This window comes from Scyliorhinus torazame, chromosome 20, assembly GCF_047496885.1.
Source record: "Scyliorhinus torazame isolate Kashiwa2021f chromosome 20, sScyTor2.1, whole genome shotgun sequence".
NCBI lineage: Eukaryota > Metazoa > Chordata > Chondrichthyes > Carcharhiniformes > Scyliorhinidae > Scyliorhinus > Scyliorhinus torazame.
Window position 1 is genome coordinate 118,146,942 of NC_092726.1, and position 72,089 is coordinate 118,219,030.

Genomic DNA, 72,089 nt, shown 5'->3' on the forward strand with positions numbered 1-72,089 from the left:
CTGTAACAAAGACTGTGTAAACAGTGCCCTACAGTAAACAAAGTGAAAGTACACCATACACTGCTGTAACAGAGTCTATGTAAACAGTGCCCTACAGTAAACAGACTGAAAGTACACCATACACTGGTGTAACAGAGTCTATGTAAACAGTGCCCTACAGTAAACAGAGTGAAAGTATACCATACACTGCTGCAACCTGAGTTTATGTAAACAGTGCCCCACAATAAACAGAGGTAAAGAACACCATATACTGCTGTAAACTTAATCTATGTAAACAGTGCCCCACAGTAAACAGAGTGAAAGTACACCATACACTGCTGTAACAGAGTCTATGTAAACAGGGCACTACAGTAACCAGAGTGAAAATACACCGTACGCTGCTGTAACAGAGTCTATGAAAACAGTGCCCCACAGTAAACAGAGTGAAAGTACACCGTACACTGCTGTAAACAGAGTCTATGTAAACAGTGCCCTACAGTAAACTGAGTGAAAGTACACCATCCACTGCTGTAACAGAGTCTATGTAAACAGTGCCCTACAGTAAACAGAGTGAAAGTACACCATCCACTGCTGTAACAGAGTCTATATAAACAGTGCCCCATAGTAAACAGAGTGAAAGTCCACCATACACTGCTGTAACAGAGTCTATGTAAACAATGCCCCACAGTAAACAGAGTGAAAGTACACCATACACTGCTGTAACAAAGACTGTGTAAACAGTGCCCTACAGTAAACAAAGTGAAAGTACACCATACACTGCTGTAAACAGAGTTTATGTAAACAGTGCCCTACAGTAAACAGAGTGAAAGTACACCATCCCCTGCTGTAATAGAGTCTACGTAAACAGTGCCCGACAGAAAGCAGAGTGAAAGTAAACCATAACCTACTGTAACAGAGTCTATGTAAACAGTGCGCTACAGTAAATAGAGTGAAAGTACACAATACACTGCTGTAACAGAGTCTATGAAAAAAGTGCCCCACAGTAAACAGAGTGAAAGTAGAACATACACTGCTGTAAACAGAGTCTATGTAAACAGTGCCCCAGAGTAAACAGAGTGAAAGTACACCGTACACTGCTTTAACAGAGTCTATGTAAACAGTGCACTCCAGCATACAGAGTGAAAGAACACCATACACTGCAGTAAACAGACTCTATGTAAACAGTGCCCTACAGCAAACAGGGTGAAAGTACACCATACACTGCTGTAACAGAGACTATGTTAACAGTGCACGCCTGTAAAGAGGGTGAAAGTACACCATACACTGCTATAAATGAGTCTATGTAAACAGTGCACTACAGTTAACAGAGTGAAAGTACACCATACACTGCTGTAAACAGAGTCAATGCATACAGTGCCCGACAGTAAACAGAGTGAAAGTACATCATACACTGCTGTAACAGATTCTATGTAAACAGTGCCCCACAGTAAACAGAGTGAAAGTACACCATACACTGCTGTAAACAGAGTCTCTGTAAACAGTGCCCTACAGGAAACTGAGTGAAAGTACACCATCCACTGCTGTAACAGACTATGTAAACAGTGCCCCAAGGTAAACAGAGTGAAAGAACAACATACACTCCTGTAACAGAGTCTATGTAAACAGTGCCCTACAGGAAACAAAGTGAAAGTACACCATACACTGCAGTAAGCAGAGTTTATGTAAACAGTACCCTTCAGTAAACAGAGTGAAAGTACACCATGCCCTGCTATAATAGAGTCTCTGTAAAATGTGCCCTACAGTAAGCAGAGTGAAAGTACACCATACACTGCTGTAACAGAGTCGATGTAAACAGTGCCCTACAGTAAAGAGAGTGAAAGTACACCATACACTGCTGTAATAGAGTCTATGTAAACAGTGCCCCACAGTAAACAGAGTGAAAGTACACCATACACTACTGTAAACAGAGTCTATGTAAACAGTGCCCCACAGTGAACAGAGTGAAAGTACACCGTACACTGCTGTAACAGATTCTATGTAAACAGTGCCCCACAATAAACAGAGTGAAAGTACACCATACACTGCTGTAACAGAGTCTATGAAAACAGTGCCCTACAGTAAACAGACTGAAAGTACACCATACACTGGTGTAACAGAGTCTATGTAAACAGTGCCCTACAGGAAACAGAGTGAAAGTATACCATACACTGCTGCAACCTGAGTCTATGTAAACAGTGCCCCACAGTAAACAGAGTGAAAGTACACCATACACAGATGTAACAGACCTAGGTAAACAGTGCCCCACAATAAACAGAGGTAAAGAACACCATATACTGCTGTAAACTTAATCTATGTAAACAGTGCCCCACAGTAAACAGAGTGAAAGTACACCGTAAACTGCTGTAACAGAGTCTATGTAAACAGGGCACTACAGTAACCAGAGTGAAAGTACACCATACACTGCAGTAAACAGAGTTTATGTAAACAGTACCCTTCAGTAAACAGAGTGAAAGTACACCATGCCCTGCTGTAATAGAGTCTGTGTAGAATGTGCCCTACAGTAAGCAGAGTGAAAGTACACCATACACTGCTGTAACAGAGTCTATGTAAACAGTGCCCTACAGTAAAGAGAGTGAACGTACAACATACACTGCTGTAATAGAGTCTATGTAAACAGAGCCCCACTGTAAACTGTGTGAAAGTACACCGTACGCTGCTGTAACAGAGCCTATGTAAACAGTGCCCTACAGTAAACAGACTGAAAGTACACCATACACTGGTGTAACAGAGTCTATGTAAACAGTGCCCTACAGTAAACTGAGTGAAAGTACACCATCCACTGCTGTAACAGAGTCTATGTAAACAGTGCCCTACAGTAAACAGAGTGAAAGTACACCATCCACTGCTGTAATAGAGTCTATATAAACAGTGCCCCATAGTAATCAGAGTGAAATTACACCATACACTGCTGTAACAGAGTCTATGTAAACAGTGCCCCACAGTAAACAGAGTGAAAGTACACCATACACTGCTGTAACAAAGACTGTGTAAACAGTGCCCTACAGTAAACAAAGTGAAAGTACACCATACACTGCTGTAACAGAGTCTATGTAAACAGTGCCCTACAGTAAACAGACTGAAAGTACACCATACACTGGTGTAACAGAGTCTATGTAAACAGTGCCCTACAGTAAACAGAGTGAAAGTATACCATACACTGCTGCAACCTGAGTTTATGTAAACAGTGCCCCACAATAAACAGAGGTAAAGAACACCATATACTGCTGTAAACTTAATCTATGTAAACAGTGCCCCACAGTAAACAGAGTGAAAGTACACCATACACTGCTGTAACAGAGTCTATGTAAACAGGGCACTACAGTAACCAGAGTGAAAATACACCGTACGCTGCTGTAACAGAGTCTATGAAAACAGTGCCCCACAGTAAACAGAGTGAAAGTACACCGTACACTGCTGTAAACAGAGTCTATGTAAACAGTGCCCTACAGTAAACTGAGTGAAAGTACACCATCCACTGCTGTAACAGAGTCTATGTAAACAGTGCCCTACAGTAAACAGAGTGAAAGTACACCATCCACTGCTGTAACAGAGTCTATATAAACAGTGCCCCATAGTAAACAGAGTGAAAGTCCACCATACACTGCTGTAACAGAGTCTATGTAAACAATGCCCCACAGTAAACAGAGTGAAAGTACACCATACACTGCTGTAACAAAGACTGTGTAAACAGTGCCCTACAGTAAACAAAGTGAAAGTACACCATACACTGCTGTAAACAGAGTTTATGTAAACAGTGCCCTACAGTAAACAGAGTGAAAGTACACCATCCCCTGCTGTAATAGAGTCTACGTAAACAGTGCCCGACAGAAAGCAGAGTGAAAGTAAACCATAAACTACTGTAACAGAGTCTATGTAAACAGTGCGCTACAGTAAATAGAGTGAAAGTACACAATACACTGCTGTAACAAAGTCTATGAAAAAAGTGCCCCACAGTAAACAGAGTGAAAGTAGAACATACACTGCTGTAAACAGAGTCTATGTAAACAGTGCCCCACAGTAAACAGAGTGAAAGTACACCGTACACTGCTTTAACAGAGTCTATGTAAACAGTGCACTCCAGCATACAGAGTGAAAGAACACCATACACTGCAGTAAACAGACTCTATGTAAACAGTGCCCTACAGCAAACAGGGTGAAAGTACACCATACACTGCTGTAACAGAGACTATGTTAACAGTGCACGCCTGTAAAGAGGGTGAAAGTACACCATACACTGCTATAAATGAGTCTATGTAAACAGTGCACTACAGTTAACAGAGTGAAAGTACACCATACACTGCTGTAAACAGAGTCAATGCATACAGTGCCCGACAGTAAACAGAGTGAAAGTACACCATACACTGCTGGAACAGAGTCTATGTAAACAGTGCCCTACAGTAAACAGAGTGAAAGTACATCATACACTGCTGTAACAGATTCTATGTAAACAGTGCCCCACAGTAAACAGAGTGAAAGTACACCGTACACTGCTGTAACAGAGTCTATGTAAACAGTGCCCCACAATAAACAGAGTGAAAGTACACCATACACTGCTGTAACAGAGTCTATGTAAACAGCGCCCCACAGTAAACAGAGTGAAAGTACACCATACACTGCTGTAACAGATTCCATGTAAACAGTGCCCTCTAGGAAACAGAGTGAAAGTCCACCACACACTGATGGAACAGAGTCTATGTAAACAGTGCCCCACAGTAAACAGAGTGAAAGTACACCGTACACTGCTGTAACAGAGTCTATGTAAACAGTGCCCCACAATAAAAGAGTGAAAGTACACGATACACAGCTGTAACAGAGTCTATGTAAACAGTGGCCTACAGTAAACCGATTGAAAGTACACCATACACTGCTGTAACAGAGTCTATGTAAACAGTGCCCTACAGCAAACAGGGGGAAAGTACACCAAACTCTGCAGTAAACAGACACTATGTAAACAGTGACCTACAGCAAACAGGGTGAAAGTATACCATACACTGCTGTAACAGAGACTATGTAAACAGTGCCCCCCTGTAAACAGCGTGAAAGTACACCATACACTGCTATAAATGAGTCTATGTAAACAGTGCCCTACAGTTAACAGAGTGAAAGTACACCATACACTGCTGTAAACAGAGTCAATGCAAACAGTGCCCGACAGTAAACAAAGTGAAAGTACACCATACACTGCTGTAACAGAGTCTATGTAAACAGCGCCCCACAGTAAACAGAGTGAAAGTACACCGTACCCTGCTTTAAACAGACTCGATGTAAACAGTGACCTACAGTAAACAGAGTGAAAGAACACCATCCACTGCTATAACAGATTCTATATAAACAGTGCCCCACAGTAAACAGAGTGAAAGTACACCATAACCTGCTGTAACAGAGTCTATGTAAACAGTGCCCCACAGTAAACAGAGTGAAAGTACACCATACACTGCTGTAACACAGTGTATGTAAACAGTGCCCTACAGTAAACAAAGCGAAAGTACACCATACACTGCTGTAAACAAGTTTATGTAAAGAGTGCCCCAAGGTAAACAGAGTGAAAGTGCACCATGCCCTGCTGTAATAGAGTCTACGTAAACAGTGCCCGACAGAAGCAGAGTGAAAGTACACCATAAACTGCTGTAACAGCGTCTATGTAAGCAGTGCCCCACAGTAAACAGAGTGAAAGTACACAGTACACTGCTGTAACAGAGTCTATGTAAACAGTGCACTCCAGCAAGCAGAGTGAAAGTACACCAAACACTGCTGTAAACAGAGTCAATGCAAACAGTGCCCCACAGTAAACAGAGTGAAAGTACACCGTACACTGCTGTAACAGAATCTATGTAAACAGTGCACTCCAGCAAACAGAGTGAAAGTACACCATACACTGCTGTAAACAGAGTCAATGCAAACAATGCCCGACAGTAAACAGAGTGAAAGTACACCATAAACTGCTGTAACAGCGTCTATGTAAACAGTGCCCCACAGTAAACAGAGTGAAAGTACACCGTACACTGCTGTAACAGAATCTATGTAAACAGTGCACTCCAGCAAACAGAGTGAAAGTACACCATACACTGCTGTAAACAGAGTCAATGCAAACAATGCCCGACAGTAAACAGAGTGAAAGTCCACCACACACTGATGTAACAGCGTCTATGTAAACAGCGCCCCACAGTAAACAGAGTGAAAGTACATCATACACTGCTGTAACAGAGTCTATGTAAACAGTGTCCTCTAGTAAACAGAGTGAAAGTCCACCACACACTGATGTAACAGCGTCTATGTAAACAGTGCCTCACAGTAAACAGAGTGAATGTACACCGTACACTGCTGTAACAGAGTATGTAAAAAGTCCCCCACAATAAACAGAGTGAAAGTACACCATACACTGCTGTAACAGAGTCTATGTAAACAGTGCCCTACAGTAAACCGTTTGAAAGTACACCATACACTGCTGTAACAGTCCATGTAAACAGTGCCCTACAGCAAACAGGGGGAAAGTACACCATACACTGCAGTAAACAGACTCTATATAAACAGTGCCCTACAGCAAACAGGGTGAAAGTACACCATACAATGCTGTAACAGAGACTATGTAAACAGTGACCCCTGCAAACAGGGTGAAAGTACACCATACACTGCTGTAAACAGAGTCTATGTAAACAGTGCCCTACAGGAAACTGAGTGAAAGTACACCATCCACTGCTGTAACAGACTATGTAAACAGTGCCCCAAGGTAAACAGAGTGAAAGTACACCATACACTGCTGTAACAGAGTCTATGTAAACAGTGCCCCACAGTAAACAGAGTGAAAGTCCACCATACACTGCTGTAACACAGTCTATGTAAACAGTGCACTACAGTAAACACAGTGAAAGTACACCATACACTGCAGTAAACAGAGTTTATGTAAACAGTATCCTTCAGTAAACAGAGTGAAAGTACACCATGCCCTGCTGCAATAGAGTCTGTGTAAAATGTGCCCTACAGTAAGCAGAGTGAAAGTACACCATACACTGCTGTATCAGAGTCTATGTAAACAGTGCCCTACAGTAAAGAGAGTGAAAGTACACCATACACTGCTGTAACAGAGTCTATGTAAACAGTGCCCCACAGTAAACAGAGTGAAAGTAAACCAGACACTACTGTAAACGGAGTCTATGTAAACAGTGCCCCACAGTGAACAGAGTGAAAGTACACCGTACACTGCTGTAACAGATTCTATGTAAACAGTGCCCCACAATAAACAGAGTGAAAGTACACCATACACTGCTGTAACAGAGTCTATGTAAACAGTGCCCTACAGTAAACAGACTGAAAGTACACCATACACTGGTGTAACAGAGTCTATGTAAACAGTGCCCTACAGTAAACAGAGTGAAAGTATACCATTCACTGCTGCAACCTGAGTCTATGTAAACAGTGCCTCACAGTAAACAGATTGAAAGTACACCATACACAGATGTAACAGAGCCTAGGTAAACAGTGCTCACAATAAACAGAGGTAAAGAACACCATATACTGCTGTAAACTGAATCTATGTAAACAGTGCCCCACAGTAAACAGAGTGAAAGTACACCATACACTGCTGTAACAGAGTCTATGTAAACAGGGCACTACAGTAACCAGAGTGAAAATACACCGTACGCTGCTGTAACAGAGTCTATGAAAACAGTGCCCCACAGTAAACAGAGTGAAAGTACACCGTACACTGCTGTAAACAGAGTCTATGTAAACAGTGCCCTACAGTAAACTGAGTGAAAGTACACCATCCACTGCTGTAACAGAGTCTATGTAAACAGTGCCCTACAGTAAAGAGAGTGAAAATATACCATCCACTGCTGTAACAGAGTCTATATAAACAGTGCCCCATAGTAAACAGAGTGAAAGTACACCATACACTGCTGCAACAGAGTCTATGTAAACAGTGCCCCACAGTAAACAGAGTGAAAGTACACCATACACTGCTGTAACAAAGACTGTGTAAACAGTGCCCAACAGTAAACAAAGTGAAAGTACACCATACACTGCTGTAAACAGAGTTTATGTAAACAGTGCCCTACAGTAAACAGAGTGAAAGTACACCATCCCCTGCTGTAATAGAGTCTACGTAAACAGTGCCCGACAGAAAGCAGAGTGAAAGTACACCATAAACTGCTGTAACAGAGTCTATGTAAACAGTGCCCTACAGTAAATAGAGTGAAAGTACACCATACACTGCTGTAACAGAGTCTATGTAAACAGTGCCCCATAGTAAACAGAGTGAAAGTACACCTACACTACTGTAAACAGAGTCTATGTAAACAGTGCCCCACAGTAAACAGAGTGAAAGTACACCGTACACTGCTTTAACAGAGTCTATGTAAACAGTGCACTCCAGCATACAGAGTGAAAGTACACCTTACGTTGCTATAAATGAGTCTATGTAAACAGTGCCCTACAGTTAACAGAGTGAAAGTACACAATACACTGCTGTAACAGAGACTATGTTAACAGTGCACGCCTGTAAACACGGTGAAAGTACACCATACACTGCTATAAATGAGTCTATGTAAACAGTGCACTACAGTTAACAGAGTGAAAGTACACCGTACACTGCTGTAAACAGAGTCAATGCATACAGTGCCCGACAGTAAACAGAGTGAAAGTACACCATACACTGCTGTAACAGAGTCTATGTCAACAGTGCCCTACAGTAAACAGAGTGAAAGTACATCATACACTGCTGTAACAGATTCTATGTAAACAGTGCCCTCTAGGAAACAGAGTGAAAGTCCACCACACACTGATGGAACAGAGTCTATGTAAACAGTGCCCCACAGTAAACAGAGTGAAAGTACACCGTACACTGCTGTAAAATAGTCTATGTAAAAGTGCCCCACAATAAACAGAGTGAAAGTACACGATACACAGCTGTAACAGTCTATGTAAACAGTGCCCTACAGTAAACCGATTGAAAGTACACCATACACTGCTGTAACAGAGTCTATGTAAACAGTGCCCTACAGCAAACAGGGGGAAAGTACACCAAACACTGGAGTAAACAGACTCTATGTAAACAGTGACCTACAGCAAACAGGGTGAAAGTACACCATACACTGCTGTAACAGAGACTATGTAAACAGTGCCCCCCTGTAAACAGCGTGAAAGTACACCATACACTGCTATAAATGAGTCTATGTAAACAGTGCCCTACAGTTAACAGAGTGAAAGTACACCATACACTGCTGTAAACAGAGTCAATGCAAACAGTGCCCGACAGTAAACAAAGTGAAAGTACACCATACACTGCTGTAACAGAGTCTATGTAAACAGCGCCCCACAGTAAACAGAGTGAAAGTACACCATCCACTGCTGTAACAGACTATGTAAACAGTGCCCCAGGGGAAACAGAGTGAATGTACACCATACACTGCTGTAACAGAGTCTATGTAAACAGTGCCCCACAGTAAACAAAGTGAAAGTACACCATCCCCTGCTGTAATAGAGTCTACGTAAACAGTGCCCGACAGAAAGCAGAGTGAAAGTACACCATAAACTGCTGTAACAGAGTCTTTGTAAACAGTGCCCTACAGTAAACAGAGTGAAAGTACACCATACACCGCTGTAACAGAGTCTATGAAAAAAGTGCCCCACAGTAAACAGAGTGAAATTAGAACATACACTGCTGTAACAGAGTTAATGTAAACAGTGCCCCACAGTAAACAGAGTTAAAATACACCATACACTACTGTAAACAGAGTATATGTAAACAGTGCCCCACAGAAATCAGAGTGAAAGTACACCGTACACTGCTGTAAACAGAGTGTATGTAAACAGTGCCCTACAGTAAACAGAGTGAAAGTTCACCACACACTGATGTAACAGAGCCTATGTAATCAGTGCACTACCATAAACAGAGTGAAAGTAACCCATACACTGCTGTAAACAGAGTCTATGTAAACAGTGTCCCACAGTAAACAGAGTGAAAGTACACCATACACTACTGTAAACAGAGTCTATGTAAACAGTGCCCCACAGTAAACAGAGTAAAAGTACACCGTACACTGCAGTAAACAGACTCTATGTAAACAGTTCCCTACAGCAAACAGGGTGAACGTACACCATACACTGCTGTCACAGAGACTATGTAAATAGTGCCCCCCTGTAAACAGGGTGAAAGTTCACCACACACTGATGTAACAGAGTAATCAGTGCACTACAGTAATCAGAGTGAAAGTAATCCATACACTGCTGTAAACAGTTTATGTAAACAGTGCCCCACAGTAAACAGAGTGAAAGTATATCATACACTGCTGTAACAGAGTCTATGTAAACAGTGCCCTCTAGTAAACAGAGTGAAAGTTCACCGTACACTGATGTAACAGAGTCTAGGTAAACAGTGCCCCACAATAAACAGAGGGAAAGAACACCATACACTGCTGTAACAGAGACTATGTAAATAGTGCCCTACAGTAAACATAGTGAAAGTACACCATGCACTGCTGTAAACTGAATCTATGTAAACAGTGCCCCACAGTAAACAGAGTGAAAGTACACCATACACTGCTGTAACAGAGTCTATGTAAACAGTGCACTGCAGTAACCAGAGTGAAAGTACAACGTACGCTGCTTTAACAGAGTCTATGAAAACAGTGCCCCAAAGTAAACAGAGTGAAAGTACACCGTACACTGCTGTAAACAGAGTCTATGTAAACAGTGCCCTACAGTAAACAGAGTGAAAGTACACCATACACTGCTGTAACAGTCTATGTAAACAGTGCCCTACAGTAAACAAAGTGAAAGTACACCATACACTGCTGTAAAAACGGTTTATGTAAACAGTGCCCTACAGTAAACAGAGTGAAAGTACACCATCCCCTGCTGTAATAGAGTCTACGTAAACAGTGCCCGACAGAAAGCAGAGTGAAAGTACACCAGAAACTGCTGTAACAGAGTCCATGTAAACAGTGCCCTACAGTAAACAGAGTGAAAGTACACCATAAACTGCTGCAACAGAGTCTATGAAAAAAGTGCCCCACAGTAAACAGAGTGAAATAGAACATACACTGCTGTGAACAGAGTCTATGTAAACAGTGCCCCACAGTAAACAGAGTGAAAGTACACCATACACTGCTGTAACAGAGTCTATGTAAATAGTGCTCTACAGTAAACAGAGTGAAAGTACACCATACACTGCTGTAACAGAGTCTATGTAAACAGTGCTCTACAGTAAACAGAGTGAAAGTACACCATACACTGCTGTAAACTGAATCTATGTAAACAGTGCCACACAGTAAACAGAGTGAAAGTACACCATACACTGCTGTAACAGAGTCTATGTAAATAGTGCTCTACAGTAAACAGAGTGAAAGTACACCATACACTGCTGTAAACTGAATCTATGTAAACAGTGCCACACAGTAAACAGAGTGAAAGTACACCATACACTACTGTAAACAGTGTCTATGTAAACAGTGTCCCACAGGAAACAGACTGAAAGTACACCGTACACTGCTGTAACAGAGTCTTTGTAACCTGTGCACTCCAGCAAACAGAGTGAAAGTACACCATACACTGCTGTAAACAGAGTCAATGCAAACAGTGCCCGACAGTAAACAGAGTGAAAGTACACCATACACTGCTGTAACAGAGTCTATGTAAACAGCGCCCCACGGTAAACGGAGTGAAAGTACATCATACACTGCTGTAACAGAGTCTATATACACAGTGCCCTCCAGTAAACAGAGTGAAAGTCCACCACACACTTATGTAACAGAGTCTATGTAAACAGTGCCCCACAGTAAACAAAGTGAAAGTACACCATACACTGCTTTAAACAGAGTTTATGTAAACAGTGCCCTACAGTAAACAGAGTGAAAGTACACCATCCCCTGCTGTAATATAGTCTACGTAAACAGTGCCCGACAGAAAGCAGAGTGAATGTACACCATAAACTGCTGTAACAGATTGTTTGTAAACAGTGCCCTACAGTAAACAGAGTGAAAGACCACCATACACCGCTCTAACAGAAGTCTATGAAAAACGTGTCCCACAGTAAACAGAGTGAAAGTAGAACATACACTGCTGTAACAGAGTTAATGTAAACAGTGCCCCACAGTAAACAAAGTGAAAGTACACCATACACTACTGTAAACAGAGTCTATGTAAACAGTGCCCCACAGAAAACAGAGTGAATGTACACCATACACTGCTGTAACAGAGTCTATGTAAACAGTGCCCCACAGTAAACAAAGTGAAAGTACACCATCCCCTGCTGTAATAGAGTCTACGTAAACAGTGCCCGACAGAAAGCAGAGTGAAAGTACACCATAAACTGCTGTAACAGAGTCTTTGTAAACAGTGCCCTACAGTAAACAGAGTGAAAGTACACCATACACCGCTGTAACAGAGTCTATGAAAAAAGTGCCCCACAGTAAACAGAGTGAAATTAGAACATACACTGCTGTAACAGAGTTAATGTAAACAGTGCCCCACAGTAAACAGAGTTAAAATACACCATACACTACTGTAAACAGAGTATATGTAAACAGTGCCCCACAGAAATCAGAGTGAAAGTACACCGTACACTGCTGTAAACAGAGTGTATGTAAACAGTGCCCTACAGTAAACAGAGTGAAAGTTCACCACACACTGATGTAACAGAGCCTATGTAATCAGTGCACTACCATAAACAGAGTGAAAGTAACCCATACACTGCTGTAAACAGAGTCTATGTAAACAGTGTCCCACAGTAAACAGAGTGAAAGTACACCATACACTACTGTAAACAGAGTCTATGTAAACAGTGCCCCACAGTAAACAGAGTAAAAGTACACCGTACACTGCAGTAAACAGACTCTATGTAAACAGTTCCCTACAGCAAACAGGGTGAACGTACACCATACACTGCTGTCACAGAGACTATGTAAATAGTGCCCCCCTGTAAACAGGGTGAAAGTTCACCACACACTGATGTAACAGAGTAATCAGTGCACTACAGTAATCAGAGTGAAAGTAATCCATACACTGCTGTAAACAGTTTATGTAAACAGTGCCCCACAGTAAACAGAGTGAAAGTATATCATACACTGCTGTAACAGAGTCTATGCAAACAGTGCCCTCTAGTAAACAGAGTGAAAGTTCACCGTACACTGATGTAACAGAGTCTAGGTAAACAGTGCCCCACAATAAACAGAGGGAAAGAACACCATACACTGCTGTAACAGAGACTATGTAAATAGTGCCCTACAGTAAACATAGTGAAAGTACACCATGCACTGCTGTAAACTGAATCTATGTAAACAGTGCCCCACAGTAAACAGAGTGAAAGTACACCATACACTGCTGTAACAGAGTCTATGTAAACAGTGCACTGCAGTAACCAGAGTGAAAGTACAACGTACGCTGCTTTAACAGAGTCTATGAAAACAGTGCCCCAAAGTAAACAGAGTGAAAGTACACCGTACACTGCTGTAAACAGAGTCTATGTAAACAGTGCCCTACAGTAAACAGAGTGAAAGTACACCATACACTGCTGTAACAGTCTATGTAAACAGTGCCCTACAGTAAACAAAGTGAAAGTACACCATACACTGCTGTAAAAACGGTTTATGTAAACAGTGCCCTACAGTAAACAGAGTGAAAGTACACCATCCCCTGCTGTAATAGAGTCTACGTAAACAGTGCCCGACAGAAAGCAGAGTGAAAGTACACCAGAAACTGCTGTAACAGAGTCCATGTAAACAGTGCCCTACAGTAAACAGAGTGAAAGTACACCATAAACTGCTGCAACAGAGTCTATGAAAAAAGTGCCCCACAGTAAACAGAGTGAAATAGAACATACACTGCTGTGAACAGAGTCTATGTAAACAGTGCCCCACAGTAAACAGAGTGAAAGTACACCATACACTGCTGTAACAGAGTCTATGTAAATAGTGCTCTACAGTAAACAGAGTGAAAGTACACCATACACTGCTGTAACAGAGTCTATGTAAACAGTGCTCTACAGTAAACAGAGTGAAAGTACACCATACACTGCTGTAAACTGAATCTATGTAAACAGTGCCACACAGTAATCAGAGTGAAAGTACACCATACACTGCTGGAACAGAGTCTATGTAAATAGTGCTCTACAGTAAACAGAGTGAAAGTACACCATACACTGCTGTAAACTGAATCTATGTAAACAGTGCCACACAGTAAACAGAGTGAAAGTACACCATACACTACTGTAAACAGTGTCTATGTAAACAGTGTCCCACAGGAAACAGACTGAAAGTACACCGTACACTGCTGTAACAGAGTCTTTGTAACCTGTGCACTCCAGCAAACAGAGTGGAAGTACACCATACACTGCTGTAAACAGAGTCAATGCAAACAGTGCCCGACAGTAAACAGAGTGAAAGTACACCATACACTGCTGTAACAGAGTCTATGTAAACAGCGCCCCACGGTAAACGGAGTGAAAGTACATCATACACTGCTGTAACAGAGTCTATATACACAGTGCCCTCCAGTAAACAGAGTGAAAGTCCACCACACACTTATGTAACAGAGTCTATGTAAACAGTGCCCCACAGTAAACAAAGTGAAAGTACACCATACACTGCTTTAAACAGAGTTTATGTAAACAGTGCCCTACAGTAAACAGAGTGAAAGTACACCATCCCCTGCTGTAATATAGTCTACGTAAACAGTGCCCGACAGAAAGCAGAGTGAATGTACACCATAAACTGCTGTAACAGATTGTTTGTAAACAGTGCCCTACAGTAAACAGAGTGAAAGACCACCATACACCGCTCTAACAGAAGTCTATGAAAAACGTGTCCCACAGTAAACAGAGTGAAAGTAGAACATACACTGCTGTAACAGAGTTAATGTAAACAGTGCCCCACAGTAAACAAAGTGAAAGTACACCATACACTACTGTAAACAGAGTCTATGTAAACAGTGCCCCACAGAAAACAGAGTGAAAGTACACCGTACACTGCTGTAAACAGAATCTATGTAAACAGTGCCCTACAGTAAACAGAGTGAAATTTCACCACACACTGATGTAACAGAGCCTATGTAATCAGTGCACTACCATAAACAGAGTGAAAGTAAACCATACCCTGCTGTAAACAGAGTCTATGTAAACAGAGTCCCACAGTAAACAGAGTGAAAGTACAACATACACTACTGTAAACAGAGTCTATGTAAACAGTGCCCCACAGTAAACAGAGTAAAAGTACACCGTACACTGCAGTAAACAGACTCTATGTAAACAGTTCCCTACAGCAAACAGGGTGAAAGTACACCATACACTGCTGTCACAGAGACTATCTAAATAGTGCCCCCCTGTAAACAAGGTGAAAGTTCACCACACACTGATGTAACAGCGTCTATGTGAACAGTGCCCCACAGTAAACAGAGTGAATGTACACCGTACACTGCTGTAACAGCGTCTATGTAAAAAGTGCCCCACAACAAACAGAGTAAAAGTACACCATACACTGCTGTAACAGCGACTATGTAAACAGTGCCCTACAGTAAACCGTTTGAAAGTACACCATACACTGCTGTAACAGAGTCTATGTAAACAGTCCCCTACAGCAAACAGGGGGAAAGTACACCATACACTGCAGTAAACAGACTCTATGTAAACAGTGCCCTACAGCAAACAGGGTGAAAGTATAGCATACACTGCTGTAACCGAGTCTATGTAAACAGTGCCCTCTAGTAAACAGAGTGAAAGTTCACCGTTCAGTGATGTAACAGAGTCTATGTAAACAGTGCACTACAGTAAACAGAGTGAAAGTAACCCATATACTGCTGTAAATAGAGTCTATGTAAACCGTGCCCCACAGTAAACTGAGTGAAAGTACACCGTACACTGCTGTAACAGAGTCTAGGTAAACAGTGCCCCACAATAAACAGAGGGAAAGAACACCATACACTGCTGTAAAAGAGTCTATGTAAACAGTGCACTACAGTAACCAGAGTGAAAGTACACCGTACGCTGCTGTAACAGAGTCTATGAAAATAGTGCCCCACAGTAAACAGAGTGAAAGTACACCGTACCCTGCTGTAAACAGAGTCTATGTAAACAGTGCCCTACAGTAAACAGAGTGAAAGAACACCATCCACTGCTATAACAGAGTCTATATAAGCAGTGCCCCACAGTAAACAGAGTGAAAGTACACCATAACCTGCTGTAACATAGTCTATGGAAACAGTGCCCCACAGTAAAAAGAGTGAAAGTACACCATACACTGCTGTAACACAGTCTATGTAAACAGTGCCCTACAGTAAACAGTGTGAAAGTACACCATACACCGCTGTAACAGAAGTCTATGAAAAAAGTGCACCACAGTAAACAGAGTGAAAGTAGAACATGCACTGCTGTAAACAGAGTCTATGTAAACAGTGCCCCACAGTAAACAGAGTGAAAGTACACCATACACTGCTGTAACAGATTCTATGTAAACATTGCTCCACAGTAAACAGAGTGAAATTTCACCATACACTGCTGTAAACTGAATCTATGTAAACAGTGCCACACAGTAAACAGAGTGAAAGTACACCATACACTACTGTAAACAGAGTCTATGTAAACAGCGCCCCACAGTAAACAGAGTGAAAGTACACCATACACTGCAAGTAACAGATTCTATGTAAACAGTGCTCCACAGTAAACAGAGTGAAATTTCACCAGACACTGCTGTAAACTGAATCTATGTAAACAGTGCCCCACAGTAAACAGAGTGAAAGTAGAACATACACTGCTGTAAACAGAGTCTATGTAAACAGTGCCCCACAGTAAACAGAGTGAAAGTACACCATACACTGCAAGTAACAGATTCTATGTAAACAGTGCTCCACAGTAAACAGAGTGAAATTTCACCAGACACTGCTGTAAACTGAATCTATGTAAACAGCGCCCCACAGTAAACAGAGTGAAAGTACATCATACACTGCTGTAACAGAGTCTATGTAAACAGTGTCCTCTAGTAAACAGAGTGAAAGTCCACCACACACTGATGTAACAGCGTCTATGTGAACAGTGCCCCAGAGTAAACAGAGTGAATGTACACTGTACACTGCTGTAGCAGCGTCTATGTAAAAAGTGCCCCACAACAAACAGAGTAAAAGTACACCATACACTGCTGTAACAGCGACTATGTAAACAGTGCCCTACAGTAAACCGTTTGAAAGTACACCATACACTGCTGTAACAGAGTCTATGTAAACAGTCCCCTACAGCAAACAGGGGGAAAGTACACCATACACTGCAGTAAACAGACTCTATGTAAACAGTGCCCTACAGCAAACAGGGTGAAAGTACACCATACAATGCTGTAACAGAGACTATGTAAACAGTGCCCCATAGTAAACAGAGTGAAAGTACACCATACACTGCTGTAACAGAGTCTATGTAAACAGTGACCCACAGTAAACAGAGTGAAAGTACACCATACACTGCTGTAACAAAGACTGTGTAAACAGTGCCCTACAGTAAACAAAGTGAAAGTACACCATACACTGCTGTAAACAGAGTTTATGTAAACAGTGCCCTACAGTAAACAGAGTGAAAGTACACCATCCCCTGCTGTAATAGAGTCTACGTAAACAGTGCCCGACAGAAAGCAGAGTGAAAGTACACCATAAACTGCTGTAACAGAGGCTATGTAAACAGTGTCCTACAGTAAATAGAGTGAAAGTACACAATACACTGCTGTAACAGAGTCTACGGAAAAAGTGCCCCACAGTAAACAGAGTGAAAGTAGAACATACACTGCTGTAAACAGAGTCTATGTAAACAGTGCCCCACAGTAATCAGTGCACGCCTGTAAACACGGTGAAAGTACACCATACACTGCTATAAATGAGTCTATGTAAACAGTGCACTACAGTTAACAGAGTGAAAGTACACCATACACTGCTGTAAACAGAGTCAATGCATACAGTGCCCGACAGTAAACAGAGTGAAAGTACACCATACACTGCTGTAACAGAGTCTATGTAAACAGTGCCCTACAGTAAACAGAGTGAAAGTACATCATACACTGCTGTAACAGATTCTATGTAAACAGTGCCCTCTAGGAAACAGAGTGAAAGTCCACCACACACTTATGGAACAGAGTCTATGTAAACAGTGCCCCACAGTAAACAGAGTGAAAGTACACCGTACACTGCTGTAACAGAGTCTATGTAAACAGTGCCCCACAATAAACAGAGTGAAAGTACACGATACACAGCTGTAACAGAGTCTATGTAAACAGTGCCCTACAGTAAACCGATTGAAAGTACACCATACACTGCTGTAACAGAGTCTATGTAAACAGTGCCCTACAGCAAACAGGGGGAAAGTACACCAAACACTGCAGTAAACAGACTCTATGTAAACAGTGACCTACAGCAAACAGGGTGAAAGTACACCATACACTGCTGTAACAGAGACTATGTAAACAGTGCCCCCCTGTAAACAGCGTGAAAGTACACCATACACTGCTATAAATGAGTCTATGTAAACAGTGCCCCACAGTAAAAAGAGTGAAAGTACACCATACACTGCTGTAAACAGAGTTTATGTAAACAGTACCCTACAGTAAACAGAGTGGAAGGACACCATCCCCTGCTGTAATAGAGTCTGTGTAAAATGTGCCCTACAGTCAGCAGAGTGAAAGTACACCATACACTGCTGTAACAGAGTCTGTGTAAACAGTGCCCTACAGTAAACAGAGTGAAAGTACACCATACACTGCTGTAACAGCGTCTATGTAAACAGTGCCCCACAGTAAACAGAGTGAATGTACACCATACACTGCTGTAACAGAGTCTATGTAAACAGTGCCCCACAGTAAACAGAGTGAAAGTACACCATACACTACTGTAAACAGACTCTAGTAAACAGTGCCCCACAGTGAACAGAGTGAAAGTACGCCGTACACTGCAGTAAACAGACTCTATGTAAACAGTTCCCTACAGCAAACAGGGTGAAAGTACACCATACACTGCTGTCACAGAGACTATCTAAATAGTGCCCCCCTGTAAACAGGGTGAAAGTTCACCACACACTGATGTAACAGAGTAATCAGTGCACTACAGTAATCAGAGTGAAAGTAATCCATACACTGCTGTAAGCAGTCTATGTAAACAGTGCCCCACAGTAAACAGAGTGAAAGTATAGCATACACTGCTGTAACCGAGTCTATGTAAACAGTGCCCTCTAGTAAACAGAGTGAAAGTTCACCGTTCAGTGATGTAACAGATTCTATGTAAACAGTGCACTACAGTAAACAGAGTGAAAGTAACCCATATACTGCTGTAAATAGAGTCTATGTAAACAGTGCCCCACAGTAAACTGAGTGAAAGTACACCGTACACTGCTGTAACAGTGTCTAGGTAAACAGTGCCCCACAATAAACAGAGGGAAAGAACACCATACACTGCTGTAACAGAGTCTATGTAAACAGTGCACTACAATAACCAGAGTGAAAGTACACCGTACGCTGCTGTAAACAGAGTCTATGTAAACAGTGCCCTACAGTAAACAGAGTGAAAGAACACCATCCACTGCTATAACAGAGTCTATATAAGCAGTGCCCCACAGTAAACAGAGTGAAAGTACACCATAACCTGCTGTAACATAGTCTATGGAAACAGTGCCCCACAGTAAAAAGAGTGAAAGTACACCATACACTGCTGTAACACCGTCTATGTAAACAGTGCCCTACAGTAAACAGTGTGAAAGTACACCATACACCGCTGTAACAGAAGTCTATGAAAAAAGTGCCCCACAGTAAACAGAGTGAAAGTAGAACATGCACTGCTGTAAACAGAGTCTATGTAAACAGTGCCCCACAGTAAACAGAGTGAAAGTACACCATACACTGAAGTAACAGATTCTATGTAAACATTGCTCCACAGTAAACAGAGTGAAATTTCACCATACACTGCTGTAAACTGAATCTATGTAAACAGTGCCACACAGTAAACAGAGTGAAAGTACACCATACACTACTGTAAACAGAGTCTATGTAAACAGTGCCCCACAGTAAACAGAGTGAAAGTAGAACATACACTGCTGTAAACAGGGTCTATGTAAACAGTGCCCCACAGTAAACAGAGTGAAAGTACACCATACACTGCAAGTAACAGATTCTATGTAAACAGTGCTCCACAGTAAACAGAGTGAAATTTCACCAGACACTGCTGTAAACTGAATCTATGTAAACAGCGCCCCACAGTAAACAGAGTGAAAGTACGCCGTACACTGCTGTAACAGAGTCTATGTAAACAGCGCCCCACAATAAACAGAGTGAAAGTACACCATACACTGCTGTAACAGAGTCTATGTAAACAGTGCCCTACAGCAAACAGAGTGAAAGTACACCATCCACGGCTGTAACAGAGTCTATATAAACAGTGCCCCACAGTAAACAGAGTGAAAGTACACCATACACTGCTGTAACAGTGTCTATGTAAACAGTGCCCCACAGTAAACAGAGTGAACGTACACCATACACTGCTGTAACACAGTCTATGTAAACAGTGCCCTACAGTAAACAGACTGAAAGTACACCATACACTGGTGTAACAGAGTCTATGTAAACAGTGCCCTACAGTAAACAGAGTGAAAGTATACCATACACTGCTGTAACCAGAGTCTATGTAAACAGTGCCCCACAGTAAACAGAGTGAAAGTACACCATACACTGCTGAAACAAAGTCTATGTAAACTGTGCCCTACAGTAAACAGACTGAAAGTACACCATACACTGCTGTAAACTGAAACTATGTAAACAGTGCCCCACAGTAAACAGAGTGAAAGTACACCATACACTGCTGTAACACAGTTTATGTAAACAGTGCCCCACAGTAAACAGAGTGAAAATACACCAAACACTGCTGTAAACCGAGTCAATGTAAACAGTGCCCTACAGTAAACAGGGTGAAAGTACACCGTACACTGCTGTAACTGAATCTATGTAAACAGTGCCCCACAGTAAACAGAGTGAAAGTAACCCATACACTGCTGTAAACAGAGTCTATGTAAACTGTGTCCCACAGTAAACAGACTGAACGCACACCACACACTACTGCAAACAGAGTCTATTTAAACAGTGCCCCACAGTAAACAGAGTGAAAGTACACCGTACACTGCTGTAACAGAGTCTATGTAACCAGTGCACTCCAGTAAAGAGAGTGAAAGTACACCATACACTGCTGTAATAGAGTCTATGTGAACAGTGCACTACAGTAAACAGAGTGAAAGTACACCATACAGTGCTGTAAACTGAGTCTTTGTAAACAGTGCCACACAGCAAACAAAGTGAAAGTACACCATACACAGATGTAACAGAGCCTATGTAAACAGTGCCCTACAGAAAATATAGTGAAAGTACACCATACACTGCTGTAAACTGAATTTATGTAAACAGTGCACCACAGTAAACAGAGTGAAAGTACACCATACACTGCTGTAACAGAGTCTATGTAAACAGTGCACTACAGTAACCAGAGTGAAAGTACACCAAACGCTGCTGTAACAGAGTCTATGAAAGCAATGCCACACAGTGAACTGAGCGAAAGTAACCCATACACTGATGTAAACAGAGTCTATGTAAACAGTGTCCCACTGTACACAGAGTGAAATTACACCATACACTACTGTAAACAGAGTCTATGTAAACAGTGCCCCACAGTAAACAGAGTGAAAGTACACCGTACACTGCTGTAACAGAGTCTATGTAAACAGTGCACTCCAGCAAACAGAGTGAAAGTACACCATACACTGCAGTAAACAGACTCTATGTAAACAGTGCCCTACAGCAAACAGGGTGAAAGTACACCATACACTGCAGAAAACAGACTCTATGTAAACAGTGCCCCACAGTAAACAGAGTGAAAGTTCACCACACACTGATGTAACAGAGTCTATGTAAACAGTGCCCCACAGCAAACAGAGTGAAAGTACACCATACACTGCTGTTAACAGAGTCTATGTAAACAGTGCACTCCAGCAAACAGAGTGAAATTACACCATACACTGCAGTAAACAGACTCTATGTAAACAGTGTCCTACAGCAAACAGGGTGAAAGTACAACATACACTGCAGTAAACAGACTCTATGTAAACAGTGCCCTACAGCAAACAGGGTGAAAGTACACCATACACTGCTGTAACAGCGACTATGTCAACAGTGCTCCCCTGTAAACAGGGTGAACATACACCATACACTGCTATAAATGAGTCTATGTAAACAGTGCACTACAGTTAACAGAGTGAAAGTACACCATACACTACTGTAAACAGAGTCAATGCAAACAGTGCCCGACAGGAAACAGAGTGAAAGTACACCATACACTGCTATAAATGAGTCTATGTAAACAGTGCACTACAGTTAACAGAGTGAAAGTACACCATACATTGCTGTAAACAGAGTCAATGCAAACAGTGCCCGACAGTAAACAGAGAGAAAGAACACCATACACTGCTGTAACAGAGTCTATGTAAACAGCGCCCCACAGTAAACAGAGTGAAATTACACCATACACTGCTGTAACAGAGTCGATGTAAACAGTGCCCCACGGTAAACAGAGTGAAAGTACACCGTACACTGCTGTAAACAGAGTCTATGTAAACAGTGCACTACAGGAAACTGAGTGAAAGTACACCATCCACTGCTGTAACAGACTATGTAAACAGTGCCCCAAGGTAAACAGAGTGAATGTACACCATACACTGCTGTAACAGAGTCTATGTAAACAGTGCCCCACAGTAAACAGAGTGAATGTACACCATATACTGCTGTAACACTGTCTATGTAAACAGTGCCCTACAGTAAACAAAGTGAAAGTACACCATACGCTTCTGTAAACAGAGCTTATGTAAACAGTACCCTCCAGTAACCAGACTGAAAGTACACCATCCTCTGCTGTAATAGAGTCTGTGTAAAATGTGCCCTACAGTAAGCAGAGTGAAAGTACACCATACACTGCTGTAACAGAGTCTATGTAAACAGTGCCCTACAGTAAACAAAGTGAAAGTACACCATCCACTGCTGTAATAGAGTCTATATAAACAGTGCCCGACAGTGAACAGAGTGAATGTACACCATACACTGCTGTAACAGAGTCTATGTAAACAGTGCCCCACAGTAAACAGAGTGAAAGTATACCATACACTGCTGTAACAGAGTCTATGTAAACCGTGCCCTACAGTTAACAGAATGAAAGTACACCATACACTGCTGTAAACAGAGTTAATGCAAACAATGCCCGACAGTAAACAGAGTGAAAGTACAGCATACACTGTTGTAACAGAGTCTATGTAAACAGCGCCCCACAGTAAACAGAGTGAAAGTACACCATACACTGCTGTAAACAGAGTCTATGTAAACAGTGCCCTACAGGAAACAGAGTGAAAGTACACCGTACACTGCTGTAAACAGAGTCTATGTAAACAGTGCCCTACAGGAAACTGAGTGAAAGTACACCATCCACTGCTGTAACAGACAATGTAAACAGTGCCCCAAGGTAAACAGAGTGAATGTACACCATACACTGCTGTAACAGAGTCTGTGTAAACAGTGCCCCACAGTAAACAGAGTGAAAGTACACCATACACTGCTGTAAACAGAGTTTACGTAAACAGTACCCTACAGTAAACAGAGTGAATGTACATCATCCCCTGCTGCAATAGAGTCTGTGTAAACAGTGCACTCCAGGAAACAGAGTGAAAGTACACCATACACTGCAGTAAACAGACTCTATGTAAACAGTGCCCTACAGCAAACAAGGTGAAAGTACAACATACACTGCAGTAAACAGACTCTATATAAACAGTGCCCTCCAGCAAACAGGGTGAAAGTACACCATACACTGCTGTAACAGAGACTATGTAAACAGTGCCCCCCTGTAAACAGGGTGAAAGGACACCATACACTGCTATAAATGAGTCTATGTAAACAGTGCACTACAGTTAACAGAGTGAAAGTACACCATACACTGCTGTAAACAGAGTCAATGCAAACAGTGCCCGACAGTAAACAGAGTGAAAGTACACCATACACTGCTGTAACAGAGTCTATGTAAACAGCGCCCCACAGTAAACAGAGTGAAAGTACACCATACACTGCTGTAACAGATTATATGTAAACAGTGCCCCACAGTAAACAGAGTGAAATTACACCATACACTACTGTAAACAGAGTCTATGTAAACAGTGCCCCACAGTGAACAGAGTGAAAGTACACCGTACACTGCAGTAAACAGACTCTATGTAAACAGTGCCCTACAGCAAACAGGGTGAAAGTACAACATACACTGCAGTAAACAGACTCTATGTAAACAGTGCCCTCCAGCAAAAAGGGTGAAGGTACACCATACACTGCTGTAACAGAGACGATGTAAACAGTGCCCCCCTGTAAACAGGGTGAAAGTACACCATACACTGCTATAAATGAGTCTATGTAAACAGTGCACTACAGTTAACAGAGTGAAAGTACACCATACACTGCTGTAAACAGAGTCAATGCAAACAGTGCCCGACAGTAAACAGAGTGAAAGTCCACCACACACTGATTTAACAGAGTATATGTAAACAGTGCCCCACAGTAAACAGAGTGAAAGTACACCGTACACTGCTGTAACAGAGTCTATGTAAACAGTGCTCTACAGTAAACAGAGTGAAAGTACACCGTACACTGCTGTAACAGAGTCTATGTAAACAGTGCCCCACAGTAAACAGAGTGAAATTACACCATACACTACTGTAAACAGAGTCTATGTAAACAGTGCCCCACAGTGAACAGAGTGAAAGTACACCGTACACTGCTGTAACAGATTCTATGTAAACAGTGCCCTACAGTAAACAGAGTGAAAGTACACCATCCACTGATGTAACAGAGTCTATATAAACAGTGCACTCCAGCAAACAGAGTGAAAGTACACCATACACTGCAGTAAACAGACTCTATGTAAACAGTGCCCTACAGCAAACAGGGTGAAAGTACAACATACACTGCAGTAAACAGACTCTATGTAAACAGTGCCCTCCAGCAAACAGGGTGAAAGTACACCATACACTGCTATAAATGAGTCTATGTAAACAGTGCACTACAGTTAACAGAGTGAAAGTACACCATACACTGCTGTAAACAGAGTCAATGCAAACAGTGCCCGACAGTAAACAGAGTGAAAGTACACCATACAATGCTGTAACAGAGTCTATGTAAACAGCGCCCCACAGTAAACAGAGTGAAAGTACATCATACACTGCTGTAACAGAGTCTATGTAAACAGTGCCCTCTAGTAAACAGAGTGAAAGTCCACCACACACTGATGTAACAGAGTATATGTAAACAGTGTCCCACAGTAAACAGAGTGAAAGTACACCGTACACTGCTGTAACAGAGTCTATGTAAACAGTGCCTCACAATAAACAGATTGAAAGTACACGATACACTGCTGTAACAGAGTCTATGTAAACAGTGCCCTACAGTAAACCGATTGAAAGTACACCATACACTGCTGTAACAGAGTCTATGTAAACAGTGCCCTACAGCAAACAGGGGGAAAGTACACCATATACTGCTGTAACAGAGACTATGTACACAGTGTCCCCTTGTAAACAGCGTGAAAGTACACCATACACTGCTATAAATGAGTCTATGTAAACAGTGCCCTACAGTTAACAGAGTGAAAGTACACCATACACTGCTGTAAACAGAGTCAATGCAAACAGTGCCCGAAAGTAAACAGAGTGAAAGTACACCATACACTACTGTAAACAGAGTCTATGTAAACAGTGCCCCACAGTGAACAGAGTGAAAGTACACCGTACACTGCTGTGACAGATTCTATGTAAACAGTGCCCTACAGTAAACAGAGTGAAAGTACACCATCCACTGCTGTAACAGAGTCTATATAAACAGTGCCCGACAGTAAACAGAGTGAAAGTACAGCATACACTGCTGTAACAGAGTCTATGTAAACAGTGCCCCAGAGTAAACAGAGTGAAAGTACAACATACACTGCTATAACACTGTCTATGTAAACAGTGCCCTACAGTAAACAAAGTGAAAGTACACCATACCCTGCTGTAAACAGAGTTTATGTAAACAGTACCCTACAGTAAACAGAGTGAAAGTACACCATCCCCTGCTGTAATAGAGTCTGTGTAAAATGTGCCCTACAGTAAGCAGAGTGAACGTACACCATACACTGCTGTAACAGAGTCTATGTAAACAGTGCCCTACAATAAACAGAGTGAAAGTACACCACACACTGCTGTAACAGAGTCTATGTAAACAGTGCCCCACAGTAAACAGAGTGAAAGTACACCTTACACAACTGTAAACAGAGTCTATGTAAACAGTGCCCCACAGTGAACAGAGTGAAAGTACACCGTACACTGCTGTGACAGATTCTATGTAAACAGTGCCCTACAGTAAACAGAGTGAAAGTACACCATCCACTGCTGTAACAGAGTCTATATAAACAGTGCCCGACAGTAAACAGAGTGAAAGTACAGCATACACTGCTGTACACAGAGTCTATGTAAACAGTGCCCTACAGGAAACTGAGTGAAAGTACACCATCTACTGCTGTAACAGACTATGTAAACAGTGCCCCAAGGTAAACAGAGTGAGTGTACACCATACACTGCTGTAACAGAGTCTATGTAATCAGTACCCCACAGTAAACTGAGTGAAAGTACACCATACACTGCTGTAACACTGTCTCTGTAAAGTGCCCTATAGTAAACAAAGTGAAAGTACACCATACACTGCTGTAAACAGACTTTATGTAAACAGTACCCTACAGTAAACAGAGTGAAAGTACACCATCCCCTGCTGTAATAGAGTCTGTGTAAAATGTGCTCTACAGTAAGCAGAGTGAAAGTACACCATACACTGCTGTAACAGAGTCTATGTAAACAGTGCCCTACAGTAAACAGAGTGAAAGTACACCGTAAACTGCTGTAACAGAGTCAATGCAAACAGTGCCCGAAAGTAAACAGAGTGAAAGTACACCACACACTGCTGTAACAGAGTCTGTGTAAACAGCGCCCCACAGTAAACAGAGTGAAAGTACATCATACACTGCTGTAACAGAGTCTATGTAAACAGTGCCCCACAGTAAACAGAGTGAAAGTACACCATACACTGGTGTAACAGAGTCTATGTAAACAGTGCCTCTAGTAAACAGAGTGAAACTCCACCACACACTGATGTAACAGAGTCTATGTAAACAGTTCCCCACAATAAACAGAGTGAAAGTACACCGTACACTGCTGTAACAGAGGCTATGTAAACATTGCCCCACAATAAACAGAGTGAAAGTACACGATACACTGCTGTAACAGAGTCTATGTAAACAGTGCCCTACAGTAAACCGATTGAAAGTACACCATACACTGCTGTAACAGAGGCTATGTAAACATTGCCCCACAATAAACAGAGCGAAAGTACACGATACACTGATGTAACAGAGTATATGTAAACAGTGCCCCACAGTAAACAGAGTGAAAGTACACCGTACACTGCTGTAACAGAGTCTATGTAAACAGTGCCTCACAATAAACAGAGTGAAAGTACACGATACACTGCTGTAACAGAGTCTATGTAAACAGTGCCCTACAGTAAACCGATTGAAAGTACACCATACACTGCTGTAACAGAGTCTATGTAAACAGTGCCCTACAGCAAACAGGGGGAAAGTACACCATACACTGCTGTAACAGAGACTATGTACACAGTGTCCCCTTGTAAACAGCGTGAAAGTACACCATACACTGCTATAAATGAGTCTATGTAAACAGTGCCCTACAGTTAACAGAGTGAATGTACACCATACACTGCTGTAAACAGAGACAATGCAAACAGTGCCCGACAGTAAACAGAGTGAAAGTACACCATACACTGCTGTAACAGAGTCTATGTAAACAGTGCCCTACAGTAAAGAGAGTGAAAGTACACCGTACACTGCTGTAAACAGAGTCTATGTAAACAGTGCCCTACAGGAAACTGAGTGAAAGTACACCATTCACTGCTGTAACAGACTAGGTAAACAGTGCCCCAAGGTAAACAGAGTGAATGTACACCATACACTGCTGTAACAGAGTCTATGTAAACAGTGCCACAGAGTAAGCAGAGTGAACGTACACCATACACTGCTGTAACAGAGTCTATGTAAACAGTGCCCTACAATAAACAGAGTGAAAGGACACCACACACTGCTGTAACAGAGTCTATGTAAACAGTGCCCCACAGTAAAAAGAGTGAAAGTACACCATACACTACTGTAAACAGAGTCTATGTAAACAGTGCCCCACAGTGAACAGAGTGAAAGTACACCGTACACTGCTGTGACAGATTCTATGTAAACAGTGCCCTACAGTAAACAGAGTGAAAGTACACCATCCACTGCTGTAACAGAGTCTATGTAAACAGTGCCCTACAGTTAACAGAGTGAAAGTACACCATACACTGCTGTAAACAGAGTCAATGCAAACAGTGCCCGACAGTAAACAGAGTGAAAGTACAGCATACACTGCTGTACGCAGAGTCTATGTAAACAGTGCCCTCCAGGAAACTGAGTGAAAGTACACCATCTACTGCTGTAACAGACTGTGTAAACAGTGCCCCAAGGTAAACAGAGTGAATGTACACCATACACTGCTCTAACAGAGTCTATGTAATCAGTACCCCACAGTAAACAGAGTGAAAGTACACCATACACTGCTGTAACACTGTCTCTGTAATGTGCCCTACAGTAAACAAAGTGAAAGTACACCATACACTGCTGTAAACAGACTTTATGCAAACAGTACCCTACAGTAAACAGAGTGAAAGTACACCATCCCCTGCTGTAATAGAGTCTGTGTAAAATGTGCTCTACAGTAAGCAGAGTGAAAGTACACCATACACTGCTGTAACAGAGTCTATGTAAAAAGTGCCCTACAGTAAACATAGTGAAAGTACACCGTAAACTGCTGTAACAGAGTCAATGCAAACAGTGCCCGAAAGTAAACAGAGTGAAAGTACACCATACACTGCTGTAGCAGAGTCTATGTAAACAGCGCCCCACAGTAAACAGAGTGAAAGTACATCATACACTGCTGTAACAGATTCTATGTAAACAGTGCCTCTAGTAAACAGAGTGAAACTCCACCACACACTGATGTAACAGAGTCTATGTAAACAGTGCCCCACAATAAACAGAGTGAAAGTACACGATACACTGCTGTAACAGAGTCTATGTAAACAGTGCCCTACAGTAAACCGATTGAAAGTACACCATACACTGCTGTAACAGAGTCTATGTAAACAGTGCCCTACAGCAAACAGGGGGAAAGTACACCAAACACTGCAGTAAACAGACTATATGTAAACAGTGCCCTACAGCAAACAGGGGGAAAGTACACCATACACTGCTATAACAGAGACTATGTAAACAGTGCCCCCTTGTAAACAGCGTGAAAGTACACCATACACTGCTATAAATGAGTCTATGTAAACACTGCCCTACAGTTAACAGACTGAAAGTACACCATACACTGCTGTAAACAGAGTCAATGCAAACAGTGCCAGACAGTAAACAGAGTGAAAGTACACCATACACTGCTGTAACAGAGTCTATGTAAACAGCGCCCCACAGTAAACAGAGTGAAAGTACACCATACACTGCTGTAACAGAGTCTATGTAAACAGTGCCCTACAGTAAACAGAGTGAAAGTACACCACACACTGCTGTAAACAGAGTCTATGTAAACAGTGCCCGACAGTAAACAGAGTGAAAGTACACGATCCACTGCTGTAACAGTCTATATAAACAGTGCCCCACAGTAAACAGAGTGAAAGTACACCATACACTGCTGTAACAGAGTCTATTTAAACAGTGCCCCACAGTAAACAGCGTGAAAGTACACCATACACTGCTGTAACAGAGTCTATGTAAACAGTGCCCTGTAGTTAACAGAGTGAAAGTACACCATACACTGCTGTAAACAGAGTCAATGCAAACAGTGCCCGACAGTAAACAGAGTGAAAGTACACCACACACTGCTGTAACAGAGTCTATGTAAACAGCGCCCCACAGTAAACAGAGTGAAAGTACACCATACACCGCTGTAACAGAGTCTATGTAAACAGTGCCCCACAGTAAACAGAGAGAAAGTACACCGTACACTGCTGTAACAGAGTCTATGTAACCAGTGCACTCCAGTAAAGAGAGTGAAAGTACACCATACACTGCTGTAATAGTGTCTATGTAAACAGTGCACTACAGTAAACAGAGTGAAAGTGCACCATACACTGCTGTAAACTGAGTCGATGTAAACAGTGCTACACAGTAAACAGTGTGAAAGTACACCATACACAGATGTAACAGAGCCTATGTAAACAGTGCCCTACAGAAAATATAGTGAAAGTACACCATACACAGCTGTAAACTGAATTTATGTAAACAGTGCCCCACAGTAAACAGTTTGAAAGTACACCATACACTGCTGTAACAGAGTCTATGTAAACAGTGCACTACAGTAACTAGAGTGAAAGTACACCGTACGCTGCTGTAACAGAGTCTATGAAAACAGTGCCCCACAGTAAACAGAGTGAAATTACACCATACACTACTGTAAACAGAGTCTATGTAAACAGTGCCCCACAGTGAACAGAGTGAAAGTACACCGTACACTGCTGTAACAGATTCTATGTAAACAGTGCCCTACAGTAAACAGAGTGAAAGTACACCATCCACTGATGTAACAGAGTCTATATAAACAGTGCCCTACAGTAAACAGAGTGAAAGTACACCATCCACTGATGTAACAGAGTCTATATAAACAGTGCACTCCAGCAAACAGAGTGAAAGTACACCATACACTGCAGTAAACAGACTCTATGTAAACAGTGCCCTACAGCAAACAGGGTGAAAGTACAACATACACTGCAGTAAACAGACTCTATGTAAACAGTGCCCTCCAGCAAACAGGGTGAAAGTACACCATACACTGCTATAAATGAGTCTATGTAAACAGTGCACTACAGTTAACAGAGTGAAAGTACACCATACACTGCTGTAAACAGAGTCAATGCAAACAGTGCCCGACAGTAAACAGAGTGAAAGTACACCATACAATGCTGTAACAGAGTCTATGTAAACAGCGCCCCACAGTAAACAGAGTGAAAGTACATCATACACTGCTGTAACAGAGTCTATGTAAACAGTGCCCTCTAGTAAACAGAGTGAAAGTCCACCACACACTGATGTAACAGAGTATATGTAAACAGTGTCCCACAGTAAACAGAGTGAAAGTACACCGTACACTGCTGTAACAGAGTCTATGTAAACAGTGCCTCACAATAAACAGATTGAAAGTACACGATACACTGCTGTAACAGAGTCTATGTAAACAGTGCCCTACAGTAAACCGATTGAAAGTACACCATACACTGCTGTAACAGAGTCTATGTAAACAGTGCCCTACAGCAAACAGGGGGAAAGTACACCATCTACTGCTGTAACAGACTATGTAAACAGTGCCCCAAGGTAAACAGAGTGAATGTACACCATACACTGCTGTAACAGAGTCAATGTAATCAGTACCCCACAGTAAACTGAGTGAAAGTACACCATACACTGCTGTAACACTGTCTCTGTAAAGTGCCCTATAGTAAACAAAGTGAAAGTACACCATACACTGCTGTAAACAGACTTTATGTAAACAGTACCCTACAGTAAACAGAGTGAAAGTACACCATCCCCTGCTGTAATAGAGTCTGTGTAAAATGTGCTCTACAGTAAGCAGAGTGAAAGTACGCCATACACTGCTGTAACAGAGTCTATGTAAACAGTGCCCTACAGTAAACAGAGTGAAAGTACACCGTAAACTGCTGTAACAGAGTCAATGCAAACAGTGCCCGAAAGTAAACAGAGTGAAAGTACACCATACACTGCTGTAACAGAGTCTGTGTAAACAGCGCCCCACAGTAAACAGAGTGAAAGTACATCATACACTGCTGTAACAGATTCTATGTAAACAGTGCCTCTAGTAAACAGAGTGAAACTCCACCACACACTGATGTAACAGAGTCTATGTAACAGTGCCCCACAATAAACAGAGTGAAAGTACACCGTACACTGCTGTAACAGAGGCTATGTAAACATTGCCCCACAATAAACAGAGTGAAAGTACACGATACACTGCTGTAACAGAGTCTATGTAAACAGTGCCCTACAGTAAACCGATTGAAAGTACACCATACACTGCTGTAACAGAGGCTATGTAAACATTGCCCCACAATAAACAGAGTGAAAGTACACGATACACTGATGTAACAGAGTACATGTAAACAGTGCCCCACAGTAAACAGAGTGAAAGTACACCGTACACTGCTGTAACAGAGTCTATGTAAACAGTGCCTCACAATAAACAGAGTGAAAGTACACGATACACTGCTGTAACCGAGTCTATGTAAACAGTGCCCTACAGTAAACCGATTGAAAGTACACCATACACTGCTGTAACAGAGTCTATGTAAACAGTGCCCTACAGCAAACAGGGGGAAAGTACACCATACACTGCTGTAACAGAGACTATGTACACAGTGTCCCCTTGTAAACAGCGTGAAAGTACACCATACACTGCTATAAATGAGTCTATGTAAACAGTGCCCTACAGTTAACAGAGTGAAAGTACACCATACACTGCTGTAAACAGAGACAATGCAAACAGTGCCCGACAGTAAACAGAGTGAAAGTACACCATACACTGCTGTAACAGAGTCTATGTAAACAGTGCCCCACAGTAAAGAGAGTGAAAGTACACCGTACACTGCTGTAAACAGAGTCTATGTAAACAGTGCCCTGCAGGAAACTGAGTGAAAGTACACCATCCACTGCTGTAACAGACTAGGTAAACAGTGCCCCAAGGTAAACAGAGTGAATGTACACCATACACTGCTGTAACAGAGTCTATGTAAACAGTGCCACAGAGCAAGCAGAGTGAACGTACACCATACACTGCTGTAACAGAGTCTATGTAAACAGTGCCCTACAATAAACAGAGTGAAAGTACACCACACACTGCTGTAACAGAGTCTATGTAAACAGTGCCCCACAGTAAACAGAGTGAAAGTACACCATACACTACTGTAAACAGAGTCTATGTAAACAGTGCCCCACAGTGAACAGAGTGAAAGTACACCGTACACTGCTGTGACAGATTCTATGTAAACAGTGCCCTACAGTAAACAGAGTGAAAGTACACCATCCACTGCTGTAACAGAGTCTATGTAAACAGTGCCCCACAGTTAACAGAGTGAAAGTACACCATACACTGCTGTAAACAGAGTCAATGCAAACAGTGCCCGACAGTAAACAGAGTGAAAGTACAGCATACACTGCTGTACGCAGAGTCTATGTAAACAGTGCCCTCCAGGAAACTGAGTGAAAGTACACCATCTACTGCTGTAACAGACTGTGTAAACAGTGCCCCAAGGTAAACAGAGTGAATGTACACCATACACTGCTCTAACAGAGTCTATGTAATCAGTACCCCACAGTAAACAGAGTGAAAGTACACCATACACTGCTGTAACACTGTCTCTGTAATGTGCCCTACAGTAAACAAAGTGAAAGTACACCATACACTGCTGTAAACAGACTTTATGTAAACAGTACCCTACAGTAAACAGAGTGAAAGTACACCATCCCCTGCTGTAATAGAGTCTGTGTAAAATGTGCTCTACAGTAAGCAGAGTGAAAGTACACCATACACTGCTGTAACAGAGTCTATGTAAACAGTGCCCTACAGTAAACATAGTGAAAGTACACCGTAAACTGCTGTAACAGAGTCAATGCAAACAGTGCCCGAAAGTAAACAGAGTGAAAGTACACCATACACTGCTGTAACAGAGTCTATGTAAACAGCGCCCCACAGTAAACAGAGTGAAAGTACACCATACACTGCTGTAACAGAGTCTATGTAAACAGTACCCCACAGTAAACAGAGTGAAAGTACATCATACACTGCTGTAACAGATTCTATGTAAACAGTGCCTCTAGTAAACAGAGTGAAACTCCACCACACACTGATGTAACAGAGTCTATGTAAACAGTGCCCCACAATAAACAGAGTGAAAGTACACCGTACACTGCTGTAACAGAGGCTATGTAAACATTGCCCCACAATAAACAGAGTGAAAGTACACGATACACTGCTGTAACAGAGTCTATGTAAACAGTGCCCTACAGTAAACCGATTGAAAGTACACCATACACTGCTGTAACAGAGTCTATGTAAACAGTGCCCTACAGCAAACAGGGGGAAAGTACACCAAACACTGCAGTAAACAGACTATATGTAAACAGTGCCCTACAGCAAACAGGGGGAAAGTACACCATACACTGCTGTAACAGAGACTATGTAAACAGTGCCCCCTTGTAAACAGCGTGAAAGTACACCATACACTGCTATAAATGAGTCTATGTAAACACTGCCCTACAGTTAACAGAGTGAAAGTACACCATACACTGCTGTAAACAGAGTCAATGCAAACAGTGCCAGACAGTAAACAGAGTGAAAGTACACCGTACACTGCTGTAACAGAGTCTATGTAAACAGCGCCCCACAGTAAACAGAGTGAAAGTACACCATACACTGCTGTAACAGAGTCTATGTAAACAGTGCCCCACAGTAAACAGAGTGAAAGTACACCATACACTGCAGTAGCACTGTCTATGTAAACAGTGCCCTACAGTAAACAAAGTGAAAGTACACCATACACTGCTGTAAGCAGAGTTTTTGTAAACAGTATCCTACAGTAAACAGAGATAAAGTACACCATCCCCTGCTGTAATAGAGTCTGTGTAAAATGTGCCCTACAGTAAGCAGAGTGAAAGTACACCATACACTGCTGTAACAGAGTCTAGTAAACAGTGCCCTACATTAAACAGAGTGAAAGTACACCATACACTGCTGTAACAGAGTCTATGTAAACAGTGCCCCACAGTAAACAGAGTGAAAGTACACCATACACTACTGTAAACAGAGTCTATGGAAACAGTGCCCCACAGTGAACAGAGTGAAAGTACACCGTACACTGCTGTAACAGATTCTATGTAAACAGTGCCCTACAGTAAACAGAGTGAAAGTACACGATCCACTGCTGTAACAGTCTATATAAACAGTGCCCCACAGTAAACAGAGTGAAAGTACACCATACACTGCTGTAACAGAGTCTATTTAAACAGTGCCCCACAGTAAACAGCGTGAAAGTACACCATACACTGCTGTAACAGAGTCTATGTAAACAGTGCCCTGTAGTTAACAGAGTGAAAGTACACCATACACTGCTGTAAACAGAGTCAATGCAAACAGTGCCCGACAGTAAACAGAGTGAAAGTACACCACACACTGCTGTAACAGAGTCTATGTAAACAGCGCCCCACAGTAAACAGAGTGAAAGTACACCATACACCGCTGTAACAGAGTCTATGTAAACAGTGCCCCACAGTAAACAGAGAGAAAGTACACCGTACACTGCTGTAACAGAGTCTATGTAACCAGTGCACTCCAGTAAAGAGAGTGAAAGTACACCATACACTGCTGTAATAGTGTCTATGTAAACAGTGCACTACAGTAAACAGAGTGAAAGTGCACCATACACTGCTGTAAACTGAGTCGATGTAAACAGTGCTACACAGTAAACAGTGTGAAAGTACACCATACACAGATGTAACAGAGCCTATGTAAACAGTGCCCTACAGAAAATATAGTGAAAGTACACCATACACAGCTGTAAACTGAATTTATGTAAACAGTGCCCCACAGTAAACAGTTTGAAAGTACACCATACACTGCTGTAACAGAGTCTATGTAAACAGTGCACTACAGTAACTAGAGTGAAAGTACACCGTACGCTGCTGTAACAGAGTCTATGAAAACAGTGCCCCACAGTAAACAGAGTGAAAGTACACCATCCACTGCTGTAAGAGTCTATATAAACAGTGCCCCACAGTAAACAGAGTGAAAGTACACCATACACTGCTGTAACAGAGTCTATGAAAAAAGTGCCCCACAGTAAACAGCGTGAAAGTAGAACATACACTGCTGTAAACAGAGTCTATGTAAACAGTGCCCCAAAGTAAACAGAGTGAAAGTACACCATACACTGCTGTAACAGACTCGATGTAAACAGTGCCCCACAGTAAACAGAGTGAAAGTACACCATACAATGCTGTAACAGTGTCTATGTAAACAGTGCTCCACACTAAACAGAGTGAAAGCACACCATACACTGCTGTAACAGAGTCTATGTAAACAGTGCCCCACAGTAAACAGAGTGAAAGTACACCATACACTACTGTAAACAGAGTCTATGTAAACAGTACCCCACAGTGAACTGAGTGAAAGTAACCCATACACTGATGTAAACAGAGTCTATGTAAACAGTGACCCACAGTAAACAGAGTGAAAGTACACCATACACTGCTGTAAACGGAATCTATGTAAACAGTGCCCCACAGTAAACAGAGTGAAAGTACACCATATACTACTGTAAACACAGTCTATGTAAACAGTGCCCCACAGTAAACAGAGTGAAAGTACACCGTACACTGCTGTAACAGAGTCTCTGTAAACAGTGGACTCCAGCAAACAGAGTGAAAGTACACCATACACTGCAGTAAACAGACTCTATGTAAACAGTGCCCTACAGCAAACAGGGTGAAAGTACACCATACACTGCTGTAACAGCGACTATGTAAATAGTGCCCCCCTGTAAACAGGGTGAAAGTACACCATACACTGCTATAAATGAGTCTATGTAAACAGTGCACTACAGTAAACTGATTGAACGTACACCATACACTGCTGTAACAGAGTCTATGTAAACAGCGCCCCACAGTAAACAGAGTGAAAGTGCATCATACACTGCTGTAACAGAGTCAATGTAAACAGTGCCCCACAGTAAACAGAGTGAAAGTACACCATACACTGCTGTAACAGAGTCTATGTAAACAGTGCCCCACAGTAAACAGAGGGAAAGTACACCGTACACTGCTGTAAACAGAGTCTATGTAAACAGTGCCCTACAGGAAAGTGAGTGAAAGTACACCATCCACTGCTGTAACAGACTATGTAAACAGTGCCCCAAGGTAAACAGAGTGAAAGTACACCATACTTTGCTGTTACAGAGTCTATGTAAACAGAGCTCTGCAGTAAACAAAGTGAAAGTACACCATACACTGCTGTAACAGCGACTATGTAAATAGTGCCCCCCTGTAAACAGGGTGAAAGTACACCATACACTGCTATAAATTAGTCTATGTAAACAGTGCACTACAGTAAACCGATTGAACGTACACCATACACTGCTGTAACAGAGTCTATGTAAACAGCGCCCCACAGTAAACAGAGTGAAAGTACACCATACACTGCTGTAACAGAGTCTATGTAAACAGTGCCCCACAGTAAACAGAGTGAAAGTACACCGTACACTGCTGTAAACAGAGTCTATGCAAACAGTGCCTTACAGGAAAGTGAGTGAAAGTACACCATTCACTGCTGTAACAGACTATGTAAACAGTGCCCCAAGGTAAACAGAGTGAAAGTACACCATACACTGCTGTAACAGAGTCTATGTAAACAGTGCCCCACAGTAAACAGAGTGAAAGTACACCATACTCTGCTGTAACCGAGTCTATGTAAACAGAGCCCTACAGTAAACAAAGTGAAAGTACACCGTACACTGCTGTAATAGAGTATATGTAAACAGTGCCCTACAGTAAACAGACTGAAAGTACACCATACACTGGTGTAACAGAGTCTATGTAAACAGTGCCCTACAGTAAACAGAGTGAAAGTATACCATACACTGCTGTAACCTGAGTCTAAGTAAACAGTGCCCGACAGTAAACAGAGTGAAAGTACACTATATACTGCTATAACAGAGTCTATGTAAACAGTGCCCCACAGTAAACAGAGTAAAAGTACACCATACACTGCTGGAACAGAGACTATGTAAACAGTGCACCACAGTAAACAGACTGAAAGTACACCATACACTACTGTAAACAGAGTCTATGTAAACAGTGCCCCACAGTGAACAGAGTGAAAGTACACCGTACACTGCTGTAACAGAGTCTATGTAAACAGTGCCCCACAGTAAACAGACTGAAAGTACACAATACACTTGTGTAACAGAGTCTATGTAAACAGTGCCCTACAGTAAACAGAGTGAAAGTATACCATACACTGCTGTTACCTGAGTCTATGTAAACAGTGCCCCACAGTAAACAGAGTGAAAGTACACTATACACTGCTATAACAGAGTCTCTGTAAACAGTGCCCCACAGTAAACAGAGTGAAAGTACACCATACACTGATGTAAACTGAGTCTATGTAAACAGTGCCCCACAGTAAACAGAGTGAAAGTACACTATACAATGATGTAACAGAGTCTATGTAAAAAGTGCACTACAGTAAACAGAGTGAAAGTACAACATACACTGCTGTAAACAGAGTCTATGTAAACAGTGCCCCACAGTAAATAGAGTGAAAGTACACCATACACTGGTGTAACAGAGTCTATGTAAACAGTGCTCTACAGTAAAAAGACTGAAAGTACACCATACACTGCTGTAAACTGAAACTATGTAAACAGTGCCCCACAGTAAACAGAGTGAAAGTACACCATACACTGCTGTAACAGAGTTTATGAAAACAGTGCCCCACAGTAAACAGAGTGAAAGTACACCATGCACTGCTGTAAACAGAGTCTATTTAAACAGTGCCCCACAGTAAACAGAGTGAAATTACACCATACACTATAGTAAACAGAGTCTATGTAAACAGTGCCCCACAGTGAACAGAGTGAAAGTACACCGTACACTGCTGTAACAGAGTCTATGTAAACAGTGCCCCACAATAAACAGAGTGAAAGTACACCATACACTGCTGTAACAGAGTCTATGTAACCAGTGCACTCCAGTAAAGAGAGTGAAATTACACCATACACTGCTGTAAACAGAGTCAATGCAAACAGTGCCCGACAGTAAACAGAGTGATAGTACACCGTACACTGCTGTAACAGAGTTTATGTTAACAGTGCCCCACAGTAAACAGAGTGAAAGTACACCATACACTACTGTAAACAGAGTCTATGTAAACAGTGCCCCACAGTAAACAGAGTGAAAGTATACCATACACTGCTGTAACAGAATCTATGTAAACAGTGCCCCACAGTAAACAGACTGAAAGTACACCATACACTGGTGTAACAGAGTCTATGTAAACAGTGCCCTACAGTAAACAGAGTGAAAGTATACCATACACTGCTGTAACCTGAGTCTATGTAAACAGTGCCCCACAGTAAACAGGGTGAAAGTACACCATACACTGCTATAACAGAGTCTATGTAAACAGTGCCCCACAGTAAACAGAGTGAAAGTACACCATACACTGCTGTAACACAGTCTATGTAAACAGTGCCCTACAGTAAACAAAGTGAAAGTACACCATACACTACTGTACACTGAGTCTATGTAAACAGTGCCCCACAGTAAACAGGGTGAAAGTACACCATACACTGCTATAACAGAGTCTATGTAAACAGTGCCCCACAGTAAACAGAGTGAAAGTACACCATACACTGCTGTAAACAGAGTTTATGTAAACAGTGCCCTACAGTAAACAGAGTGAAAGTACACCATCGCCTGCTGTAATAGAGTCTACGTAAACAGTGCCCGACAGAAAGCAGAGTGAAAGTACACCATCGCCTGCTGTAATAGAGTCTACGTAAACAGTGCCCTACAGTAAACAGAGTGAAAGTAAACCATACACTGCTGTAGCAGAGTCTATGAAAAAAGTGCCCCACAGTAAACAGAGTGAAAGTAGAACGTACACTGCTGTAAACAGAGTCTATGTAAACAGTGCCCCAAAGTAAACAGAGTGAAAGTACATCATACACTGCTGTAACAGAGTCTATGTAAACAGTGCCCCACAGTAAACAGAGTGAAAGTACACCATACACTGCTGTAACAGTGTCTATGTAAGCAGTGCTCCACACTAAACAGAGTGAAAGCACACCATACACTGCTGTAACAGAGTCTATGTAAACAGTGCCCCACAGTAAACAGAGTGAAAGTACACCATACACTACTGTAAACAGAGTCTATGTAAACAGTGCCCCACAGTGAACTGAGTGAAAGTAACCCATACACTGATGTAAACAGAGTCTATGTAAACAGTGACCCACAGTAAACAGAGTGAAAGCACACCATACACTGCTGTAAACTGAATCTATGTAAACAGTGCCCCACAGTAAACAGAGTGAAAGTACACCATATACTACTGTAAACACAGTCTATGTAAACAGTGCCCCACAGTAAACAGAGTGAAAGTACACCGTACACTGCTGTAACAGAGTCTATGTAAACAGTGCCCCACAGTAAACAGAGTGAAAGTACAACATACACTGCTGTAACAGAGTCTATGTAAACAGTGCCCTACAGTAAAAAGACTGAAAGTACACCATATACTGCTGTAAACTGAAACTATGTAAACAGTGCCCCACAGTAAACAGAGTGAAAGTACACCATACACTGGTGTAACAGAGTCTATGTAAACAGTGCCCTACAGTAAAAAGACTGAAAGTACACCATATACTGCTGTAAACTGAAACTATGTAAACAGTGCCCCACAGTAAACAGACTGAAAGTACACCATACACTTGTGTAACAGAGTCTATGTAAACAGTGCCCTACAGTAAACAGAGTGAAAGTATACCATACACTGCTGTTACCTGAGTCTATGTAAACAGTGCCCCACAGTAAACAGAGTGAAAGTACACTATACACTGCTATAACAGAGTCTCTGTAAACAGTGCCCCACAGTAAACAGAGTGAAAGTACACCATACACTGATGTAAACTGAGTCTATGTAAACAGTGCCCCATAGTAAACAGAGTGAAAGTACACTATACAATGCTGTAACAGAGTCTATGTAAAAAGTGCACTACAGTAAACAGAGTGAAAGTACACCATACACTGCTGTAACAGAGTCTATGAAAACAGTGTCCCACAGTAAACAGAGTGAAAGTACAACATACACTGCTGTAAACAGAGTCTATGTAAACAGTGCCCCACAGTAAACAGAGTGAAAGTGCACCATACACTGGTGTAACAGAGTCTATGTAAACAGTGCTCTACAGTAAAAAGACTGAAAGTACACCATACACTGCTGTAAACTGAAACTATGTAAACAGTGCCCCACAGTAAACAGAGTGAAAGTACACCATACACTGCTGTAACAGAGTTTATGAAAACAGTGCCCCACAGTAAACAGAGTGAAAGTACACCATGCACTGCTGTAAACAGAGTCTATTTAAACAGTGCCCCACAGTAAACAGAGTGAAATTACACCATACACTACTGTAAACAGAGTCTATGTAAACAGTGCCCCACAGTGAACAGAGTGAAAGTACACCGTACACTGCTGTAACAGAGTCTATGTAAACAGTGCCCCACAATAAACAGAGTGAAAGTACACCATACACTGCTGTAACAGAGTCTATGTAACCAGTGTACTCCAGTAAAGAGAGTGAAATTACACCATACACTGCTGTAAACAGAGTCAATGCAAACAGTGCCCGACAGTAAACAGAGTGAAAGTACACCGTACACTGCTGTAACAGAGTTTATGTTAACAGTGCCCCACAGTAAACAGAGTGAAAGTACACCATACATTACTGTAAACAGAGTCTATGTAAACAGTGCCCCACAGTAAACAGAGTGAAAGTACACCATACACTGCTGTAACAGAGTCTATGTAAACAGTGCCCCACAGTAAACAGACTGAAAGTACACCATACACTGGTGTAACAGAGTCTATGTAAACAGTGCCCTACAGTAAACAGAGTGAAAGTATTCCATACACTGCTGTAACCTGAGTCTATGTAAACAGTGCCCCACAGTAAACAGGGTGAAAGTACACCATACACTGCTATAACAGAGTCGATGTAAACAGTGCCCCACAGTAAACAGAGTGAAAGTACACCATACACTGCTGTAACACAGTCTATGTAAACAGTGCCCTACAGTAAACAAAGTGAAAGTACACCATACACTGCTGTAAACAGAGTTTATGTAAACAGTGCCCTACAGTAAACAGAGTGAAAGTACACCATCGCCTGCTAAAATAGAGTCTACGGAAACAGTGCCCGACAGAAAGCAGAGTGAAAGAACACCATAAACTGCTGTAACAGAGTCCATGTAAACAGTGCCCTACAGTAAACAGAGTGAAGGTACACCATACACTGCTGTAGCAGAGTCTATGAAAAAAGTGCCCCACAGTAAACAGAGTGAAAGTAGAACATACACTACTGTAAACAGAGTCTATGTAAACAGTGCCCCAAAGTAAACAGAGTGAAAGTACACCATACACTGCTGTAACAGAGTCTATGTAAACAGTGCCCCACAGTAAACAGAGTGAAAGTACACCATACACTGCTGTAACAGTGTCTATGTAAGCAGTGCTCCACACTAAACAGAGTGAAAGCAAACCATACACTGCTGTAACAGAGTCTATGTAAACAGTGCCCCACAGTAAACAGAGTGAAAGTACACCATACACTACTTTAAACAGAGTCTATGTAAACAGTGCCCCACAGTGAACTGAGTGAAAGTAACCCATACACTGATGTAAACAGAGTCTATGTAAACAGTGCCCGACAGTAAACAGAGTGAAAGTACACCATACACTGCTGTAAACTGAATCTATGTAAACAGTGCCGCACAGTAAACAGAGTGAAAGTACACCATATACTACTGTAAACACAGTCTATGTAAACAGTGCCCCACAGTAAACAGAGTGAAAGTACACCGTACACTGCTGTAACAGAGTCTATGTAAACAGTGCCCCACAGTAAACAGAGTGAAAGTACAACATACACTGCTGTAAACAGAGTCTATGTAAACAGTGCCCCACAGTAAACAGAGTGAAAGTACACCATACACTGGTGTAACAGAGTCTACGTAAACAGTGCCCTACAGTAAAAAGACTGAAAGTACACCATATACTGCTGTAAACTGAGACTATGTAAACAGTGCCCCACAGTAAACAGAGTGAAAGTACACCATACACTGCTGTAACAGAGTTTATGTAAACAGTGCCCCACAGTAAACAGAGAGAAAGTACACCATGCACTGCTGTAAACCGAGTCTATGTAAACAGTGCCCTACAGTAAACAGGGTGAAAGTACACCGTACACTGCTGTAACAGAGCATATGTAAACAGTGCCCCACAGTAAACAGAGTGAAAGTAACCCATACACTGCTGTAAACAGAGTCTATTTCAACAGTGCCCCACAGTAAACAGAGTGAAAGTACACCGTACACTGCTGTAACAGAGTCTATGTAACCAGTGCACTCCAGTAAAGAGAGTGAAATTACACAATACACTGCTGTAAACTGAGTCTATGTCAACAGTGCCCCACAGTAAACAGAGTGAAAGTACACGATATACTACTGTAAACAGAGTATATGTAAACAGTGCCCCTCAGTAAACAGAGTGAAAGTACACCGTACACTGCTGTAAACACAGTCTATGTAAACAGTGCCCTACAGTAAACAGAGTGAAAGTTCACCACACACTGATGTAACAGAGTCTATGTAATCAGTGCACTACAGTAACCAGAGAGAAAGTAACCCATACACTGCTGTAAACAGAGTCTATGTAAACAGTGTCCCACAGTATACAGCGTGAAAGCACAACATACACTACTGTAAACCGAGTCTATGTAAACAGTGAACTCCATCAAACAGAGTGAAAGTACACCATACACTGCAGTAAAAGGACTCTATGTAAACAGTGCCCTACAGCAAACAGGGTGAAAGTACACCATACACTGCAGTAAACAGACTCTATGTAAACAGTGCCCTACCGCAATCAGGGTGAAAGTACACCATACACTGCTGTAACAGAGACTATGTAAACAGTGGCCACCTGTAAACAGGGTGAAAAAACACCAAACACTGCTGAAAATGAGTCTATGTAAACAGCGCCCTCCAGTAAACAGAGTGAAATTACACCATACACTGCTGTAAACAGAGTCAATGCAAACAGTGGCCGACATTAAACAGAGTGAAAGTACACCGTACACTGCTGTAACAGAGTTTATGTTAACCGTACCCCACAGTAAATAGAGTGAAAGTACACCATACACTACTGTAAACAGAGTCTATGTAAACAGTGCCCCACAGTAAACAGAGTGAAAGTACATGATACCCTGCTGTAACAGAGTCTATGTAAACAGTGCCCTCCAGTAAACGGAGTGAAAGTTCCCCACACACTGATGTAACAGAGTCTATGTAAACAGTGCACTACGGTAAACAGAGTGAAAGTAACCCATACACTGCTGTAATCAGAGTCTATGTAAACAGTGCCCCACAGTAAACAGAGTGAAAGTACACCAACACTACTGTAAACAGAGTCTATGTAAACAGTGCCCCACAGTAAACTGAGTGTAAGTACACCGTACACTGATGTAACATAGTCTATGTAAACAGTGCCCAACAATAAACAGAGTGAAAGTACACCATACACTGCTGTAACAGAGTCTATGTAAAGAGTGCCCTACAGTAAACCGATTGAAAGTACACCATACACTGCTGTAACAGAGTCTATGTAAACAGTGCCCTGCAGTAAACATAGTGAAAGTACACAATACACTGCTGTAAACTGAATCTATGTAAACAGTGCCCCACAGTAAACAGAGTGAAAGTACACCATACACTGCTGTAACAGAGTCTATGTAAATAGTGCACTACAGTAACCAGAGTGAAAGTACACCGTACGCTGCTGTAACAGAGTCTATGAAAACAGTGCCCCCCAGTAAACAGAGTAAAAGTACACCGTACACTGCTGTAAACAGAGTCTATGTAAACAGTGCTCCACAGTAAACTGAGTGTAAGTACACCGTACACTGCTGGAACAGAGTCTATGTAAACTGTGCCCTACAGTAAACCGATTGAAAGTACACCATACACTGCTGTAACAGAGTCTATGTAAACAGTGCCCTGCAGTAAACATAGTGAAAGTACACAATACACTGCTGTAAACAGAGTCTATGTAAACAGTGCCCTACAGTAAACAGAGTAAAAGTACACCATACACTGCTGTAACAGAGTCTATGTAAACAGTGCCCCACAGTAAACAGAGTGAAAGTACACCGTACACTGCTGCAACAGAGTCTATGTAAACAGTGCCCCACAGTAAACAGAGTGAAAGTACACCATACACTACTGTAAACAGAGTCTATGTAAACAGTGCCCCACAGTGAACTGAGTGAAAGTAACCCATACACTGATGTAAACAGAGTCTATGTAAACAGTGTCCCACAGTAAACAGAGTGAACGTATACCACACACTACTGCAAACATTGTTTATGTAAACAGTGCCCCACAGTAAACAGAGGGAAAGTACACCATACACTGCTGTAACATAGTCTATGTAATCAGTGCACTACAGTAAACAGAGTGAAAGTAATCAGTACACTGATGTAAACAGAGTCTATGTAAACAGTGCCCTCTAGTAAACAGAGTGAAAGTTCACCAAACACTGCAGTAACAGAGTCAATGTAAACAGTGCCCCACAGTAAACAGAGTGAAAGTACACCAACACTACTGTAAACAGAGTCTATGTAAACAGTGCCCCACAGTAAACTGAGTGTAAGTACACCGTACACTGCTGTAACAGAGTCTATGTAAACAGTGCCCTACAGTAAACCGATTGAAAGTACACCATACACTGCTGTAACAGAGTCTATGTAAACAGTGCCCTGCAGTAAACATAGTGAAAGTACACAATACACTGCTGTAAACTGAATCTATGTAAACAGTGCCCCACAGTAAACAGTGTGAAAGTACACCATACACTGCTGTAACAGAGTCTATGTAAATAGTGCACTACAGTAACCAGAGTGAAAGTACACCGTACGCTGCTGTAACAGAGTCTATGAAAACTGTGCCCCACAGTAAACAGAGTAAAAGTACACCGCACACTGCTGTAAACAGAATCTATGTAAACAGTGCCCTACAGTAAACAGAGTGAAAGTACACCATCCACTGCTGTAACAGAGACTATATAAACAGTGCTCCACAGTAAACAGAGTGAAAGTACACCATACACTGCTGTAACACCGTCTATGTAAACAGTGCCCTACAGTAAACAAAGTGAAAGTACACTATACGCTGCTGTAAACAGAGTTTATGTAAACAGTGCCCTAAGGTAAACAGAGTGAAAGTACACCATCCCCTGCTGTAATAGAGTCTACGTAAACAGTGCCCGACAGTAAGCAGAGTGAAAGTACACCATAAACTGCTGTAACAGAGTCTATGCAAACAGTGCCCCACAGTAAACAGAGTGAAAGTACACCATACAATGCTGTAACAGTGTCTATGTAAACAGTGCCCTACAGTAAACAGAGTAAAAGTACACCATACACTGCTGTAACCGAGTCTATGTAAACAGTGCCCCACAGTAAACAGAGTGAAAGTACACCGTACACTGCTGCAACAGAGTCTATGTAAACAGTGCCCCACAGTAAACAGAGTGAAAGTACACCATACACTACTGTAAACAGAGTCTATGTAAACAGTGCCCCACAGTAAACAGAGTGAAAGTACACCGTACACTGCTGCAACAGAGTCTATGTAAACAGTGCCCCACAGTAAACAGAGTGAAAGTACACCATACACTACTGTAAACAGAGTCTATGTAAACAGTGCCCCACAGTGAACTGAGTGAAAGTAACCCATACACTGATGTAAACAGAGTATATGTAAACAGTGTCCCACAGTAAACAGAGTGAACGTATACCACACACTACTGCAAACATAGTCTATGTAAACAGTGCCCCACAGTAAACAGAGGGAAAGTACACCATACACTGCTGTAACAGAGTCTATGTAATCAGTGCACTACAGTAAACAGAGTGAAAGTAATCCATACACTGCTGTAAACAGAGTCTATGTAAACAGTGCCCTCTAGTAAACAGAGTGAAAGTTCACCACACACTGATGTAACAGTGTCTGTGTAAACAGTGCACTACAGTAAACAGAGTGAAAGTAACCCATACACTGCTGTAAACAGAGACTATGTAAACAGTGCCCCGCAGCAAACAGAGTGAAAGTACACCAAACACTGCTGTAACAGAGTCAATGTAAACAGTGCCCCACAGTAAACAGAGTGAAAGTAATCCATACACTGCTGTAAACAGAGTCTATGTAAACAGTGCCCTCTAGTAAACAGAGTGAAAGTTCATCACACACTGATGTAACAGTGTCTATGTAAACAGTGCACTACAGTAAACAGAGTGAAAGTACACCAAACGCTACTGTAAGCAGAGTCTATGTAAACAGTACCCCACAGTAAACAGAGTAAAAGGACACCATACACTGCTGTAACAGAGACTCTGTAAACAGTGCCCCACAGTAAACAGAGTGAAAGTACACCATTCCCTGCTGTAATAGAGTCTAGGAAACAGTGCTCCACAGTAAACAGAGTGAAAGTACACCATACACTGCTGTAACAGAGTCTATGTAAACAGTGCCCCACAGTAAACAGAGTGAAAGTACACCATACACTACTGTAAACAGAGTCTATGTAAACAGTGCCCCATAGTGAACTGAGTGAAAGTAACCCATACACTGCTGTAAACAGAGTCTATGTAAACAGTGTCCTCGAGTAAACAGAGTGAAAGTACATGATACACTGCTGTAACAGAGTCTATGTAAACAGTGCCCTGCAGTAAACAGAGTGAAAGTACACCATGCACTGCTGTAAACTGAATCTATGTAAACAGTGCCCCACAGTAAACAGAGTGAAAGTACACCGTACGCTGCTGTAACAGAGTCTATGAAAACAGTGCCCCACAGTAAACAGAGTGAAAGTACACCGTACACTGCTGTAAACAGAGTCTATGTAAACAGTGCTCCACAGTAAACAGAGTGACAGTACACCATACACTGCTGTAACAGAGTCTATGTAAACAGTGCGCCACAGTAAACAGAGTGAAAGTACACCATACACTGCTGTAACACCGTCTATGTCAACAGTGCCCTACAGTAAACAAAGTGAAAGTACACCATACACTGTTGTAAACAGAGTTTATGTAACCAGTACCCTAAGGTAAACAGAGTGAAAGTACACCATCCCCTGCTGTAATAGAGTCTACATAAACAGTGCCCGACAGTAAGCAGAGTGAAAGTACACCATAAACTGCTGTAACAGAGTCTATGTAAACAGTGCCCCACAGTAAACAGAGTGAAAGTACACCATACACTGCTGTAACAGAGTCTATGTAAACAGTGCTCCACAGTAAACAGAGTGAAAGTACACCATACACTGCTGTAACAGAGTCTGTGTAAACAGTGCCCCACAGTGAACTGAGTGAAAGTAACACATACACTGATGTAAACAGTGCCCCACAGTAAACAGAGTGAATGTACACCATACACTGCTGTAACAGAGTCTATGAAAACAGTGCCCCCACAGTAAACAGAGTGAAAGAACAACATTCACTGCTGTAAACAGAGTCTATGTAAACAGTGCCCCACAGTAAACTGAGTGAAAGTACACAGTACACTACTGTAACAGAGTCTATTTAAACAGTGCCCCACAATAAACAGAGTGAAAGTACACCATACACTGCTGTAACAGAGTCTATGTAAACAGTGCCCTACAGTAAACCGATTGAAAGTACACCATACACTGCTGTAACAGAGTCTATGTAAACAGTGCCCTACAGTAAACAGAGTGAAAGTACACCATACACTGTTGTAAACTGAATCTATGTAAGCAGTGCACCACAGTAAACAGTGAAAGTACACCATACACTGCTGTAACAGAGTCTATGTAAACAGTGCACTATAGTTACCAGAGGGAAAGTACACCATACGCTGCTTGTTACAGAGCCTATGTAAACAGTGCCCCACAGTAAACAGAGTGAAAGTACACCATACACTGCTGCAAGAGAGTCTATGTAAACAGTGCTCCACAGTAAACAGAGGGGAAGTACACCATACACTGCTGTAACAGAGTCTATGTAAACAGTGCCCCACAGTAAACAGAGTGAAAGTACACCATACACTGCTGTAACAGAGTCTATGTAAACAGTGCCCCACAGTAAACAGAGTGAAAGTAGAACATACACTGCTGTAAACAGGGTCTATGTAAACAGTGCTCCACAGTAAACAGAGTGAAATTTCACCAGACACTGCTGTAAACTGAATCTATGTAAACAGCGCCCCACAGTAAACAGAGTGAAAGTACATCATACACTGCTGTAACAGAGTCTATGTAAACAGTGTCCTCTAGTAAACAGAGTGAAAGTCCACCACACACTGATGTAACAGCGTCTATGTGAACAGTGCCCCACAGTAAACAGAGTGAATGTACACCGTACACTGCTGTAACAGCGTCTATGTAAAAAGTGCCCCACAACAAACAGAGTAAAAGTACACCATACACTGCTGTAACAGCGACTATGTAAACAGTGCCCTACAGTAAACCGTTTGAAAGTACACCATACACCGCTGTAACAGAGTCTATGTAAACAGTCCCCTACAGCAAACAGGGGGAAAGTACACCATACACTGCAGTAAACAGACTCTATGTAAACAGTGCCCTACAGCAAACAGGGTGAAAGTACACCATACAATGCTGTAACAGAGACTATGTAAACAGTGCCCCATAGTAAACAGAGTGAAAGTACACCATACACTGCTGTAACAGAGTCTATGTAAACAGTGACCCACAGTAAACAGAGTGAAAGTACACCATACACTGCTGTAACAAAGACTGTGTAAACAGTGCCCCACAGTAAACAGAGTGAAAGTACACCATACACTGCTGTAAACAGAGTTTATGTAAACAGTGCCCTACAGTAAACAGAGTGAAAGTACACCATCCCCTGCTGTAATAGAGTCTACGTAAACAGTGCCCGACAGAAAGCAGAGTGAAAGTACACCATAAACTGCTGTAACAGAGGCTATGTAAACAGTGTCCTACAGTAAATAGAGTGAAAGTACACAATACACTGCTGTAACAGAGTCTACGGAAAAAGTGCCCCACAGTAAACAGAGTGAAAGTAGAACATACACTGCTGTAAACAGAGTCTAGGTAAACAGTGCCCCACAGTAATCAGTGCACGCCTGTAAACACGGTGAAAGTACACCATACACTGCTATAAATGAGTCTATGTAAACAGTGCACTACAGTTAACAGAGTGAAAGTACACCATACACTGCTGTAAACAGAGTCAATGCATACAGTGCCCGACAGTAAACAGAGTGAAAGTACACCATACACTGCTGTAACAGAGTCTATGTAAACAGTGCCCTACAGTAAACAGAGTGAAAGTACATCATACACTGCTGTAACAGATTCTATGTAAACAGTGCCCTCTAGGAAACAGAGTGAAAGTCCACCACACACTTATGGAACAGAGTCTATGTAAACAGTGCCCCACAGTAAACAGAGTGAAAGTACACCGTACACTGCTGTAACAGAGTCTATGTAAACAGTGCCCCACAATAAACAGAGTGAAAGTACACGATACACAGCTGTAACAGAGTCTATGTAAACAGTGCCCTACAGTAAACCGATTGAAAGTACACCATACACTGCTGTAACAGAGTCTATGTAAACAGTGCCCTACAGCAAACAGGGGGAAAGTACACCAAACACTGCAGTAAACAGACTCTATGTAAACAGTGACCTACAGCAAACAGGGTGAAAGTACACCATACACTGCTGTAACAGAGACTATGTAAACAGTGCCCCCCTGTAAACAGCGTGAAAGTACACCATACACTGCTATAAATGAGTCTATGTAAACAGTGCCCCACAGTAAAAAGAGTGAAAGTACACCATACACTGCTGTAAACAGAGTTTATGTAAACAGTACCCTACAGTAAACAGAGTGGAAGGACACCATCCCCTGCTGTAATAGAGTCTGTGTAAAATGTGCCCTACAGTCAGCAGAGTGAAAGTACACCATACACTGCTGTAACAGAGTCTGTGTAAACAGTGCCCTACAGTAAACAGAGTGAAAGTACACCATACACTGCTGTAACAGAGTCTATGTAAACAGTGCCCCACAGTAAACAGAGTGAAAGTACACCATACACTACTGTAAACAGACTCTAGTAAACAGTGCCCCACAGTGAACAGAGTGAAAGTACGCCGTACACTGCTGTAACAGAGTCTATGTAAACAGTGCCCTACAATAAACAGAGTGAAAGTACACCATACACTGCTGTAACAGAGTCTATGTAAACAGTGCCCCACAATAAACAGAGTGAAAGTACACCATACACTGCTGTAACAGAGTCTATGTAAACAGTGCCCTACAGCAAACAGAGTGAAAGTACACCATCCACGGCTGTAACAGAGTCTATATAAACAGTGCCCCACAGTAAACAGAGTGAAAGTACACCATACACTGCTGTAACAGTGTCTATGTAAACAGTGCCCCACAGTAAACAGAGTGAACGTACACCATACACTGCTGTAACACAGTCTATGTAAACAGTGCCCTACAGTAAACAGACTGAAAGTACACCATACACTGGTGTAACAGAGTCTATGTAAACAGTGCCCTACAGTAAACAGAGTGAAAGTATACCATACACTGCTGTAACCAGAGTCTATGTAAACAGTGCCCCACAGTAAACAGAGTGAAAGTACACCATACACTGCTGAAACAAAGTCTATGTAAACTGTGCCCTACAGTAAACAGACTGAAAGTACACCATACACTGCTGTAAACTGAAACTATGTAAACAGTGCCCCACAGTAAACAGAGTGAAAGTACACCATACACTGCTGTAACACAGTTTATGTAAACAGTGCCCCACAGTAAACAGAGTGAAAATACACCAAACACTGCTGTAAACCGAGTCAATGTAAACAGTGCCCCACAATAAACAGAGTGAAAGTACACGATACACTGCTGTAACAGAGTCTATGTAAACAGTGCCCTACAGTAAACCGATTGAAAGTACACCATACACTGCTGTAACAGAGTCTATGTAAACAGTGCCCTACAGTAAACAGAGTGAAAGTACACCATACACTGTTGTAAACTGAATCTATGTAAGCAGTGCACCACAGTAAACAGTGAAAGTACACCATACACTGCTGTAACAGAGTCTATGTAAACAGTGCACTATAGTTACCAGAGGGAAAGTACACCATACGCTGCTTGTTACAGAGCCTATGTAAACAGTGCCCCACAGTAAACAGAGTGAAAGTACACCATACACTGCTGCAAGAGAGTCTATGTAAACAGTGCTCCACAGTAAACAGAGGGGAAGTACACCATACACTGCTGTAACAGAGTCTATGTAAACAGTGCCCCACAGTAAACAGAGTGAAAGTACACCATACACTGCTGTAACAGAGTCTATGTAAACAGTGCCCCACAGTAAACAGAGTGAAAGTAGAACATACACTGCTGTAAACAGGGTCTATGTAAACAGTGCCCCACAGTAAACAGAGTGAAAGTACACCATACACTGCAAGTAACAGATTCTATGTAAACAGTGCTCCACAGTAAACAGAGTGAAATTTCACCAGACACTGCTGTAAACTGAATCTATGTAAACAGCGCCCCACAGTAAACAGAGTGAAAGTACATCATACACTGCTGTAACAGAGTCTATGTAAACAGTGTCCTCTAGTAAACAGAGTGAAAGTCCACCACACACTGATGTAACAGCGTCTATGTGAACAGTGCCCCACAGTAAACAGAGTGAATGTACACCGTACACTGCTGTAACAGCGTCAATGTAAAAAGTGCCCCACAACAAACAGAGTAAAAGTACACCATACACTGCTGTAACAGCGACTATGTAAACAGTGCCCTACAGTAAACCGTTTGAAAGTACACCATACACCGCTGTAACAGAGTCTATGTAAACAGTCCCCTACAGCAAACAGGGGGAAAGTACACCATACACTGCAGTAAACAGACTCTATGTAAACAGTGCCCTACAGCAAACAGGGTGAAAGTACACCATACAATGCTGTAACAGAGACTATGTAAACAGTGCCCCATAGTAAACAGAGTGAAAGTACACCATACACTGCTGTAACAGAGTCTATGTAAACAGTGACCCACAGTAAACAGAGTGAAAGTACACCATACACTGCTGTAACAAAGACTGTGTAAACAGTGCCCCACAGTAAACAGAGTGAAAGTACACCATACACTGCTGTAAACAGAGTTTATGTAAACAGTGCCCTACAGTAAACAGAGTGAAAGTACACCATCCCCTGCTGTAATAGAGTCTACGTAAACAGTGCCCGACAGAAAGCAGAGTGAAAGTACACCATAAACTGCTGTAACAGAGGCTATGTAAACAGTGTCCTACAGTAAATAGAGTGAAAGTACACAATACACTGCTGTAACAGAGTCTACGGAAAAAGTGCCCCACAGTAAACAGAGTGAAAGTAGAACATACACTGCTGTAAACAGAGTCTATGTAAACAGTGCCCCACAGTAATCAGTGCACGCCTGTAAACACGGTGAAAGTACACCATACACTGCTATAAATGAGTCTATGTAAACAGTGCACTACAGTTAACAGAGTGAAAGTACACCATACACTGCTGTAAACAGAGTCAATGCATACAGTGCCCGACAGTAAACAGAGTGAAAGTACACCATACACTGCTGTAACAGAGTCTATGTAAACAGTGCCCTACAGTAAACAGAGTGAAAGTACATCATACACTGCTGTAACAGATTCTATGTAAACAGTGCCCTCTAGGAAACAGAGTGAAAGTCCACCACACACTTATGGAACAGAGTCTATGTAAACAGTGCCCCACAGTAAACAGAGTGAAAGTACACCGTACACTGCTGTAACAGAGTCTATGTAAACAGTGCCCCACAATAAACAGAGTGAAAGTACACGATACAAAGCTGTAACAGAGTCTATGTAAACAGTGCCCTACAGTAAACCGATTGAAAGTACACCATACACTGCTGTAACAGAGTCTATGTAAACAGTGCCCTACAGCATACAGGGGGAAAGTACACCAAACACTGCAGTAAACAGACTCTATGTAAACAGTGACCTACAGCAAACAGGGTGAAAGTAGACCATACACTGCTGTAACAGAGACTATGTAAACAGTGCCCCCCTGTAAACAGCGTGAAAGTACACCATACACTGCTATAAATGAGTCTATGTAAACAGTGCCCCACAGTAAAAAGAGTGAAAGTACACCATACACTGCTGTAAACAGAGTTTATGTAAACAGTACCCTACAGTAAACAGAGTGGAAGGACACCATCCCCTGCTGTAATAGAGTCTGTGTAAAATGTGCCCTACAGTCAGCAGAGTGAAAGTACACCATACACTGCTGTAACAGAGTCTGTGTAAACAGTGCCCTACAGTAAACAGAGTGAAAGTACACCATACACTGCTGTAACAGAGTCTATGTAAACAGTGCCCCACAGTAAACAGAGTGAAAGTACACCATACACTACTGTAAACAGACTCTAGTAAACAGTGCCCCACAGTGAACAGAGTGAAAGTACGCCGTACACTGCTGTAACAGAGTCTATGTAAACAGTGCCCTACAATAAACAGAGTGAAAGTACACCATACACTGCTGTAACAGAGTCTATGTAAACAGTGACCCACAATAAACAGAGTGAAAGTACACCATACACTGCTGTAACAGAGTCTATGTAAACAGTGCCCTACAGCAAACAGAGTGAAAGTACACCATCCACGGCTGTAACAGAGTCTATATAAACAGTGCCCCACAGTAAACAGAGTGAAAGTACACCATACACTGCTGTAACAGTGTCTATGTAAACAGTGCCCCACAGTAAACAGAGTGAACGTACACCATACACTGCTGTAACACAGTCTATGTAAACAGTGCCCTACAGTAAACAGACTGAAAGTACACCATACACTGGTGTAACAGAGTCTATGTAAACAGTGCCCTACAGTAAACAGAGTGAAAGTATACCATACACTGCTGTAACCAGAGTCTATGTAAACAGTGCCCCACAGTAAACAGAGTGAAAGTACACCATACACTGCTGAAACAAAGTCTATGTAAACTGTGCCCTACAGTAAACAGACTGAAAGTACACCATACACTGCTGTAAACTGAAACTATGTAAACAGTGCCCCACAGTAAACAGAGTGAAAGTACACCATACACTGCTGTAACACAGTTTATGTAAACAGTGCCCCACAGTAAACAGAGTGAAAATACACCAAACACTGCTGTAAACCGAGTCAATGTAAACAGTGCCCTACAGTAAACAGGGTGAAAGTACACCGTACACTGCTGTAACTGAATCTATGTAAACAGTGCCCCACAGTAAACAGAGTGAAAGTAACCCATACACTGCTGTAAACAGAGTCTATGTAAACTGTGTCCCACAGTAAACAGACTGAACGCACACCACACACTACTGCAAACAGAGTCTATTTAAACAGTGCCCCACAGTAAACAGAGTGAAAGTACACCGTACACTGCTGTAACAGAGTCTATGTAACCAGTGCACTCCAGTAAAGAGAGTGAAAGTACACCATACACTGCTGTAATAGAGTCTATGTAAACAGTGCACTACAGTAAACAGAGTGAAAGTACACCATACAGTGCTGTAAACTGAGTCTTTGTAAACAGTGCCACACAGCAAACAAAGTGAAAGTACACCATACACAGATGTAACAGAGCCTATGTAAACAGTGCCCTACAGAAAATATAGTGAAAGTACACCATACACTGCTGTAAACTGAATTTATGTAAACAGTGCACCACAGTGAACAGAGTGAAAGTACACCATGCACTGCTGTAACAGAGTCTATGTAAACAGTGCACTACAGTAACCAGAGTGAAAGTACACCAAACGCTGCTGTAACAGAGTCTATGAAAGCAATGCCACACAGTGAACTGAGCGAAAGTAACCCATACACTGATGTAAACAGAGTCTATGTAAACAGTGTCCCACTGTACACAGAGTGAAATTACACCATACACTACTGTAAACAGAGTCTATGTAAACAGTGCCCCACAGTAAACAGAGTGAAAGTACACCGTACACTGCGTAAACAGAGTCTATGTAAACAGTGCACTCCAGCAAACAGAGTGAAAGTACACCATACACTGCAGTAAACAGACTCTATGTAAACAGTGCCCTACAGCAAACAGGGTGAAAGCACACCATACAATGCAGAAAACAGACTCTATGTAAACAGTGCCCCACAGTAAACAGAGTGAAAGTTCACCACACACTGATGTAACAGAGTCTATGTAAACAGTGCCCCACAGCAAACAGAGTGAAAGTACACCATACACTGCTGTTAACAGAGTCTATGTAAACAGTGCACTCCAGCAAACAGGGTGAAAGTACAACATACACTGCAGTAAACAGACTCTATGTAAACAGTGCCCTACAGCAAACAGGGTGAAAGTACACCATACACTGCTGTAACAGCGACTATGTCAACAGTGCTCCCCTGTAAACAGGGTGAACATACACCATACACTGCTATAAATGAGTCTATGTAAACAGTGCACTACAGTTAACAGAGTGAAAGTACACCATACACTACTGTAAACAGAGTCAATGCAAACAGTGCCCGACAGGAAACAGAGTGAAAGTACACCATACACTGCTATAAATGAGTCTATGTAAACAGTGCACTACAGTTAACAGAGTGAAAGTACACCATACATTGCTGTAAACAGAGTCAATGCAAACAGTGCCCGACAGTAAACAGAGAGAAAGAACACCATACACTGCTGTAACAGAGTCTATGTAAACAGCGCCCCACAGTAAACAGAGTGAAATTACACCATACACTGCTGTAACAGAGTCGATGTAAACAGTGCCCCACGGTAAACAGAGTGAAAGTACACCGTACACTGCTGTAAACAGAGTCTATGTAAACAGTGCACTACAGGAAACTGAGTGAAAGTACACCATCCACTGCTGTAACAGACTATGTAAACAGTGCTCCAAGGTAAACAGAGTGAATGTACACCATACACTGCTGTAACAGAGTCTATGTAAACAGTGCCCCACAGTAAACAGAGTGAATGTACACCATATACTGCTGTAACACTGTCTATGTAAACAGTGCCCTACAGTAAACAAAGTGAAAGTACACCATACGCTTCTGTAAACAGAGGTTATGTAAACAGTACCCTCCAGTAACCAGACTGAAAGTACACCATCCCCTGCTGTAATAGAGTCTGTGTAAAATGTGCCCTACAGTAAGCAGAGTGAAAGTACACCATACACTGCTGTAACAGAGTCTATGTAAACAGTGCCCTACAGTAAACAGAGTGAAAGTACACCATCCACTGCTGTAATAGAGTCTATATAAACAGTGCCCGACAGTGAACAGAGTGAATGTACACCATACACTGCTGTAACAGAGTCTATGTAAACAGTGCCCCACAGTAAACAGAGTGAAAGTATACCATACACTGCTGTAACAGAGTCTATGTAAACCGTGCCCTCAGTTAACAGAATGAAAGTACACCATACACTGCTGTAAACAGAGTCAATGCAAACAGTGCCCGACAGTAAACAGAGTGAAAGTACAGCATACACTGTTGTAACAGAGTCTATGTAAACAGCGCCCCACAGTAAACAGAGTGAAAGTACACCATACACTGCTGTAAACAGAGTCTATGTAAACAGTGCCCTACAGGAAACAGAGTGAAAGTACACCGTACACTGCTGTAAACAGAGTCTATGTAAACAGTGCCCTACAGGAAACTGAGTGAAAGTACACCATCCACTGCTGTAACAGACAATGTAAACAGTGCCCCAAGGTAAACAGAGTGAATGTACACCATACACTGCTGTAACAGAGTCTGTGTAAACAGTGCCCCACAGTAAACAGAGTGAAAGTACACCATACACTGCTGTAACACTGTCTATGTAAACAGTGCCCTACAGTAAACAAAGTGAAAGTACACCATACACTGCTGTAAACAGAGTTTACGTAAACAGTACCCTACAGTAAACAGAGTGAATGTACATCATCCCCTGCTGCAATAGAGTCTGTGTAAACAGTGCACTCCAGGAAACAGAGTGAAAGTACACCATACACTGCAGTAAACAGACTCTATGTAAACAGTGCCCTACAGCAAACAGGGTGAAAGTACAACATACACTGCAGTAAACAGACTCTATATAAACAGTGCCCTCCAGCAAACAGGGTGAAAGTACACCATACACTGCTGTAACAGAGACTATGTAAACAGTGCCCCCCTGTAAACAGGGTGAAAGTACACCATACACTGCTATAAATGAGTCTATGTAAACAGTGCCCCACAGTAAAAAGAGTGAAAGTACACCATACACTGCTGTAAACAGAGTTTATGTAAACAGTACCCTACAGTAAACAGAGTGGAAGGACACCATCCCCTGCTGTAATAGAGTCTGTGTAAAATGTGCCCTACAGTCAGCAGAGTGAAAGTACACCATACACTGCTGTAACAGAGTCTGTGTAAACAGTGCCCTACAGTAAACAGAGTGAAAGTACACCATACACTGCTGTAACAGAGTCTATGTAAACAGTGCCCCACAGTAAACAGAGTGAAAGTACACCATACACTACTGTAAACAGACTCTAGTAAACAGTGCCCCACAGTGAACAGAGTGAAAGTACGCCGTACACTGCTGTAACAGAGTCTATGTAAACAGTGCCCTACAATAAACAGAGTGAAAGTACACCATACACTGCTGTAACAGAGTCTATGTAAACAGTGACCCACAATAAACAGAGTGAAAGTACACCATACACTGCTGTAACAGAGTCTATGTAAACAGTGCCCTACAGCAAACAGAGTGAAAGTACACCATCCACGGCTGTAACAGAGTCTATATAAACAGTGCCCCACAGTAAACAGAGTGAAAGTACACCATACACTGCTGTAACAGTGTCTATGTAAACAGTGCCCCACAGTAAACAGAGTGAACGTACACCATACACTGCTGTAACACAGTCTATGTAAACAGTGCCCTACAGTAAACAGACTGAAAGTACACCATACACTGGTGTAACAGAGTCTATGTAAACAGTGCCCTACAGTAAACAGAGTGAAAGTATACCATACACTGCTGTAACCAGAGTCTATGTAAACAGTGCCCCACAGTAAACAGAGTGAAAGTACACCATACACTGCTGAAACAAAGTCTATGTAAACTGTGCCCTACAGTAAACAGACTGAAAGTACACCATACACTGCTGTAAACTGAAACTATGTAAACAGTGCCCCACAGTAAACAGAGTGAAAGTACACCATACACTGCTGTAACACAGTTTATGTAAACAGTGCCCCACAGTAAACAGAGTGAAAATACACCAAACACTGCTGTAAACCGAGTCAATGTAAACAGTGCCCTACAGTAAACAGGGTGAAAGTACACCGTACACTGCTGTAACTGAATCTATGTAAACAGTGCCCCACAGTAAACAGAGTGAAAGTAACCCATACACTGCTGTAAACAGAGTCTATGTAAACTGTGTCCCACAGTAAACAGACTGAACGCACACCACACACTACTGCAAACAGAGTCTATTTAAACAGTGCCCCACAGTAAACAGAGTGAAAGTACACCGTACACTGCTGTAACAGAGTCTATGTAACCAGTGCACTCCAGTAAAGAGAGTGAAAGTACACCATACACTGCTGTAATAGAGTCTATGTAAACAGTGCACTACAGTAAACAGAGTGAAAGTACACCATACAGTGCTGTAAACTGAGTCTTTGTAAACAGTGCCACACAGCAAACAAAGTGAAAGTACACCATACACAGATGTAACAGAGCCTATGTAAACAGTGCCCTACAGAAAATATAGTGAAAGTACACCATACACTGCTGTAAACTGAATTTATGTAAACAGTGCACCACAGTGAACAGAGTGAAAGTACACCATGCACTGCTGTAACAGAGTCTATGTAAACAGTGCACTACAGTAACCAGAGTGAAAGTACACCAAACGCTGCTGTAACAGAGTCTATGAAAGCAATGCCACACAGTGAACTGAGCGAAAGTAACCCATACACTGATGTAAACAGAGTCTATGTAAACAGTGTCCCACTGTACACAGAGTGAAATTACACCATACACTACTGTAAACAGAGTCTATGTAAACAGTGCCCCACAGTAAACAGAGTGAAAGTACACCGTACACTGCGTAAACAGAGTCTATGTAAACAGTGCACTCCAGCAAACAGAGTGAAAGTACACCATACACTGCAGTAAACAGACTCTATGTAAACAGTGCCCTACAGCAAACAGGGTGAAAGCACACCATACAATGCAGAAAACAGACTCTATGTAAACAGTGCCCCACAGTAAACAGAGTGAAAGTTCACCACACACTGATGTAACAGAGTCTATGTAAACAGTGCCCCACAGCAAACAGAGTGAAAGTACACCATACACTGCTGTTAACAGAGTCTATGTAAACAGTGCACTCCAGCAAACAGGGTGAAAGTACAACATACACTGCAGTAAACAGACTCTATGTAAACAGTGCCCTACAGCAAACAGGGTGAAAGTACACCATACACTGCTGTAACAGCGACTATGTCAACAGTGCTCCCCTGTAAACAGGGTGAACATACACCATACACTGCTATAAATGAGTCTATGTAAACAGTGCACTACAGTTAACAGAGTGAAAGTACACCATACACTACTGTAAACAGAGTCAATGCAAACAGTGCCCGACAGGAAACAGAGTGAAAGTACACCATACACTGCTATAAATGAGTCTATGTAAACAGTGCACTACAGTTAACAGAGTGAAAGTACACCATACATTGCTGTAAACAGAGTCAATGCAAACAGTGCCCGACAGTAAACAGAGAGAAAGAACACCATACACTGCTGTAACAGAGTCTATGTAAACAGCGCCCCACAGTAAACAGAGTGAAATTACACCATACACTGCTGTAACAGAGTCGATGTAAACAGTGCCCCACGGTAAACAGAGTGAAAGTACACCGTACACTGCTGTAAACAGAGTCTATGTAAACAGTGCACTACAGGAAACTGAGTGAAAGTACACCATCCACTGCTGTAACAGACTATGTAAACAGTGCTCCAAGGTAAACAGAGTGAATGTACACCATACACTGCTGTAACAGAGTCTATGTAAACAGTGCCCCACAGTAAACAGAGTGAATGTACACCATATACTGCTGTAACACTGTCTATGTAAACAGTGCCCTACAGTAAACAAAGTGAAAGTACACCATACGCTTCTGTAAACAGAGGTTATGTAAACAGTACCCTCCAGTAACCAGACTGAAAGTACACCATCCCCTGCTGTAATAGAGTCTGTGTAAAATGTGCCCTACAGTAAGCAGAGTGAAAGTACACCATACACTGCTGTAACAGAGTCTATGTAAACAGTGCCCTACAGTAAACAGAGTGAAAGTACACCATCCACTGCTGTAATAGAGTCTATATAAACAGTGCCCGACAGTGAACAGAGTGAATGTACACCATACACTGCTGTAACAGAGTCTATGTAAACAGTGCCCCACAGTAAACAGAGTGAAAGTATACCATACACTGCTGTAACAGAGTCTATGTAAACCGTGCCCTCAGTTAACAGAATGAAAGTACACCATACACTGCTGTAAACAGAGTCAATGCAAACAGTGCCCGACAGTAAACAGAGTGAAAGTACAGCATACACTGTTGTAACAGAGTCTATGTAAACAGCGCCCCACAGTAAACAGAGTGAAAGTACACCATACACTGCTGTAAACAGAGTCTATGTAAACAGTGCCCTACAGGAAACAGAGTGAAAGTACACCGTACACTGCTGTAAACAGAGTCTATGTAAACAGTGCCCTACAGGAAACTGAGTGAAAGTACACCATCCACTGCTGTAACAGACAATGTAAACAGTGCCCCAAGGTAAACAGAGTGAATGTACACCATACACTGCTGTAACAGAGTCTGTGTAAACAGTGCCCCACAGTAAACAGAGTGAAAGTACACCATACACTGCTGTAACACTGTCTATGTAAACAGTGCCCTACAGTAAACAAAGTGAAAGTACACCATACACTGCTGTAAACAGAGTTTACGTAAACAGTACCCTACAGTAAACAGAGTGAATGTACATCATCCCCTGCTGCAATAGAGTCTGTGTAAACAGTGCACTCCAGGAAACAGAGTGAAAGTACACCATACACTGCAGTAAACAGACTCTATGTAAACAGTGCCCTACAGCAAACAGGGTGAAAGTACAACATACACTGCAGTAAACAGACTCTATATAAACAGTGCCCTCCAGCAAACAGGGTGAAAGTACACCATACACTGCTGTAACAGAGACTATGTAAACAGTGCCCCCCTGTAAACAGGGTGAAAGTACACCATACACTGCTATAAATGAGTCTATGTAAACAGTGCACTACAGTTAACAGAGTGAAAGTACACCATACACTGCTGTAAACAGAGTCAATGCAAACAGTGCCCGACAGTAAACAGAGTGAAAGTACACCATACGCTGCTGTAACAGAGTCTATGTAAACAGCGCCCCACAGTAAACAGAGTGAAAGTACACCATACACTGCTGTAACAGATTATATGTAAACAGTGCCCCACAGTAAACAGAGTGAAATTACACCATACACTACTGTAAACAGAGTCTATGTAAACAGTGCCCCACAGTGAACAGAGTGAAAGTACACCGTACACTGCAGTAAACAGACTCTATGTAAACAGTGCCCTACAGCAAACAGGGTGAAAGTACAACATACACTGCAGTAAACAGACTCTATGTAAACAGTGCCCTCCAGCAAAAAGGGTGAAGGTACACCATACACTGCTGTAACAGAGACGATGTAAACAGTGCCCCCCTGTAAACAGGGTGAAAGTACACCATACACTGCTATAAATGAGTCTATGTAAACAGTGCACTACAGTTAACAGAGTGAAAGTACACCATACACTGCTGTAAACAGAGTCAATGCAAACAGTGCCCGACAGTAAACAGAGTGAAAGTACACCATACACTGCTGTAACAGAGTCTATGTAAACAGCGCCCCACAGTAAACAGAGTGAAAGTACATCATACACTGCTGTAACAGATTCTATGTAAACAGTGCCCTCTAGTAAACAGAGTGAAAGTCCACCACACACTGATTTAACAGAGTATATGTAAACATTGCCCCACAGTAAACAGAGTGAAAGTACACCGTACACTGCTGTAACAGAGTCTATGTAAACAGTGCTCTACAGTAAACAGAGTGAAAGTACACCGTACACTGCTGTAACAGAGTCTATGTAAACAGTGCCCCACAGTAAACAGAGTGAAATTACACCATACACTACTGTAAACAGTGTCTATGTAAACAGTGCCCCACAGTGAACAGAGTGAAAGTACACCGTACACTGCTGTAACAGATTCTATGTAAACAGTGCCCTACAGTAAACAGAGTGAAAGTACACCATCCACTGATGTAACAGAGTCTATATAAACAGTGCACTCCAGCAAACAGAGTGAAAGTACACCATACACTGCAGTAAACAGACTCTATGTAAACAGTGCCCTACAGCAAACAGGGTGAAAGTACAACATACACTGCAGTAAACAGACTCTATGTAAACAGTGCCCTCCAGCAAACAGGGTGAAAGTACACCATACACTGCTATAAATGAGTCTATGTAAACAGCGCCCCACAGTAAACAGAGTGAAAGTACATCATACACTGCTGTAACAGATTCTATGTAAACAGTGCCTCTAGTAAACAGAGTGAAACTCCACCACACACTGATGTAACAGAGTCTATGTAAACAGTGCCCCACAATAAACAGAGTGAAAGTACACGATACACTGCTGTAACAGAGTCTATGTAAACAGTGCCCTACAGTAAACCGATTGAAAGTACACCATACACTGCTGTAACAGAGTCTATGTAAACAGTGCCCTACAGCAAACAGGGGGAAAGTACACCAAACACTGCAGTAAACAGACTATATGTAAACAGTGCCCTACAGCAAACAGGGGGAAAGTACACCATACACTGCTGTAACAGAGACTATGTAAACAGTGCCCCCTTGTAAACAGCGTGAAAGTACACCATACACTGCTATAAATGAGTCTATGTAAACACTGCCCTACAGTTAACAGACTGAAAGTACACCATACACTGCTGTAAACAGAGTCAATGCAAACAGTGCCAGACAGTAAACAGAGTGAAAGTACACCATACACTGCTGTAACAGAGTCTATGTAAACAGCGCCCCACAGTAAACAGAGTGAAAGTACACCATACACTGCTGTAACAGAGTCTATGTAAACAGTGCCCCACAGTAAACAGAGTAAAAGTACACCATACACTGCAGTAGCACTGTCTATGTAAACAGTGCCCTACAGTAAACAAAGTGAAAGTACACCATACACTGCTGTAAGCAAAGTTTTTGTAAACAGTATCCTACAGTAAACAGAGTGAAAGTACACCATCCCCTGCTGTAATAGAGTCTGTGTAAAATGTGCCCTACAGTAAGCAGAGTGAAAGTACACCATACACTGCTGTAACAGAGTCTAGTAAACAGTGCCCTACATTAAACAGAGTGAAAGTACACCATACACTGCTGTAACAGAGTCTATGTAAACAGTGCCCCACAGTAAACAGAGTGAAAGTACACCATACACTACTGTAAACAGAGTCTATGGAAACAGTGCCCCACAGTGAACAGAGTGAAAGTACACCGTACACTGCTGTAACAGATTCTATGTAAACAGTGCCCTACAGTAAACAGAGTGAAAGTACACGATCCACTGCTGTAACAGTCTATATAAACAGTGCCCCACAGTAAACAGAGTGAAAGTACACCATACACTGCTGTAACAGAGTCTATTTAAACAGTGCCCCACAGTAAACAGCGTGAAAGTACACCATACACTGCTGTAACAGAGTCTATGTAAACAGTGCCCTGTAGTTAACAGAGTGAAAGTACACCATACACTGCTGTAAACAGAGTCAATGCAAACAGTGCCCGACAGTAAACAGAGTGAAAGTACACCACACACTGCTGTAACAGAGTCTATGTAAACAGCGCCCCACAGTAAACAGAGTGAAAGTACACCATACACCGCTGTAACAGAGTCTATGTAAACAGTGCCCCACAGTAAACAGAGAGAAAGTACACCGTACACTGCTGTAACAGAGTCTATGTAACCAGTGCACTCCAGTAAAGAGAGTGAAAGTACACCATACACTGCTGTAATAGTGTCTATGTAAACAGTGCACTACAGTAAACAGAGTGAAAGTGCACCATACACTGCTGTAAACTGAGTCGATGTAAACAGTGCTACACAGTAAACAGTGTGAAAGTACACCATACACAGATGTAACAGAGCCTATGTAAACAGTGCCCTACAGAAAATATAGTGAAAGTACACCATACACAGCTGTAAACTGAATTTATGTAAACAGTGCCCCACAGTAAACAGTTTGAAAGTACACCATACACTGCTGTAACAGAGTCTATGTAAACAGTGCACTACAGTAACTAGAGTGAAAGTACACCGTACGCTGCTGTAACAGAGTCTATGAAAACAGTGCCCCACAGTAAACAGAGTGAAAGTACACCATCCACTGCTGTAACAGAGTCTATATAAACAGTGCCCGACAGTAAACAGAGTGAAAGTACAGCATACACTGCTGTACACAGAGTCTATGTAAACAGTGCCCTACAGGAAACTGAGTGAAAGTACACCATCTACTGCTGTAACAGACTATGTAAACAGTGCCCCAAGGTAAACAGAGTGAATGTACACCATACACTGCTGTAACAGAGTCTATGTAATCAGTACCCCACAGTAAACTGAGTGAAAGTACACCATACACTGCTGTAACACTGTCTCTGTAAAGTGCCCTATAGTAAACAAAGTGAAAGTACACCATACACTGCTGTAAACAGACTTTATGTAAACAGTACCCTACAGTAAACAGAGTGAAAGTACACCATCCCCTGCTGTAATAGAGTCTGTGTAAAATGTGCTCTACAGTAAGCAGAGTGAAAGTACACCATACACTGCTGTAACAGAGTCTATGTAAACAGTGCCCTACAGTAAACAGAGTGAAAGTACACCGTAAACTGCTGTAACAGAGTCAATGCAAACAGTGCCCGAAAGTAAACAGAGTGAAAGTACACCATACACTGCTGTAACAGAGTCTGTGTAAACAGCGCCCCACAGTAAACAGAGTGAAAGTACATCATACACTGCTGTAACAGATTCTATGTAAACAGTGCCTCTAGTAAACAGAGTGAAACTCCACCACACACTGATGTAACAGAGTCTATGTAAACAGTGCCCCACAATAAACAGAGTGAAAGTACACCGTACACTGCTGTAACAGAGGCTATGTAAACATTGCCCCACAATAAACAGAGTGAAAGTACACGATACACGGCTGTAACAGAGTCTATGTAAACAGTGCCCTACAGTAAACCGATTGAAAGTACACCATACACTGCTGTAACAGAGGCTATGTAAACATTGCCCCACAATAAACAGAGTGAAAGTACACGATACACTGATGTAACAGAGTATATGTAAACAGTGCCCCACAGTAAACAGAGTGAAAGTACACCGTACACTGCTGTAACAGAGTCTATGTAAACAGTGCCTCACAATAAACAGAGTGAAAGTACACGATACACTGCTGTAACCGAGTCTATGTAAACAGTGCCCTACAGTAAACCGATTGAAAGTACACCATACACTGCTGTAACAGAGTCTATGTAAACAGTGCCCTACAGCAAACAGGGGGAAAGTACACCATACACTGCTGTAACAGAGACTATGTACACAGTGTCCCCTTGTAAACAGCGTGAAAGTACACCATACACTGCTATAAATGAGTCTATGTAAACAGTGCCCTACAGTTAACAGAGTGAAAGTACACCATACACTGCTGTAACAGATTCTATGTAAACAGTGCCCTACAGTAAACAGAGTGAAAGTACACGATCCACTGCTGTAACAGTCTATATAAACAGTGCCCCACAGTAAACAGAGTGAAAGTACACCATACACTGCTGTAACAGAGTCTATTTAAACAGTGCCCCACAGTAAACAGCGTGAAAGTACACCATACACTGCTGTAACAGAGTCTATGTAAACAGTGCCCTGTAGTTAACAGAGTGAAGGCCCACCATACACTGCTGTAAACAGATTCTATGTAAACAGTGCCCCACAGTAAACAGAGTGAAAGTACACCATACACTGCTGTAACAGAGTCTATGTAAACAGTGCCCAACAGTAAAGAGAGTGAAAGTACACCGTACACTGCTGTAAACAGAGTCTATGTAAACAGTGCCCTGCAGGAAACTGAGTGAAAGTACACCATCCACTGCTGTAACAGACTAGGTAAACAGTGCCCCAAGGTAAACAGAGTGAATGTACACCATACACTGCTGTAACAGAGTCTATGTAAACAGTGCCACAGAGTAAGCAGAGTGAACGTACACCACACACTGCTGTAACAAACAAAGAGCAAAGAACAAAGAAATATACAGCACAGGAACAGGCCCTTCGGCCCTCCAAGCCCGTGCCGACCATACTGCCCGACTAAACTACAATCTTCTACACTTCCTGGGTCCGTATCCTTCTATTCCCATCCTATTCATATATTTGTCAAGATGCCCCTTAAATGTCCCTATCGTCCCTGCCTCCACTACCTCCTCCGGTAGTGAGTTCCAGGCACCCACTACCCTCTGCGTAAAAAACTTGCCTCGTACATCTACTCTAAACTTTGCCCCTCTCACCTTAAACCTATGCCCCCTAGTAATTGACCCCTCTACCCTGGGGAAAAGCCTCTGATTATCCACTCTGTCTATGCCCCTCATAATTTTGTATACCTCTATCAGGTCGCCCCTCAACCTCCTTCGTTCCAGTGAGAACAAACCGAGTTTATTCAACCGCTCCTCATAGCTTATGCCCTCCATACCAGGCAACATTCTGGTAAATCTCTTCTGCACCCTCTCTAAAGCCTCCACATCCTTCTGGTAGTGTGGCGACCAGAATTGAACACTATACTCCAAGTGTGGCCTAACTAAGGTTCTATACAGCTGCAACATGACTTGCCAATTCTTATACTCAATGCCCCGGCCAATGAAGGCAAGCATGCCGTATGCCTTCTTGACTACCTTCTCCACCTGTGTAGCCCCTTTCAGTGATCTGTGGACCTGTACTCCTAGATCTCTTTGACTTTCAATACTCTTGAGGGTTCTACCAGAGTCTATGTAAACAGTGCCCTACAATAAACAGAGTGAAAGTACACCACACACTGCTGTAACAGAGTCTATGTAAACAGTGCCCCACAGTAAACAGAGTGAAAGTACACCATACACTACTGTAAACAGAGTCTATGTAAACAGTGCCCCACAGTGAACAGAGTGAAAGTACACCGTACACTGCTGTGACAGATTCTATGTAAACAGTGCCCTCCAGGAAACTGAGTGAAAGTACACCATCTACTGCTGTAACAGACTGTGTAAACAGTGCCCCAAGGTAAACAGAGTGAATGTACACCATACACTGCTCTAACAGAGTCTATGTAATCAGTACCCCACAGTAAACAGAGTGAAAGTACACCATACACTGCTGTAACACTGTCTCTGTAATGTGCCCTACAGTAAACAAAGTGAAAGTACACCATACACTGCTGTAAACAGACTTTATGTAAACAGTACCCTACAGTAAACAGAGTGAAAGTACACCATCCCCTGCTGTAATAGAGTCTGTGTAAAATGTGCTCTACAGTAACCAGAGTGAAAGTACACCATACACTGCTGTAACAGAGTCTATGTAAACAGTGCCCTACAGTAAACATAGTGAAAGTACACCGTAAACTGCTGTAACAGAGTCAATGCAAACAGTGCCCGAAAGTAAACAGAGTGAAAGTACACCATACACTGCTGTAACAGAGTCTATGTAAACAGCACCCCACAGTAAACAGAGTGAAAGTACACCATACACTGCTGTAACAGAGTCTATGTAAACAGTACCCCACAGTAAACAGAGTGAAAGTACATCATACACTGCTGTAACAGATTCTATGTAAACAGTGCCTCTAGTAAACAGAGTGAAACTCCACCACACACTGATGTAACAGAGTCTATGTAAACAGTGCCCCACAATAAACAGAGTGAAAGTACACCGTACACTGCTGTAACAGAGGCTATGTAAACATTGCCCCACAATAAACAGAGTGAAAGTACACGATACACTGCTGTAACAGAGTCTATGTAAACAGTGCCCTACAGTAAACCGATTGAAAGTACACCATACACTGCTGTAACAGAGTCTATGTAAACAGTGCCCTACAGCAAACAGGGGGAAAGTACACCAAACACTGCAGTAAACAGACTATATGTAAACAGTGCCCTACAGCAAACAGGGGGAAAGTACACCATACACTGCTGTAACAGAGACTATGTAAACAGTGCCCCCTTGTAAACAGCGTGAAAGTACACCTTACACTGCTATAAATGAGTCTATGTAAACACTGCCCTACAGTTAACAGAGTGAAAGTACACCATACACTGCTGTAAACAGAGTCAATGCAAACAGTGCCAGACAGTAAACAGAGTGAAAGTACACCGTACACTGCTGTAACAGAGTCTATGTAAACAGCGCCCCACAGTAAACAGAGTGAAAGTACACCATACACTGCTGTAACAGAGTCTATGTAAACAGTGCCCCACAGTAAACAGAGTGAAAGTACACCATACACTGCAGTAGCACTGTCTATGTAAACAGTGCCCTACAGTAAACAAAGTGAAAGTACACCATACACTGCTGTAAGCAGAGTTTTTGTAAACAGTATCCTACAGTAAACAGAGTGAAAGTACACCATACACTGCTGTAACAGAGTCTAGTAAACAGTGCCCTACATTAAACAGAGTGAAAGTACACCATACACTGCTGTAACAGAGTCTATGTAAACAGTGCCCCACAGTAAACAGAGTGAAAGTACACCATACACTACTGTAAACAGAGTCTATGGAAACAGTGCCCCACAGTGAACAGAGTGAAAGTACACCGTACACTGCTGTAACAGATTCTATGTAAACAGTGCCCTACAGTAAACAGAGTGAAAGTACACGATCCACTGCTGTAACAGTCTATATAAACAGTGCCCCACAGTAAACAGAGTGAAAGTACACCATACACTGCTGTAACAGAGTCTATTTAAACAGTGCCCCACAGTAAACAGCGTGAAAGTACACCATACACTGCTGTAACAGAGTCTATGTAAACAGTGCCCTGTAGTTAACAGAGTGAAAGTACACCATACACTGCTGTAAACAGAGTCAATGCAAACAGTGCCCGACAGTAAACAGAGTGAAAGTACACCACACACTGCTGTAACAGAGTCTATGTAAACAGCGCCCCACAGTAAACAGAGTGAAAGTACACCATACACCGCTGTAACAGAGTCTATGTAAACAGTGCCCCACAGTAAACAGAGAGAAAGTACACCGTACACTGCTGTAACAGAGTCTATGTAACCAGTGCACTCCAGTAAAGAGAGTGAAAGTACACCATACACTGCTGTAATAGTGTCTATGTAAACAGTGCACTACAGTAAACAGAGTGAAAGTGCACCATATACTGCTGTAAACTGAGTCGATGTAAACAGTGCTACACAGTAAACAGTGCGAAAGTACACCATACACAGATGTAACAGAGCCTATGTAAACAGTGCCCTACAGAAAATATAGTGAAAGTACACCATACACAGCTGTAAACTGAATTTATGTAAACAGTGCCCCACAGTAAACAGTTTGAAAGTACACCATACACTGCTGTAACAGAGTCTATGTAAACAGTGCACTACAGTAACTAGAGTGAAAGTACACCGTACGCTGCTGTAACAGAGTCTATGAAAACAGTGCCCCACAGTAAACAGAGTGAAAGTACACCATCCACTGCTGTAAGAGTCTATATAAACAGTGCCCCACAGTAAACAGAGTGAAAGTACACCATACACTGCTGTAACCGAGTCTATGTAAACAGTGCCCCACAGTAAACAGAGTGAAAGTACACCATACACTGCTGTAACAGAGTCTATGAAAAAAGTGCCCCACAGTAAACAGCGTGAAAGTAGAACATACACTGCTGTAAACAGAGTCTATGTAAACAGTGCCCCAAAGTAAACAGAGTGAAAGTACACCATACACTGCTGTAACAGACTCGATGTAAACAGTGCCCCACAGTAAACAGAGTGAAAGTACACCATACAATGCTGTAACAGTGTCTATGTAAACAGTGCTCCACACTAAACAGAGTGAAAGCACACCATACACTGCTGTAACAGAGTCAATGCAAACAGTGCCCGACAGTAAACAGAGTGAAAGTACACCACACACTGCTGTAACAGAGTCTATGTAAACAGCGCCCCACAGTAAACAGAGTGAAAGTACACCATACACCGCTGTAACAGAGTCTATGTAAACAGTGCCCCACAGTAAACAGAGAGAAAGTACACCGTACACTGCTGTAACAGAGTCTATGTAACCAGTGCACTCCAGTAAAGAGAGTGAAAGTACACCATACACTGCTGTAATAGTGTCTATGTAAACAGTGCACTACAGTAAACAGAGTGAAAGTGCACCATATACTGCTGTAAACTGAGTCGATGTAAACAGTGCTACACAGTAAACAGTGCGAAAGTACACCATACACAGATGTAACAGAGCCTATGTAAACAGTGCCCTACAGAAAATATAGTGAAAGTACACCATACACAGCTGTAAACTGAATTTATGTAAACAGTGCCCCACAGTAAACAGTTTGAAAGTACACCATACACTGCTGTAACAGAGTCTATGTAAACAGTGCACTACAGTAACTAGAGTGAAAGTACACCGTACGCTGCTGTAACAGAGTCTATGAAAACAGTGCCCCACAGTAAACAGAGTGAAAGTACACCATCCACTGCTGTAAGAGTCTATATAAACAGTGCCCCACAGTAAACAGAGTGAAAGTACACCATACACTGCTGTAACCGA